Raw genomic sequence first — 71,334 nt, 5'->3', positions numbered from 1 at the left:
TGAAGCCAAATAGAACACGCAGTCACTCAGTGAAGACAAAAGATAGTGCAATCATACAATGACTTCACAAGGACCAACAGTAAGTAAAGGGAAGGGAAGGATGAAACCAGTGACTCGTTGAAGACAATGATTTGTTGGACCAGTTCCAGTTGCTGTGACAACTGTACGTCTGGTTAGGGCGGCTAGGTATTTAAACCTGAGGACACACAGTCCCGGACACCCAGTCCTGAACACGCAGCTCAGGACACCCAGTCCTCACCGTATTCCCCTTGAGCTAAGGTCACACAGACCTCGCCCAATCACTCTGGTAAGTCTTCAATGTAGACTCCCAAACCTTCACAGACTTCGTTCACCGGCGATCCACAATGTCTCTTGGATGCTCAGAACGCGGCGCCTAACCGGCTGGAGGATTCACAGTCCTCAAGTGTAATAAGTCTTCAGATCACACAAACAAGAAGACTTAAGTGATGCCTAACACTCTTTGGCTCTGGGTGGTTAGGGCTTTATCCTCGCAAGAAATTCTCTCTCAAAGGCTTCGAGGTGGGTTGCTCTCAAACGATAAAAGCCGTACTCTAACTCTGAGTAGCCAACCGTTTATGGTTGTAGGGGGTGGGCTATTTATAGCCACTAGGCAACCTGAACTGATTTGTCCGAAATGACCCTGGGTCACTAAGGAACTGACACGTGTTCCAACGGTCAGATTTCAAACACACACGGCAACTTTACTTGGGCTACAAGCAAAGCTGACTTATCCGACTCTGGACAAGATTCGCTCTCATAGTCTTCACTCGAAGACATAGGTTTTGGTTAAGCATCACTTCAGTCATTCTGACTGGTTCTCTTGGACCCCACTTAACAGTACGGTGGTTCCTATGACTCAACAGAGAAGAAGAACTACGAAAGATCTAAGTCTTCGAGCTCCATAGGCTTCATGCGATGTCTTCTCTTGTCATAGTCTTCAATGAGAATATCTTCATAAACCACCTTTGACATCAATGTCTTCATATATTTTTAGGGGTCATCTCTGGTAGGAAAACCGAATCAATGAGGGACTTCTACCTGTGTTATCCTGCAATTCTCACAAACACATTAGCCCTCAACTAGGTTTGTCGTCAATACTCCAAAACCAACTAGGGGTGGCACTAGATGCACTTACAATCTCCCCCTTTTTGGTGATTGATGACAAACTAGTTGAAGTTTTCAACGGGGAATATAATATGTGGAATTGTAAAGGAATTGTCTTCATTAGTTGCAAGGGCTTCCCCTGAAGAAGTGCTTATAAGTAATTTGCTTTTGGAATGCAAATGCACATGGCAGGTTGTACTTGTGGAGATCCTCTTCAACTTATGAAGACAATTCATTATGCATGCGGAATTTCCCGTATGTGAAGATAATGACATGCATAATGGAAAATGGACGTCTGCAAAATGATCTAAGTGCGGAATTTATCGTTGCACATGTGGAATTTATCACCGCATCACAAAGTAGCAAATAAGTAGCAGACGACCATCGAGTTTAAGTGTTACAACTCAAAGAACCAAATGTATCAAAACGAGAGTTGTAAACACGAAGCAAAATATAAAGCAATCGCCCATATGGACCCGCTTGAAGACTATCAAACTCATATGCTTCTCCCCCTTTTGTCAGTAAGGACCAAAAAGGTTTGAAGACATAGAGCATCTACTCGTTCCCATGAAAGAGTAGGTGAAGCAGCAGGGTCGTCGGTGGTGTTCGGCGGTGCAGAAGAACTTGGAGCAGTGTCGAAGCATGCTGAAGGAGGTGGCGGCGAAGTAGCATCGTCTTCATCCTCGATCACTCTAGCATTCACAGTTGCAGCAGAGGAAGAGAACTCAGAGTCTTCAAGAGATGGAGTTCGTCGCAGCACTGCCCTTCAAGGAGGTGTGGAGTCAAACTTGAAGCATTCAGAGAAGCCATCCTCTTGAAGATCATCTTCAGAGCACATGAGCGTCAGCCCTTTCCATGTGCGTCGAGAGGTTTCATGTGCAACAAAGGCATTCTTGGTGGCAAGATTGCGAATACGGTTGACATCCACCAAGAGAATTTGCATTTGGCGCTTCAGCCAGTCATGATGCCTATCCTGTTTCTGATGAAGAGCCACCAGAAGCTCTCGGTCATTGAGGACACGAGTGCGCTTCTTGGGTCGTTGGGCAATTGTGCTATCGGTGGCTTCAGTAAGGGCAGGATGTGGTGCACGTGTAGTTCCAGCCAAAGGATAATACACACGAGTGACTGCTTCAACTCCTTCAATGTTCTAAGAAAAACTTTGATGCTCCGCATTCTGAAGACTAAGAGGTTCTTTGGCAGGCTCAGGATAAATGGCTTCAATAGACATATCCACATCAGGCAGAAAGATCCGATGATTGCGAGCAGATGGCTGATATGAGATAGCGAAGTGGAGTTTGATCAGCCGCATTATCCATGGAGCGTAGAACTTCAAGCCAAAAAGATCAGAGCCTGATGCAGCAAGTTGGCGGATGAAGAAGTCCTGTGCATTGAAGCATTTGCCATGAAGAACATAGAAGACCAAAGTCTTCATTGCACCTTCTAGCTTGGCATGTGGAGAATGTCCTTTGATGGGCCAGAGAGTTCGTCTTATGATGTGATAAATAGTCCTTGGCAGATACTCAAGGTCTTCAACAAGGAACTCCTTAGGATATGCAGCATCGTGTGGCATTGGCTTCATCATACTGAGCATCTGACTCATGTTTGGTTCAGGCTTCTGAAAGACGCTCTCCATAGCTTCACTGTGAAGCTGACAGCCAGGTTCGTAGAGATCGCCAGGAGTGGGCAGACCAGTGAGCTCAATGATATCAAAGGCTTTGGCTTCGTGATGAACATTTCCTGTCATCCACTCCAGGACCCAAGTCTTCGGATCTCTGTTGTACCCACGGATGTGAAGTGTGGCATAGAATTGGAGCAGCAACTCTTCATTCCAGTGCTCTTGGTCGGTGACAAACGGTAGCAATCCAACCTCTTTGAAGCAATTCAGAGCTTCTTCCAGACAGGGCAGACCAGCTATTGCTTCGATGTCAAGACACTTGTGTGGGAAGATGCGACCTTGATTGTATAGAATGCAGGAGTAATAGCTTCGCTGTGGATAGCTCCAGAACTGATCAGATGATATTCTTTCCCTTGAGTAGGGGTTCCTGGAGCTATTGAAGAAAGTGTTGTCTGCTTTGAAGCCATTGACATTGAAGGATCCAGGTGCGGATGCAGGACCTGGAAACCTGGGCAATCTGGGGATTGGCTTCTGTACCTGAGGCCTGTGCTCAACATGATAGTCAAACTGAGGACCATCAGCAGGCGCGGGAACAGAAGCAGTTGCATCAGTGGCTTCGCTGACTTTTGGTGCTTGGGTTGGTGAAGGCTCCACATTGGCTTCAGCCATGACAGCGTTAGTGGCGTCGGTGGCAGCCTCAAGATTCTCAACCTCCACTTGACGAGCTGGAGGGTCGGTCACAGTCACGTTCTCCTCGAGAATAGCTTCTTGGTGAGATGGGGGTGTAGCAGAGCTTGGGGTTTATTCTTCATCGGCTGATGCAGCCGGAATGTCTTCAGCAGCTTTAGCTTCAGACTCAGAGACTGGAGGCCTTGGTCCTTTGCGAAGCCTGCGTAACGCTGGCGACGCCTGTGGAGTTGGAGTTGGCTGGGCCTCAAAGTCTTCTTCCTCTTGTGCGTGTGGGTGATCAGCCCATGATGCATCCTGAGCAATTGGCGTCAGAGGACGACCAATGCTGATGAGCTCGCTGTGCGTTAGCACAGGCGATGACACCTGTTGGTGCTCGAGCTGAGGAAGAACTGCATCATCTTCAACATGGTCATGGTGACCAATGTCTTCAGCAGCGATGGGATCAGCTGCTGGAAAGTCTTCAGCTTCATGAGCCTCTGTGAAAGCAGGCTCATGGACAGTCAGTTGGCGCTCTTGAGGTTCAGCGTCAGGGCGAACCATGGAGATGGGTTCAACAATCAAGGGCTCTGTGGGAGCAGCTCATTCTCTCTTCATCTTTCGCTTCTTCTTGGAGGGAGCAGTAGCAGAGGCTTCAGGATGTTTCCTCTTTCTGGCTTCAGCCTCAGCAGTCCTCGTCTTCTTCAGCTCTGAAGCGGTTGACCGGGCCTTTGGCTTCGAGCCAGTCATGCTAGTTGGGAAGATAATGGGATCTGCTTCCTGCCTTGGTGCGTCAGGTTCGGCCATAGCAGGCTTCTTCTTCTTCTTTGCAGCCACCCTAGGGTTGATGCCAGGACGCCCAAGGGCCTTGCGCTTCTCAGCCTCATTGTAGGCTTGCACACACTTGTCAGCCAGGCTCTTCATGCGCTCACGAGAACCTTGAGCTTCTTCACGCTTCTTGAGAAAAGCTTCTTTAAGCTCGTGCAGCATGAGCTTGAAGTTCTTGACGTCTTGCACGCTGAGCTTGGCCATATGCTTCTTGAACTGAGCTTTCTCATAGTCAATCTTTTGCTTCAGTTCAACAATGTGTTGGGCAATAGCTAATTCTGAAGCAATGGCGCCATGGAAGGCGACACTGAGGCCAATTGGAAGTTGCAGATCTTCAAAGCTGAGGTTGGGCGTGTCAAACCACTCATCAATGAAGTTGTGGATGATTGCCACATCAAGGAGAGGCTGATCATTGAAGATTTCTGCTTCTTCTTTGCTCTTGATCAGTTGCTCAAGAGCGTCATCTGCAAGATCTTCATCACTGGACAGATCAATGGCATCGTTGCGCAGAATAGCAGCAGCTGTCAGTTCTTGGCCAGTGTGTGGCAAAGGCATCTTGACCTTCTGGGGCTTGGAGATGCGTGACAAATCTTCAGAATGCACACTGTCTTCAGGAGGTGCAGTAGCCAGTGGCTTCGCCCGTGAGATTTTTGGTGCAGAGGCAGGCTTTGAAGCTTTTGGCTGCTTCAGTTTCTTTGGCTTCGGCGCTGCAGGCGCTTCATCTGATTCAACGTCATCTACAGGCTCATTCACGGCAGTCCCTTGAACCACGATATGGGTGATGAGACCTTCAAGGTTGTAGAAAGGACCGATGACATTGGGTTCTGCATCGCGTGTGCCGTCAGCCCGGGGAGCAGAAGGAACAGGGTTGAAGTCTAGTCCCAATGACTTCTTATTTTCCTTGGCCGATGCCTTTGCATGCTGGAAGTTGCGCTTGAAGAGATTATCGTCACGACACCATAGCAATGATGATGGGTCGGCATCTTTAGGCTGAGGTCCACGGACCATACACGGATAGAAACCCTGAGCAATAGCTTCAGCTTTGTTCTTGGGTGAAAGGCCTCGGAAGAGGCTGTATATTCAACATAGTGAAGATAATCATGAAGACATGTTGAGATTGAAGCCAAACCAAATGTGAAGACATAGCAAATGTAACGCCATGAGTGAAACACTTCAAACAGAACCTTTGGTGGTGGCGTTACCCACCGTATAGGAAGTATTAGACCCAGACACGGCGCACAATTATCGTGGCGCTCCGAAGTCAAATTCCACATTAATGTATTCACACTTAGAATGTATGTCTTCATTGATTGAAGATATACTTTACTTCATGTGTTGCACATCTAAGTCATCAATATGCATAAGAGTTAGGATGTGTGCCTGATCACAGGACATTTGAGGATTCCAAGATATTTAGCTCACACCGTAACTTGCAAAATCTCTTCTCATCCAAGGGCTTGGTGAAGATATCTGCCAATTGCTCTTCAGTGTTGACGTGTATGATATCAATATCTTCCTTCACAACATGATCTCTGAGAAAGTGATGACGAATTTCAATGTGCTTTGTCTTCGAGTGCTGAACTGGGTTGTTGGCAATCTTGATGGCGCTTTCGTTGTCGTAGTAGAGTGGCACTTGCTTCAGATGAATGCCATAGTCCTTGGGTGTTTGCTTCATCCACAGAAGCTGAGCGCAGCAAGATCCAGCAGCAATGTATTCAGATTCAGCAGTGGAGAGAGATACACAGTTCTGCTTCTTTGAAGACCAACATACAAGTGATCGTCCCAGAAAATGACATGTGCCTGATGTAGACTTGCGATCCACCTTGTCACTAGCGTAATCAGCATCCAAGAATCCAACCAGATCAAACTCTGAGCCCTTTGGATACCATAATCCTAGAGTTGGGGTGTGAGCCAAATATCGAAGAATTCGCTTCACAGCTAAGTGATGCGACTCCTTTCGTGCCGCTTGGAATCGAGCACACATGCAAACACTAAGCATAATATCTGGCCTAGATGCACATAGATAAAGCAAAGAACCAATCATGGAGCGGTATACCTTTTGATCAAACTCTTTACCATTGTCGTCGGGACCCAGATGATGTTTGGCTAGCATTGGCGTCGTGAAGCCTTTGCAGTCTTGCATACCGAACTTCTTCAGGCAATCTTTGAGATACTTCTCTTGAGATATGAAGATGCCGTTGTGTTGCTGTCGTATTTGAAGACCGAGGAAGAACTTCAGCTCTCCCATCATGGACATCTGATATTGCTCTTGCATCATATATCCAAACTCTTCACTGTACTTCTGATTGGTGTAGCCGAAGATAATGTCATCCACATATATTTGGCATACAAACAGTTCACCATCATATATCTTCGTGAAGAGACTGGAGTCGAGGGAACCAGGTATGAAGCCTTTGCTCTTCAGGAAGTATTTGAGTGTGTCATAACAGGCCCGAGGGGCTTGTTTGAGGCCATACAGTGCCTTGTTGAGCTTGTATACCATGTCAGGATGTTTCGGATCTTCAAAGCCAGGTGGTTGTGCAACATACACTTCTTCTTCAATCTTGCCATTGAGAAAAGCGCTCTTCACATCCATTTGATATAGAAGTATGTTATGATGATTTGCATAGGCCAGCAGTATGCGTATGGCTTCAAGTCGAGCCGCAGGAGCAAATGTTTCATCGAAGTCAATGCCTTCCACTTGAGTATATCCTTGAGCAACGAGACGAGCTTTGTTTCTGAAAACTTGACCATGCTCATCTTGCTTGTTGCGGTATATCCATTTGGTGCCTATTATATTGTGCTTCCGAGGATCAGGACGCTTAACCAGTTCCCATACATTATTCAGCTCAAACTGTTGAAGCTCTTCTTGCATAGCTTGAATCCATTCAGGTTCCATGAAGGCTTCTTCAACTTTCTTGGGTTCTGTTATTGAAACGAATGTGAAGTTCCCACAGAAATTTGCTAGCTGAGTTGCCCTTGAACGAGTGAGCGGACTGGGTGCATTGATGCTATCAATTATTCTCTCAATCTGCACTTCATTGGCAACATGAGGATGTACAGGACGAAGATTTTGCTCTTGCTGATCATTGTCATTGTTAGAAGGATTGTCTTCAGGCTGAGCATTGTCTTCAGGTTGATCAGGTGCGGATATGATAAGTTCCTCTTCAGGTTGAACTTCAGAGGGTATGATTTCTTCAGTTCCCATTAGTTTGATTGATTCACTGGATGGAACTTCATCTAGCACATTTGGCAGGTGCTCTCTTTGTGAACCGTTAGTCTCATCGAACCGCACATCCATTGTTTCAACCACTTTATAATGAAAGAGATTGAAGACTCTGTAGGAGTGCGAATCCTTTCCATATCCAAGCATAAAACCCTCATGTGCTTTCGGTGCAAATTTTGAAGTGTGATGTGGATCCTTGATCCAGCACCTGGCGCCAAATACTCTGAAGTAACTGACATTTGGCTTCTTGCCAGTAAGGAGCTCATAAGATGTCTTGTTCAGAAGCTTGTGAAGATAAACACGATTGATTGTATGGCATGCAGTATCAATGGCTTCAGGCCAAAATTTTCTTGGAGTCTTGTATTCATCTAGCATCGTTCGGGCCATCTCAATGAGTGTTCTGTTCTTGCGTTCGACGACGCCATTCTGCTGTGGCATGTACGGAGCTGAGAATTCATGTGTGATGCCCAAAGTATCAAGATATGTATCAAGGCCAGTGGTCTTGAATTCAGTGCCATTGTCACTTCTGATGTGCTTTATCTTGGCGACATAGTTGTTCATTGCTCGATTGGCGAAGCGTCTGAAGACATCCTGCACTTCAGTCTTGTAGAGGATTATGTGCACCCAAGTATATCTAGAATAATCATCAACAATGACAAAGCCATAGAGACAAGCAGTAGTAGTGAGAGTTGAGTAATGAGTGGGACCGAAAAGATCCATGTGGAGCAGTTCGAAGGGTCGAGTTGTTGTCATGATTGTCTTCGAGGGATGTTTGGCCCTCGTCATCTTTCCTGCTTCACAAGCACCGCATAAGTGATCTTTCTTGAACTTGACGCCCTCGATGCCTATGACATGCTTCTTCTTTGCAAGGGTGTGGAGGTTCCTCATGCCGGCATGCCCTAGCCTCCGATGCCAGAGCCAGCATTCTGAAGCTTTTGCTAGAAGACATACGGCAAGCTGTGGTCCTGCTGAGAAATCTACCACGTACAAATCATCTTTCTGATACCCTTCAAACACTAGAGACTTGTCAGATTCCATTAGAACAAGGCAGCGATATTTTTCAAACATTACGATCATGTTCAAATCGCAAAGCATTGAGACATACATTAAGTTGAAGCCAAGGGATTCAACAAGCATGACTTTATCCATGTGTTGATCCTTTGAGATTGCAACTCTACCTAGACCCAATACCTTACTTTTACCAGTGTCAGCAAATGTGATGTGACTCTTGTCGGATGGACGTAAGGTTGAGTCCATAAGAAGGCTTCTTTTGCCAGTCATGTGATTGGTACACCCACTATCAATAATCCATTCTGAAGACGCTGGTGTCGTACCCTACAGTGCAGTTAGGGGGATAGGCTTCACGAAGAGAATTGTGAAGCAAAAACATTTGACGAACCATTGGGTTATGAAAGCTTAGATCCAGATTAGGACTGATAGGGAGAGTAGCAAGCGATTCAGGAACGAAGTACATAATAATACCATTCGGGCATTTGATCTTGCGCCCTACAAGATGTTTAAGGTCCCCAGCAATAGCGTCAGACGATTTTGGTTTTCTGCTGGAGACCCTTCCCTGCAAAAGAGAGTTAAGCTTTCTTAGCCACCCACATCTTCAAGGGTGGCTTAGAAGCAATAAGTCTAAGTGCAGCATCTGAGAACTTTGGCTTTGGAGCCCTAGCAAACAGTCTTGTAGGCGGACAATAGTACTCATAAGAATAAGCAGAATAGTTCTTGGTCTTATGAACATGGCGGTTTGATGAACCGTGCTCATATTCATAGGCCTAAGTATGGTTTCCCTGCAAAACATTTGCGTTAGTGCGACTCAGGTGAGTCCTTTGTCTGTATGAAGCCTTTGGACCATATGAAGCCTGTGGTCTGGGGTTTGTCTTCTTCACTTGTGGTGTCATGATGACATTCACAGGAAGATTCTCCAGACACTTTTTCGGCACCCAGATCTTCTTCATAGGCAGTCCATTCTTGCAGTTAGTACCAATGTACCTGGCAAACACTTCACCATTCTGATTCTTAAACAGTTTATAGTTTGCATCAAAGGATTCATCAATGACAATGGGGTTAGCACAAGTGAAGCCAGATAGAGTGGATGGATCTGCTGAAGATTCCTTTGCAGCAACCCATGTGGTTTTGGGGTACTGCTCAGGTTTCTAGTAAGAGCCATCAGCATTCATTTTCCTTACGAACCCAACACCCTCTTTCCTCGGGTTTCGGTTCAGGATCTGCCTTTTGAGGACATCACATAGTGTCTGATGCCCTTTAAGACTTTTGTACATCCCTGTTTCAAGCAATGTCTTCAACCTAGCATTCTCATCAGCAATAGCAGTGGTATCCTCAGCAGAGGGGTTAGTTCCCACATCAACAGTTGAAGATATTGCAACAGTAGCAGCAGTAGAACATTCAGCAATAGAAGTGGCAGTATCACGCTCAATGCATTTAAGACATGGTGGTTCAAATCCTTCCTGAGCGGAACTGATCTGTTCGGCGCGAAGTGACTCATTCTCCTTTTGAAGATCTTCATGAGCTGCTCTCAATTTCTCAAGATCTTGCTTCCTTTGAAGATAATCATAGGAAAGCTTTTCATGAGTTGTTGAGAGTGTTTCATGACGACTTTAAAGTTCCTCATACTTAACGTGAAGATTTTTTATGTCTTCAATTAAGGACTCAGATCGAGTCATTTCAGCGCCTAACAGATCATCGCTTTTGTCTATCAGTTTTTGAATATGTTCCATAGCTTTCTGTTGTTCAATTGCAATTTTAGCACGTGTTTTGTAGCTGGGTCTTGAACCACAATCAGAGTCATCTTCACTAGATGTTTGATAGTGAGTAGTGCGTGTGTTTACCTTGGCACCGCGTGCCATGAAGCAGTAGGTAGGAGCAGAGTAGTCCTTGTCATTTGCATCGGTATCGGTTATGAAGTCATTGTCTTCAGTGTTGAAGATGGACTTGGCAACGTATGCTGTAGCCAGACTTGCAACGCCAGAATCGGACTCCTCCTCAGACTCCACCTCTGCCTCCTCAGAAGCGGACTCCTCCTCTGAATCCATTTCCTTGCCAACAAACGCATGTGTCTTGCCAGATGAGCTCTTCTTGTGTGATGAAGACTTTGAGGAAGACTTGGAAAAAGACTTTGAGTATTTCTTCTTCTTCTTGTCGTCAGAGTCATATTCCTTGCTCTTCTTCTTCTTTTTGTTCTCATTGTCCCACTGCGGACACTCAGAGATGAAGTGGCCAGGTTTCTTGCACTTGTGGCATGTTTTCTTCTTGTAGTCATGAGCAGAAACTTCATCATTCCTTGAGCTTGATCGTGAAGACTTTCTGAAGCCTTTCTTCTTGGTGAATTTTTGGAACTTCTTCACAAGCATAGCAAGTTCCTTTCCAATGTCTTCAGGATCATCAGAACTGCTGTCAGATTCTTCTTCAGATGAGGAGACAGCTTTTGCCTTCAAGGCACGAGTTTGCCCATAGTTGGGACCGTAGATATCTCTTTTCTCAGAAAGCTGAAACTCATGTGTGTTGAGCCTCTCAAGTATGTCAGATGGATCGAGTGTCTTGAAATCAGGACGTTCTTGAATCATCAGGGCTAGGGTGTCAAACGAACTGTCAAGTGATCTCAGTAGTGTCTTGACGACTTCATGCTTGGTGATCTCAGTAGCGCCGAGGGCTTGAAGCTCATTTGTGATGTCAGTGAGTCGATCAAACATGAGCTGGACATTCTCATTGTCATTTCGCTTGAAGCGGTTGAAGAGGTTGTGAAGGACACTGATTCTCTGATCTCTCTGGGTTGAGACGCCTTCGTTGACCTTGGAGAGCCAGTCCCAGACTAGTTTAGATGTTTCCAAAGCACTCACGCGGCCATACTGTCCTTTGGTCAGATGACCATAGATGATATTCTTGGCAGTAGAGTCCAGTTGAATGAAATTCTTGACATCAGCAGCAGTGACACCTTCTCCAGCCTTGGGAACGCCATTCTTGACGACATACCATAGGTCGACGTCAATGGCTTCAAGATGCATGCGCATCTTATTCTTCCAGTAGGGATATTCAGTTCCATCGAAGACGGGGCACGCAATGGAGACTTTAATTATCCCTGCAGTTGACATAGCTAAAACTCCAGGTGGTTAAACCGAATCACACAGAACAAGGGAGTACCTTGCTCTGATACCAATTGAAAGTGCGTTATATCGACTAGAGGGGGGGTGAATAGGCGATTTTTATGGAAGTCTTCAAAACATGGAAGTTTCAAAGACAAACGATAGAAATAAACCTATTACCATGCAGCAGAAGGTAGACTACACTAGGCAAACCATAGTCAAGTATTCAATGAAGTGAAAGCACAATGACTAATAGCAGCAATGTAGTGAGGATCAGGTAGGAAGATATTATGAAGCCAAACAGAACACGCAGTCACTCAGTGAAGACAAAAGATAGTGCAATCATACAATGAATTCACAAGGACCAACAGTAAGTAAAGGGAAGGGAAGGATGAAACCAGTGACTCGTTGAAGACAATGATTTGTTGGACCAGTTCCAGTTGCTGTGACAACTGTACATCTAGTTAGGGCGGCTAGGTATTTAAACCTGAGGACACACAGTCCCGAACACCCAGTCCTGAACACACAGCTCAGGACACCCAGTCCTCACCATATTCCCCTTGAGCTAAGGTCACACAGACCTCGCCCAATCACTCTGGTAAGTCTTCAAGGTAGACTCCCAAACCTTCACAGACTTCATTCACCGGTGATCCACAATGTCTCTTGGATGCTCAGAACGCGACGCCTAACGGGCTAGAGGATTCACAGTCCTCAAGTGTAATAAGTCTTCAGATCACACAGACAAGAAGACTTAAGTGATGTCTAACACTTTTTGGCTCTGGGTGGTTAGGGCTTTATCCTCGCAAGGAATTCTCTCTCAAAGGCTTCGAGGTGGGTTGCTCTCAAACGACAAAAGCCATACTCTAACTCTGAGCAACCAACCGTTTATGGTTGTAGGGGGTGGGCTATTTATAGCCACTAGGCAACCCGACCTGATTTGTCCGAAATGACCCTGGGTCACTAAGGAACTGACACGTGTTCCAACGGTCAGATTTCAAACATACACGGCAACTTTACTTGGGCTACAAGCAAAGCTGACTTGTCCGACTCTGGACAAGATTCGCTCTCATAGTCTTCACTCAAAGACATAGGTTTTGGTTAAGCATCACTTCATGTTGGGTAACGTAGCATAAATTCAAAATTTTCCTACGTTTCACCAAGATCTATCTATGGAGTCATCTAGCAACGAGGGAGGAGTGGATCTACGTACCCTTGTAGATCGCGCGCGGAAGCGTTCAAGAGAACGGGGTTGATGGAGTCGTACTCGTCGTGATCCAAATCACCGATGATCCTAGCGCCGAACGGACGGCACCTCCGCGTTCAACACATGTACGGAGCAGCGACGTCTCCTCCTTCTTGATCCAGCAAGGGGGGAGGAGAGGTTGATGGAGATCCAGCAGCACGACGGCGTGGTGGTGGAAGTAGCGGGATTCCAACAGGGCTTCGCCAAGCGCTGCGGGAGGAGGGAGATGTGTCATGGGAGGGAGAGGGAGGCGCCAGGGCTTATGTTGGATTGCCCTCCCTTTCCCCCACTATATATAGGGCCAAGGGAGAGGGGGAGGGCGCAGCCTTGCCCCTTCCTCCAAGGAAGGGTGCGGCCAAGGGGGGGAGGAGTCCATCCTCCCCAAGGCACCTCGGAGGTGCCTTCCCCCTTTAGGACTCTACCCTCCTCTTGTCCCTTTGGCGCATGGGCCTCTAGGGGCTGGTGCCCTTGGCCCATATAGGCCAAGGTGCACCCCCTACAGCCCATGTGCCCCCCCGGGGCAGGTGGCCCCACCCGGTGGACCCCCGGGACCCTTCCGGTGGTCCCGGTACAATACCGGTGACCCCGAAACTTGTCCCGATGGCCGAAATAGCACTTCCTATATATAATTCTTTACCTCCGGACCATTCCGGAACTCCTAGTGACGTTCGGGATCTCATCCGGGACTCCGAACAACTTTCGGGTTACCGCATACTAATATCTCTATAACCCTAGCGTCACCGAACCTTAAGTGTGTAGACCCTAGGGTTCGGGAGGCATGCAGACATGACCGAGATGACTCTCCGGTCAATAACCAACAGCGGGATCTGGATACCCATGTTGGCTCCCACATGCTCCACGATGATCTCATCGGATGAACCACAATGTCAAGGACTTAATCAATCCCGTATACAATTCCCTTTGTCTAGCGGTACGATACTTGCCCGAGATTCGATCGTCGGTATCCCGATACCTTGTTCAATCTTGTTACCGGCAAGTCTCTTTTACTCGTTTCGTAACACATCATCCCGTGATCAACTCCTTGATCACATTGTGCACATTATGATGATGTCCTACCGAGTGGGCCCAGAGATACCTCTCCATTTACACGGAGTGACAAATCCCAGTCTCAATTCGTGCCAACCCAACAGACACTTTTGGAGATACCCGTAGTGTACCTTTATAGCCACCCAGTTACGTTGTGACGTTTGGCACACCCAAAGCACTCCTACGGTATCCGGGAGTTGCACAATCTCATGGTCTAAGGAAATGATACTTGACATTAGAAAAGCTTTAGCATACGAACTACATGATCTTGTGCTAGGCTTAGGATTGGGTCTTGTCCATCACATCATTCTCCTAATGATGTGATCCCGTTATCAACGACATCCAATGTCCATGGTCAGGAAACCGTAACCATCTATTGATCAACGAGCTAGTCAACTAGAGGCTTACTAGGGACATGGTGTTGTCTATGTATCCACACATGTATCTGAGTTTCCTATCAATACAATTCTAGCATGGATAATAAACGATTATCATGAACAAGGAAATATAATAATAACTAATTTATTATTGCCTCTAGGGCATATTTCCAACAGTCTCCCACTTGCCACTAGAGTCAATAATCCAGTTCACATCGCCATGTGATTAACACTCAAGGTCACATCCATGTGACTAACACCCAAAGAGTTTACTAGAGTCACTATAATCTAGTTCACATTCATGTGATTAACACTCGATGAGTTCTGGGTTTGATCATGTTTTGCTTGTGAGAGAGGTTTTAGTCAACGGGTCTGCAACATTCAGATCCGTATGTACTTCGCAAATCTCTATGTCATCTTGTAGATGCAGCTACTACGCTATATTGGAGCCATTTCAAATAACTGTTCTACTTGGAGCTATTCTAAATTGTTGCTCCATTATACGTATCCGGTATCTCTACTCAGAGCTATCCGGATAGGTGTTAAGCTTGCATCGACGTAACCCTTTACGACGAACTCTTTTACCACCTCCATAATCGAGAAAATTCCTTAGTCCACTAGTTACTAAGGATAACTTTGACCGCTGTCCTGTGATCCATACTTAGATCACTCTTGTACCCCTTGACTGACTCATGGCAAGGCACATTTCAGGTGCGGTACACAGCATAGCATACTGTAGAGCCTATGTCTTAAGCATAGGGGACGACCTTCGTCCTTTCTCTCTATTCTGCCGTGGTCGAGCTTTAAGTCTTAACTTCATACCTTACAACTCAGGCAAGAACTCCTTCTTTGACTGATCCATCTTGAACACCTTCAAGATCATGTCAAGGTATGTGCTCATTTGAAAGTACTATTAAGTGTTTTGATCTATCCTTATAGATCTTGATGCTCAATGTTCAAGTAGCTTAATCCAGGCTTTCCATTGAAAAACACTTTCCAAATAACCCTATATGCTTTCCAGAAATTCTACGTCATTTCTGATCAACAATATGTCAACAACATATACTCATCAGAAATTCTATAGTGCTCCCACTCACTTCTTTGGAAATACAAGTTTCTCATAAACTTTGTATACACCCAAAACTTTGATCATCTTATCAAAGCATACATTCCAACTCCGAGATGCTTACTCCAGTCCTTAGAAGGATTGCTGGAGCTTTGCATACTTATTAGCATCTTTCAGGATTGACAAAACCTTCCGGTTGTATCACATACAACCTTTCCTCAAAAATCGTCGAGGAAACAATGTTTTGATATCCTATCTGCAAGATTTCATAAATGATGCAGTAATTGCTAATATAATTCCAACAGACTCTTAGCATCGCTACGAGTGAGAAAGTCTCATCGTAGTCAACTCCTTGAACTTGTCGGAAAACATCTTAACGACAAGTCGAGCTTTCTTAATGGTGACATTTACCATCATTGTCCGTCTTCCTTTTAAAATCCATCTGCACTCAACAGCCTTACGACCATCGAGCTGTTCTGCCAAAGTCTACACTTTGTTTTCATACATGGATCCTCTCTTGGATTTTATGTCCTCGAGCCATTTATTGGAATCCGGGCCCACCATCGCTTCTCCATAGCTCGTAGGTTCATTGTTGTCTAGAAACATGACTTCCAAGACAGGATTACGTACCACTCTGAAGGAGTACGCATCCTTGTCATCCCACGAGGTTTGGTAGTGACTTGATCTGAAGTTTCATGATCACTATCATAAGCTTCCACTTCAATTGGTGTAGGTGCCACAGGAACAACTCCCTGTGCCCTGCCACACACTGGTTGAAGAGACGGTTCAATAACCTCATCAAGTCTCCACCATCCTCCCACTCAATTCTTTCGAGAGAAACTTTTCCTCGAGAAAGGACCCGATTCTAGAAACAATCCCTTATTGCTTTCGGATCTGAGACAGGAGGTATACCCAACTGTTTTGGGTGTCCTATGAAGATGCATTTATCCGCTTTGGGTTCGAGCTTATCAGCCTGAAACTTTTTCACATAAGCGTCGCAGCCCCAAACTTTTAAGAAATGACAGCTTAGGTTTCTCTAAACCATAGTTCATACGGTGTCATCTCATCGGAATTACGTGGTGCCCTATTTAAAGTGAATGTGGTTGTCTCTAATTCCTAACCCATAAACTATTGTGGTAATTCGATAAGAGACATCATGGTATGCATCATATCCAATAGGGTGCAGTTATGATGTTCGGACACACCATCACACTATGGTGTTCCAGGCTGTATCAGTTGTGAAACAATTTCCACAATGTCTTACGTTTGTGCCAAACTCGTAATTCAGATATTCATCTCTATGATCATATCATAGATCTTCTATCCTATTGTCACGGCGATCTTTCAACTTCACCCTGAAATTACTTGAACCTTTCAATAATTCAGACTCGTGATTCATCAAGTAAATATACTCAACATCTACTCAAATCATCTGTGAAGTAAGAACATAACGATATCCACTACACGCCTCAGCACTCATTGGACTGCACACATCAAAATGTATTACTTCCAACAAGTTGCTTTCTTGTTCCATTTTACTGAAAACGAGGCTTTCAGTCATCTTGCCCATGTGATATGATTTGCATGTCTCAAGTGATTCAAAATCAAGTGAGTCCAAACGGTCCATTTGCATGGAGTTTCTTCATGCATATACACCAATAGACATGGTTCGCATGTCTCAAACTTTTCAAGAATGAGTGAGCCCAAAGATCCATCAACATGGAGCTTCTTCATGCGTTTTATACCGATATGACTTACGTGGCAATGCCACAAGTAGGTGGTACTATCATTACTATCTTATGAACATGTGTATCACTACGATCGAGATTCAATAAACCATTCATTTTAGGTGCAAGACCATTGAAGGTATTATTCAAATAAACAGAGTAACCATTATTTTCCTTAAATGAATAACCGTATCGTGATAGACATAATCCAATCATGTCTATGCTCAACGCAAACACCAAATAACAATTATTTAGGTTTAACACCAATCTCGATGGTAGAGGGAGCGTGCGATGCTTGATCATATCAACATTGGAAACACTTCCAACACATATCGTCATCTCACCTTTTAGCTAGTCTCCGTTTATTCCGTAGCTTTTATTTCGAGTTACTAACACTTAGCAACCGAACCGGTATCTAATACCCTGGTGCTACTAGGAGTACTAGTAAAGTACACATCTACACAATGTATATCCAATATACTTCTATCGACCTTGCCAGCCTTCTAATCTACCAAGTATCTAGGGTAATTCTGCTCCAGTGGCTGTTCCCCTTATTACAGAAGCACTTAGTCTTGGTTTTGGGTTCAACCTTGGGTTTCTTCACTAGAGCAGCAGCCGATTTGCCGTTTCATGAAGCATCCCTTTTGCCCTTGCCCTCCTTGAAACTAGTGGTTTCACAAACCATCAACAATTGATGCTCCTTCTTGATTTCTACTTTTGTGGTGTCAAACATCACAAATATCTCAAGGATCATCATATATGTCCCCGATACATTATAGTTCATCACGAAGCTCTAGCAGCTTGGTGGTAATGACTTCGGAGAACCATCACTATTTCATCTGGAAGATCAACTCCCACTCGATTCAAGCGATTGTTGTACTCAGACAATCTGAGCACAAGTTCAACAATTGAGCTTTTCTCCCTTAGTTTGTAGGCTAAGAAAATCATCGGAGGTCTTATACCTCTTGACGTGGGCACGAGCCTGAAATCCCAATTTCAGCCCTCGAAACATCTCATATGTTTCGCGACGTTTCAAAACGTCTTCGGTGCCTCAACTCTAAGCCGTTTAACTGAACTATCACGTAGTTATCAAAATGTGTATGTCAGATGTTCGCAACATCCACAGACAACGTTCGAGGTTCAGCACACTGAGCGGTGCATTAAGGACATAAGCCTTCTATGAAGCAATGAGGACAATCCTCGGTTTACGGACCTAGTCCGCATAATTGCTACTATCAACTTTCAACTAAATTTTCTCTAGGAACATATCTAAACAGTAGAACTAAAGCGCGAGCTATGACATAATTTGCAAAGATCTTTTGACTATGTTCAGGATAATTAAGTTCATCTTATGAACTCCCACTCAGATAGACATCCCTCTAGTCATCTAAGTGATTACATGATCCGAGTCAACTAGGCCGTGTCCGATCATCACGTGAGACGGACTAGTCAACATCGGTGAACGTCTTCATGTTGATCGTATCTTCTATACGACTCATGCTCGACCTTTCGGTCTCTTGTGTTCCGAGGCCATGTCTGTACATGCTAGGCTCGTCAAGTCAACCTAAGTGTTTTGCGTGTGTAAATCTGGCTTACACCCGTTGTATGTGAACGTAAGAATCTATCACACCCGATCATCACGTGGTGCTTCGAAACGACGAACTTTCGCAACGGTGCACAGTTAGGGGGAACACCTTCTTGAAATTTTAATGAGGGATCATCTTATTTACTACCGTCGTTGTAAGCAAATAAGATGTATAAACATGATAAACATCACATGCAATCAAATAGTGACATGATATGGCCAATATCATATAGCTCCTTTGATCTCCATCTTGGGGGCTCCATGATCATCATCGTCACCGGCATGACACCATGATCTCCATCATCATGATCTCCATCATTGTGTCTTCATGAAGTTGTCTCGCCAACTATTACTTCTACTTCTACAGCTAACGGTTAGCAATAAAGTAAAGTAATTACATGACGTTTATGTTGACACGCAGGTCATAAATAAATAAAGACAACTCCTATGGCTCCTGTCGGTTGTCATACTCATCGACATGCAAGTCGTGATTCCTATTACAAGAACATGATCAATCTCATACATCACATATATCATTCATCACATCCTTTTGGCCATATCACATCACATAGCATACCCTGCAAAAACAAGTTAGACGTCCTCTAATTGTTGTTTGCATGTTTTACGTGGCTGCTATGGGTTTCTAGCAAGAACGTTTCTTACCTACGCAAAGACCACAACGTGATATGCCAATTGCTATTTACCCTTCATAAGGACCCTTTTCATCGAATCCGGTCCGACTAAAGTGGGAGAGACAGACACCCGCTAGCCACCTTATGCAACTAGTGCATGTATGTTGGTGGAACCAGTCTCACGTAAGAGTACGTGTAAGGTCGGTCCGGGCCGCTTCATCCCACAATACCGTCGAAACAAGATTGGACTAGTAACGGTAAGCATATTGAACAAAAATCAACGCCCACAACTACTTTGTATTCTACTCGTGCATAGAAACTACGCATAAACCTGGCTCTAATACCACTGTTGGGTAACGTAGCATAAATTCAAAATTTTCCTACGTGTCACCAAGATCTATCTATGGAGTCATCTAGCAACGAGGGAGGAGTGGATCTACATACCCTTGTAGATCGCGCGCAGAAGCGCTCAAGAGAACGGGGTTGATGGAGTCGTACTCGTCGTGATCCAAATCACCGATGATCCTAGCGCCGAACGGACGGCACCTCCGCGTTCAACACACGTACGGAGCAGCGACGTCACCTCCTTCTTGATCCAGCAAGGGGGGGGAGAGGTTGATGGAGATCCAGCAGCACGACGGCGTGGTGGTGGAAGTAGCGGGATTCCAACAGAGCTTCGCCAAGCGCTGCGGGAGGAGGAAGATGTGTCATGGGAGGGAGAGGGAGGCGCCAGGGCTTATGTTGGATTGCCCTCCCTTTCCCCCACTATATATAGGGCCAAGGGGGAGGGGGAGGGCGCAGCCTTGCCCCTTCCTCCAAGGAAGGGTGCGGCCAAGGGGGGGAGGAGTCCATCCTCCCCAAGGCACCTCGGAGGTGCCTTCCCCCTTTAGGACTCTACCCTCCTCTTGTCCCTTTGGCGCATGGGCCTCTAGGGGCTGGTGCCCTTGGCCCATATAGGCCAAGGCGCACCCCCTACAGCCCATGTGGCCCCCCAGGGCAGGTGGCCCCACCCGGTGGACCCCCGGGACCCTTCCGGTGGTCCCGGTACAATACCGGTGACCCCGAAACTTGTCCCGATGGCCGAAATAGCACTTCCTATATATAATTCTTTACCTCCGGACCATTCTGGAACTCCTCGTGACGTCCGGGATCTCATACGGGACTCCGAACAACTTTTGGGTTACCGCATACTAATATCTCTATAACCCTAGCGTCACCGAACCTTAAGTGTGTAGACCCTACGGGTTCGGGAGGCATGCAGACATGACCGAGATGACTCTCCGGTCAATAACCAACAGCGGGATCTGGATACCCATGTTGGCTCCCACATGCTCCACGATGATCTCATCGGATGAACCACGATGTCAAGGACTTAATCAATCCCGTATACAATTCCCTTTGTCTAGCGGTACGATACTTGCCCGAGATTCGATCGTCGGTATCCCGATACCTTGTTCAATCTCGTTACCGGCAAGTCTCTTTTACTCGTTTCGTAACAGATCATCCCATGATCAACTCCTTGATCACATTGTGCACATTATGATGATGTCCTACCGAGTGGGCCCAGAGATACCTCTCCGTTTACACGGAGTGACAAATCCCAGTCTCGATTCGTGCCAACCCAACAGACACTTTCGGAGATACCCGTAGTGTACCTTTATAGCCACCCAGTTACGTTGTGACGTTTGGCACACCCAAAGCACTCCTACGGTATCCGGGAGTTGCACAATCTCATGGTCTAAGGAAATGATACTTGACATTAGAAAAGCTTTAGCATACGAACTACATGATCTTGTGCTAGGCTTAGGATTGGGTCTTGTCCATCACATCATTCTTCTAATGATGTGATCCCGTTATCAACGACATCCAATGTCCATGGTCAGGAAACCGTAACCATCTATTGATCAACGAGCTAGTCAACTAGAGGCTTACTAGGGACATGGTGTTGTCTATGTATCCACACATGTATCTGAGTTTCCTATCAATACATTTCTAGCATGGATAATAAACGATTATCATGAACAAGGAAATATAATAATAACTAATTTATTATTGCCTCTAGGGCATATTTCCAACACTTCAGTCATTCTGACTGGTTCTCTTGGACCCCACTTAACAGTACGGTGGTTCCTATGACTCAACGGAGAAGAAAAAGAACTACGAAAGATCTAAGTCTTCGAGCTCCATAGGCTTCATGCGATGTCTTCTCTTGTCATAGTCTTCAATGAGAATATCTTCATAAACCACCTTTGACATCAATGTCTTCATACATTTTTAGGGGTCATCTCTGGTAGGAAAACCGAATCAATGAGGGACTTCTACCTGTGTTATCCTGCAATTCTCACAAACACATTAGTCCCTCAACTAGGTTTGTCGTCAATACTCCAAAACCAACTAGGGGTGGCACTAGATGCACTTACACAGCCTCCAGCTCAGATTCGGCACCGATTCCGGCCACGCCGCCACCATCTCGCCAAAAAGGGGCCGCCTTCATCAAGCCATGCCGGCGAGAGCCGCCGCTCACCGCGCGCCCCGGCCACCACAGCAGATCCCGGCCGCCGCTCCCGGCCACCTCTGGCCGAGATCCACAGCCGCCAAGGTCCGCGTCGCGACCACCGGCTTCCACCACAGAGCTCGACGGAGACCACCACCCCACACCACCTCGCGACCGTGCTCCACCACTCCCCACGCCCTCTGTCGTGCGCCGCCGCACCGAGAACCACCAGCCACCGCGCCGCCCTAGAGACGGCTCTCCCCCGCGCGAAGGAGCCCCGTCAGAGCAAGCAGCCTTCGCCCTGCCACCTTTGACGGCCGGGTGCCGCCACCACCGCCGGGGCCGCCGGCGGCAGCGGCCAGGGATTATCCAGGAAGGGGCGCTCGGGGCTAGGGTTTGGCCTCCAGAGCCGCCCGCGCGAGCGGCCCGGGAGGTTCATGAGGCCTTCCCCTCTACCCCTAAAAAAACGAAATTGCTTCACAGACGATTGTTCCCGCACGACCTCCGAACGATACTGCCTCCCCAAGTGCGCTCCTGCATGCACTCTTGCTGCTCGCGCTGCCACGTACGAATCGTGCGGGCATCGGCCGCAGATTTGTCATGTGTATAGCAGCGCTTCTAAAAAAAACTACTCATTTCCCCTCCACGGTGGTCTCCATTTAAGTACACGCTGGTCCCCGACGACCTTGCTACACACGGGCATCATTCACACCCGTGTCCTCCACCATCTGGAGTCCGTCTCTGAGACAGCCTGTTCTGCTATGATGGTTGACATGAGGTACAATTTGGTGTCCATACAAATTCAATCTATCTAACTAGGGATAGTCATCTCAAATTGCTTCCCGTCTACGTGTCTGAACTTTGTGTAGTGAACTTTCAGAAAAGAAACTCGGGTACTTGCTTCAACGTTCATCATATTTACGTAAAAATCTGCCATATGTGTGTTCAAAATGTTTTTTAGCTGGGAGGTCTGTAGGAGAGGGGTGTTATGGTACACTTTACAACATGTACAAAAGAAAAAGGACAATGCCACCACAAAAATCCTTCATTTCTAGACGTGGCAGCTTACATGCCCTGGAACATGGATTTTAATCCAGCCAAATAGATCGTCGTTCCTTGATGCGCCGCTTGTTTTCAGGTAAATGACCCCTGCTCAACTTAAAAGGAGAAGGTAAAAATGAAGATAGAGCGATGCCCGCCCCTTCCTTCCCAACGCAATTCAAAGCAAAAATAGGAAGAACAGAGTAATAAACAAGCGAACAGGAAACTCATCTCAAGAACCGACGAGGTTCACACACCAGCAAGAACGAAGCCCACACGGGGTGTTAAACAACAAAGGGAGAAGCATGAAGAGAAGCTCCAGCGAAGCGAAGCGATGAACAAGCAGTGACACTAGAGTTTGAACAGAACCTCCAACGAAGCAAGAAGTGAGACGCGCGGCATCAGCGAAGCACGAAAAGAACCTCCAGCAGAGCGAGGCAACGGACAAATAGTGTCAAGCCGCGAAGCAAAAGCCAAACAATGAGAAGAAAATCTAATGAAGAAAGGGGTGGGTGGGTAGGGGATAAGTAAGCAAACAAACGGGTCGGGCAGAAGGACACGCCTGGCTGGCATCCCCTATTTACGCAAGGTCACACTCGGCACAAACACACCACACCATGTTCGCTTCACATCCTCCTTCGTGGACCACCTCCGTCATGATGGGGAGCTTTGGTGCATTGTGGAAGAGCCCCTCGATAGAGCATAAGCACGAGCTGGCCACCCTTCCGGCCGGCTGGCAAGGTCGCCGTGCGAGGCAGATGAATGTCGACCTATCAGCCAGCTCCTCGGAGTTCTCCGGCGACGACCCGACGATGGAGATGACCTCCGACGACTAGTCGGCGCCCCTGTCCGCGTCATTCCATGCCAGCTTTTGACCATGGATCATGTACATGCACACTTCAAGGACACCATAGCAGAGCAACAGCCAGCGCCGCAGTCGATGTCGGTGTTCTGGCAGGCGCATGAGGAATAGGTACAACTTTTCCCTCCTCAAGCAGCACCAACTGCCAAAAGGGCAAATCTAAGGCGAGCTCGCGAGCGAGTAGGCTGAGACGGCAAAGGGCGCGGAGAACCCCAACTTTATCACCGAGCAATGGGTGTTGTACGAGGCCGCACACGCTCGCACTGCCTGCAACGTGATCACGACGCTGTCAGACACGGAGGCGGCATAGCCGGTCGTGGACGAGGATGCTGGCAACTGCACATCTTTCGTGCTGCCAATGATGCTTTGAGGGCGTTGATTCCACGACGAGGCCGGTCTGTCCACGTTCATCATTGACCTCACGTGTGCATCGGTGACGGGCAGGCTACAAACTCTGACAAGGAGGAGTGGGGCGTGGGAGGCGGCAAGGCCTCGAATCCCGTGAGGCGATCCATGTCCCATGTCCTACTCTTACTTGCTAGTGACCACACCTTCACTCCGCATGGTTCAATTGGTTGCCAGACAGTCCGGACACAGCCGCTCGACATGGGCACGGATGAGAAGAATAAGGACTCGGAGGGCGTGCGCCACTTTAGATTTATACTAGGTTTAAGTCCAGTAGCTTTTATTTAACGAAATATGTCAGAAATGTAAAGATTTTCATGCGATTAACATTAAAATCGTCCAATTTGCACGCATTTAGTCCGGTTCGCTTAAATACGGTTTGAAATGCACACATGCCTGGTTGGCTAATAGCTGACTCCCATATAAATGTTGGTGTCCAAGGACGAGTACCATGTCCGTTTTATGGATCATCATTTGAGACGCCCTAACATGGTAAGTATAAGTACTCCTATGCCAATATATAGCATACTAAAATAAATTTCTAAGACACGGCAGGGACTCTTCTAAAAAAATACGGCACGGCACGATCGCTACTATAGAAATCCCCATGTCCACCCTAGAAAAAGGAAATTCCTCTGTCCTCCCCCAAATCCCCAACGGGAAGCACCGCCGCCACCTTCGGCTGCCCACCCGATCCGGATCCGGCCTGAACCCACGCCCTCCACGCTCCACTTTCCTTCTTTACTTCCGCCACCACGCCACGCCTGCTCGCCGAAGCCGTGTCCGGCACCGCCTCTGCCCCGGCTGGCGCCACCGCCTCTGCCCCGGCTATAAAGCCGCGCCCTTTGGCCAGCCCGCTCCTCCTCCTCCCCTCTTCGTCCGGGCCGCGCCTCTCGCGTCCTCGCCGCGCTCTGCCCGGTCCGCTCCTCCTCATCTCTTCTCCCGGGCCGCGCCTCTCGCCTCCTCGCCGCGCTCTGGCCGGTCCGCGCCTCCTCCACTCTTCGTCCGGGCCGAGCCTTTCTCCTCCTCGCCGCGCTCTGGCAGGTCTGTTGCTCCTCCACTCTTCGTCCGCGCCGTGTCGTTCCCCTCCTCGCCGCGCTCTGCCCGGTTTGCTCCTCATCCTCCTCCTCCTCCTCTCTTCATTCGGGTCGTGCCTCTGTCCTCCTCAAGTCGCATTTCATCTTGCCCGTCCTCGCTCGGTCGATTCGTCCGTTTAGAACCGCGTCTGGATTTGGTTTTGCTCGTCCTCGTCGTCGCCGGTTTAGATAGAGAGTCCCGCCTGATTTGATTTTGCTCGTTCTCTCCGCCGTTCGTTCGTGTAGAGTCGCGTCTGATTTGGTTCTGCTCGTGCTCGATTCGTCGGTTTAGAATCGCTTCCGAGTTGATTTTGCTCGTCGCCGCCGTTCATCAGTTCAGAGTCGCTTCTTCTGATTTGGTTCTGCTCGTCCTCGCCATCGTCCGTTTTTCCTCCCTCTCGCCGTCGCCCCGATGCGCTCGCGTGTTCTTGGTTCGTCTCGTCGAGGGTCTACGTCTGGTTTGCGATTGAGAAATTTCTGCGTGCGCTTGCGTTTCGTGTTCGGTGTCAGCGCGAGTGTTACAGGAACGGTCGGGTCTTGGTTTTGAAATTGGGTTACGGCCGGAAATGGGGAGACAGAGAGGTTTGTCGTGCTAGTTCAACTGGGTTCCTAGGCTCCGTCACCTCGTCGGTTGTTTTCAGATCTCAACGACTAGCTTGTACGTGTTCGTGTTCGTCCGTCAGAGACATGCCCTTTGATACTCTGGTTCCTTTGTCGATTCTGATTGTACTAGCTTGGTTCGCCCACCGTCGTGCTAGCTTGTTTCACTTTCTGCAGGCGTGTGTGCTCTCATCCTTGATGCAGGGGTGATTAGTTACGGTTGTTCTGATGGGTGTTACTGCTTGTTTCTGTTCTTTTCAACTGGTTATTACTGTACTTTCTATCATGCTTTGCTTGTGTTCCCATAGATGATGATGTGTGTTCAGGGGTGCAAATCATGTAGGCCGTGGGTGCCATTTCTTGCAGGCAGGTAGAGCAGAGTGCCTGACTAATTGAACACCTGCTGCTGCTACTGTTGGACAAGGTTTCCTCCCATTGTTATTTCCATTTTCATACGAGTACTAGATGAGGTGCTGCTAGTTAGTCCCCCCTACACTTCGTTCTAGATTGCATAGCATAACTCCAGAATTATTTCATTGACACCTGGGCATATAATTCTATTGTGAGCGGAATTTATTTATTTGTGAAAGCACGTTCATCACATATTTTTTATCAATGCTGCTCACTTTTGCCACGCCCCTTTTGCTTGTCCTGTTAAATTTTATGGCATCAACTTGGAGCAAATTTTGTACTCACTGGTTAAAATATCGAGAATGCTGACTTCTGTATTAGTCGCTATGTATGCCATGCCATGCACTTCGGAAGCCTGTGCGTGATTAGGATTTGGATTGCATATAGATTTTATGCTATGTTTGTTTATAACCTGGTTGTGACCTAATATAGTGTAAATCTGCTAATTTTTTTATTTAATCTATGTTCAATGCAAGTAGGTTTTGTTCGTAAGTGGTATTTATTTTGTGTGTGTATGAACATTGATGCCGTCAATTTTTCTTATCATAATCATTTACCATGGTGTTCGACAATACATTTCTACGGTTCTTTATTCCCTTTTGAGGTTATGATCACTTATGTGTTAGTATATACTAGCTATGATGTGTTTTATTCAAGTTATTAACCACATCTCTTATAGATTTGCCTTGAGTTTATATGACACTGTCCGTTTCTTTGTGTGTTTCTTGTGTGCAAGCGCTCCATTGTGTGTGTCTGACTGTGTGTGTGATGTGCCCCTATCTATGTATGTTTCTTTGTCCATTTCATATGTGCAAGGCGCTCCATTGTTTGTGTGTGACTGTGTGTTTGACTGCTTAGATGGGTGATTATGATTGTGTTACTGCTTATATGGTCTGTCCAATTGGTTTCTTCTTCATGCTTTGCTTGTGTTCCAATGATGTCTCCTCATATATGGGGATGTGTTCAGGGATGCAAACCATGTAGGCCGTTTCGAGCAGGCAGGGATCGAGAGACGTGCACTGGTCAGGCTTCTCTCCTGCTGATAGATGATGATAGGCTGAGCAGAAATGTTTGACTCTTGTAACACTCACTTGCTTGGCTTCCACTCCTTTGCGTGGCCGATTTGGCATCCAATGCATTCCATGCCTATCTTATTTATCTCACTCACTCATCATAGCACCATTTTCCCTTTTTGTTCCTTATTTTTTGTATCATAATAATCATGTTTACCGTGGTGTTTGGCAATACATTTTTTTTGTGATATGTTTCGTTATGTCTTATGTGGATATCATATTCTTTTTTTTGTATTACTGATGTCCAGTCACTGGAATAAGCTTTTCTAAGTATTTCAGGTAGGACATAGACATGTCACATTTGCTCTTCCTTGTGTTGCTACGGACACTGGTGGGTTGGGTTTGCTTGCAGCGAGGTATATTTATGTTTTTTACATTTTGTGATGCTGATGTCCATAGTCCCAAAACATTTATTTAGTCATGTTTTCCTTGTTCACTTCACAAGATTATGTATTCATGCTGATAGTATGGTACTCTTTCCAGGACTGAGAATTCTACAAAGAATCATTGGAATATGTTTTTTACATTTTGCGATGTTGATGTCTGTAGTCTCAAAATGCTTATTTAGCCATGTTTTCCTTGTTCACTTCACAAGTATTCATGTTGATAGTATGTCTTTCCAGGACAGATAATTCTATTGGAATATTTCTTTGAGAAAGAAGTTAGATGTCTATGGCACCAGAAATATTTTGGCAATTCCAAGACTAATTGGTCATGATGACTTCAAGCATAAATAGAAGACAGCTGATTCTGAGGGCCATCTTGATCTGAACAGCTCATTATTCTAATTTTAGCTCACCTCTACAGTCATAAAACTGGTATGCCAAGGACTGCTCAGGGTTCTTTTCGCTTTCTATTTTACCAACCAAGGTAATCAAATTTGATCTTCAGCTAGCAAATTTATAACCTTATGGGAGGGAAAGGTTTGCATGTACATGAGCTCTGATTATCTACATATATACTTGAATTTCTTTGGATTTGTCGGACTACTACTATTCTACATGATGTTCTCCATGATTCATTTGATTTGTTGATTTTATTATTTTCCTAGTGGGCTCTTTAGGTTCATCTTGTGACACAAAATACAATAGTGGTACATGCAGAATTTGAAATTTGGTGATAAAGAAAAGGTACCTCCTAATTTGCTCTGTCTCTCTTACACTCGTCTTTGTTTATATAACAGTAGTGACCTCCTGGCTTGTAGTTGGGTAATGCAGAGAGAGATTTGGAATTGAAGCTATATAAACTAAAATAATGCAGAGTTGAAGCTTTTGAACGGGAAGCTTGAACAAACAGTTTACTTTTTCTCATGTCTTCGATTAGTTTCATCGTATCTTTGTCTGATTCTTGTGTGCAAGCACTCCATTATGTCTGACTGTGTGTGTGACCATGACTCTGTTTGTGTGACTGACTGTTTGTGTGTGTGACTGACTGTATGTGTATGTGTTTCTTTGTCTGTTTCTTGTGTGCAAGCGCTCCATTGTGTCTGTGTGTGTGTCTGCGTGTTGACTGTGACTGTGTGTCATTTTATGACTGACTGTATGTGTGTGTTTGTGTGTTGACTGTGACTGTGTGTCATTTTATGACTGATTGTGTGTGTTTGTGTGTTGACTATGACTGTGTGTCATTTTATGACTGATTGTGTGTGTGTTTGTGTGTTGATTGTGACTGTGTCATTGTGCAAGCGCTCCATAATTACCTATTGGCACATCATAATGCATGGATATTTCTGTATAATAAGGTCATGGGCATGTCATTTTTTGACCTACATACCTTGTAGTTGGTAGTACCATTGCCCTTTGGACATTCTTCAATGCATTGCTCTATATTTTCCTGCATCAAGTATGATGATTGTGCTTAGAATGTGTAGAATCCAAGGGTGGATGGAGGTTTTCATGATGGCTAATTTGTTTTGTTATATGGTTGTTCTGATGGTGTGCTTCTGGTGTTTGAACTGAAGCCGTAGATTTCCTATCAACTTGGTCTGTGTTTGTATGGTAATCCCTCTCGAATTTAACCCCTTCCAGTTTTGTACACAATATTTATCTCACGGTTGGTAATACATTATGCATTTTAGCTAGTTATATAGTAACGCCATACTTCTTTGGACGTTGTTCTGTATATGCAAGTGTGGTGAGCTCACATATTGTGTCAGTATCTACCTTCGCAGCTGAATTATTTCCGGGCAGGACAGAGATGCAGTGTTTACATCCATGGCAGAAGGTTTTTTAACAGTGCATCAAAGGTCCTTGGACTCAAGAGGTTTTTAATTGCACTCTGACTTTGCTCAAGAAAAAAAAAGCTTTTGCACATTTTATAGTTATATTGATGATATTTTTCTACAGGAAGATGACAAAATTATTGACCTTGTAAACAACTATGGACCACCAGAATGATCTCATTGCAAGGTAGGCAAGCAATGTCGGGAGAGGTATTCTTTTGATTGTTTTATTTTTATATGGTTTGCTGAAATGCATTTTGCCCCTCTGTTGATGCATTGTAGGTCAGCTACCAGAACTTCTTGCTGCTGATCCTGGGATGTTTCCGAACATGCTCCCAAACATGTTCAATTTATCCGCCCTAGGACAGGTGACTAGTGTGCTCCTTTTATGATTCAGTGTAGCTAGTAGTCAAATCGTGTATAGTCCATTCTGTCATCACAAAGCAACCAGGTTCACTCTGATTTGCAGTTTATTTGGTGATGACAGCATGAACCCACCTGATCCACTTGCTATGCAGCATAAATAATGATGTTATCGATCGGTCGTACTAACTTTAACACTTCTTTATTATTCAAAATGTTTTGTTATTACTTCCTAATTCTTTCTTCTCTTTGCATCGATCCACTTGCTATGCAGCCACTGCCATGACACAGTAGGTATGCTTGATCTTTTTCTTTGTGCTTGAGATTTTTCTTGTTCTGTAATGCATATGTCTGACCACTCTTTTCTTAGGCTACTCGGCATGCTCGGCGTGTTTACCTCGGTGGACTTCCTCCAATCGCTAATGAACATGTAATTGCCTTGAGTAACTTGTTATTTCTTGGAGTCTCTTTCTCTATTCGCAGCCCATGCTAACTATTTTGTTCTTCTTTCTGCAGACGGTTGCTCTATTCTTCAATCAAGTTATGGCCGCTATTGGGGAAGACACATTTGATCCAGGTGATGCAGTTCTTAATATGAAGCTGATTTTTGAATTCATACAAAACATCTTAGGTGGCATAATCATCTAACTCTGTGTGTGTGACTGACTGACTGTGTGTGTCTGTGGCTGTGTATGTTTTGTGTGTGTGACTAACTGTGTGTGTTCTATGTCTTGTGTGTGTGACTGACTGTTACTGTGTCTTGTGTGTGTGTGACTGACTGGCTGTGTATGTTTTGTGTGTGTGACTGACTGTGTGTGTTCTGTCTTGTGTGTGTGACTGGTTGTTACTGTGTCGTGTGTGTGTGACTGACTGACTGTGCGTGTGTGACTGTGACTGTGTGTGTTGGCTGGCTCTGTGTGTGACTGTCACTCTATGTGTTGGCTGACTCTGTGTGTGACTATGACTCTGTTTTGGCTGACTCTTTGTGTGACTGTGACTGTGTGTGTGAATATTGCATTTGCTTGATGGTGTGTCTTGTATGCTTTGCGTGTGTTGTGTGCTTTGCGTGTCTTGTATGCTTTGCTGAATGATTGGTGTGTGTATTGTTGTGGTGTAACACTGCCTTTGCCGGTCCCAAGCCCGGATGTGAAAATGTGGAGGGAGCTGCAATTACCTTCTTTGTATTGTTTGCATTGCACGCAGTTTACATTACCTTCTTTGTGGTTACATAATGTGATAGCATGTGATTCAAGCTTTGAAATGCATCCATCCTTGCTATGAAAATTCTAGGCATGCCAGGAACTTCCTGATTCCTTTCTCAAGCTGTATGAGATCAGTAGTGTTTACTTACGATAATACCAAAGGGAAGCGAATGTTCGATTGTTCTGGGTGGTGTATGGCTTCACTAGAAAATAAAATGCAGTCTGCCCTTGTTCATTTTGCTTAGGGACACCGACAGTCGTGCTTTGCGCACTAGATGTTGCTGCGGTGCTATCTGTTCGGATTTGTTTCGTCTCCTAAATTAATCCTACTGGTTTTAAATCTTGTCGGTGTGGATGTATATTGTCAAGTAAAAACGTCCCAGGTTGTTTGTCCCAAGTAACTGGGCGCTGCTAGCTAGGCAAAACGTGCTCAACTTGCGTCGGTTCTATACCGATGTTGTGTGAACGCGCTCTGTGCCCTCGGATGCATCGCATGGATCTTGGCGTCACGATCGTCATGTGAGGCGTAGAAATTGTTCGTGCTAACTATTGGTGGAGTGAACGTTCCCTATATCCCCCCTTCCTCGCTCCACTAATGCCACTCCCCCACCTTTTCCTACCCCGTCTCGCGCTTCGCTCCGCATGTGGTTCATGGTTTCTTTGTTTTCGTTGGTGATTCGAGCGTCTTCGACCGCTGGGAGTCTAAGTTCTTCATCGGCTCTAGCATTGGGTAAGGCGTACACTGCTCCACCACTCCCTCTTTTTTGTTTTCTATAGGGTACATTCCGCCGTGGGGTTCGATGGATGTTGAGCGGTTGACATGGCGGCGACAGCAGTTTTTGATTCACCCGATTGCTGTGGTTTGTGGCGTGTTAGGGGGATTACAGTCGGAGGTTTGTCAACATGGCGTCGCAATTGCAGTCGTCGCGGTGGTGATTTGCGGTGTCAAGGAGGGGTTCCCAAGATGTTGGGGTTGCGGCGATGGGGAGGGATTAAGTGCAGTGAGCGTCGTGGCCACAGCCGCAATAGGGCCATGGTCATTGACGCGTTCAATTTTTGCAATTTTGTTGGGGTTGTGAAGAGTTCGGTTTTTGCAATTCCTTCTCTTTCCCAGGCCGCAGCCCAACCACTTTCTATTTTTATTTTTTACTGCTTCCCTTCCATCCTCATGGGCTTGCAGCCCAACCACCCAGTCGACCGAGCGCTTGTTTTCCTTCTCTTGTAGGAAGCACCCGTCATGGGATTTTCTATGTATAGTGCCCATGACGGCAACAGATTCCTCGCTCTCTTCGTGTTTTTCAGGGATTTTCTATGTTGGAAGCACCGTCATGGGCCGGCCCATGAACGATCGATGGGTGTGCAAGAGGTTGACACTTTGCCGCAGAATGCGACGAATAGGGTTTTTCCCTGGTTGTAGCGTTGCACTGTTAGCCACTTGTCCACCATCGGGTTCGTGTTTAATTAAAGGTCATGACATTGTTAAAGAAAAGGCGTTGGGTTTTCACTGGTTTTTTGGCTTTTTTCTTTTTCTTTTTTCACCGTTTTTCTACGTTTATTTTCTCTATTTTACTGGTTTTTTATTTTCTATGGTTTTCTTTGTTTCTTTTTTTGTTTTTCACTAGCTTCTTTCTCTTCTTCATTTTCTCCGCTTTTTTTCTTTTTCTCATTTTTCATTGGTTTTCTTTTGTTTTTCTATACACATTTTTGGTATATATCTTATGCATTTTTGTAATATACATGTTTAATATTTTTTCAAGTATAAGATTAAGATTATTTATTAATATTTACTGAATACATGGTCAACATTTTTTCAATACATAGTTAATATTTTTTAAATACCTGATTAATATTTTTACTAGAGGGTCAACATTTTTTCTGTACACATTTTACATTTTTTTAAATCCTTGATTTGAAATATAAGTTTAACATTTTTTTCAATACATGGTCAACATAGTTTCTATAAACTTTTATCATTTTTTCAAATGCTTCATTCATATTTTTGAATATATGGTCAACATTTTTCAAATGCTTGATTAACATTGCAAATACAAATGCTTGAATTAACATTTTATTTAAATACATTGTCAACATTGTTTTAATACATGATTACATTTTTCTAGTGTTAAAAAACATTTTACTATACACATTTAACAATTTCTAAATGCTTGAGTAACATTTTTTAAATACTTGTTTTAAAAAATTCAAATGCTTGGATTATCATTTTTTAAATACATGATCAACTTTTTCACACATGTTATATTTTTTATACATTTTTAGTATACATGAGGAACATTTTCTCTATGTAAATTTAACATTTTTTAAATGCTTGCTTAGCATTTTTTAATGTTTTATGTAAAATGTTTCATAATATATTTATTTAGAATACTTGTAAGTATAAACGAAAGTAAAAAAATGAAAAATGAAAAACATGAAAACATGAAAAAAGAAACAAAAGAGGCAGTGGCCTCCCGCGCACTGGGCCGGCCCATACGCTCGTGTGACTTCAGCGAGTCGGAAGGTTGCCTCGCTATAAGTGAGGTATAAGAGAAACGTACATCCATATGATGGAAACCCCTCGTGTTTCTCCCTTTAATTTGAGTACTAAATAGTATAAAACTACTATAATTCGGCCTATGGTTCCAAAATACTATCAGATTTTATTTTTCATTGATAACTATCAACTTTGGGGTCGGCTATTTCAAAAAACCCAAATGACCGAGTGCATTAAAATTGATCACGATTATGACAATGATGGCCCACTCGTTGGAGCTGACGTGGCATAAAATGTTAACGTTGTTGTCTCTCTTATTACTCACTCCGTGTTCTTCCTCATGTTGCTCGCTCCCTGATGCAGCCATGGAGGATCTCGTGGTCGACGCACACGCTCACCACCATGGCCAGCCAACGGGAGGAAGCCCCCCCCCCCCCCCCCCCCCCCCCCCCCCCCCCCCCCCCCCCCCCCCCCCCGGCGCAGACTGACCCTATCTAGGGAAGCAATCCTGTCTGAGTTAGGTGACCTCCGTTGGCTGCTATAGATGGGCAGGGTGTGCACACAGAGCTGCGCATGTCGGTGCTCGTGAGCCGCCACGTGTTGATGTCCCCGGTTCCTTGCCACCCCTGGTATGGCCGCTCGCCGCTGCCACCTATTGCGCCCACCGGCCGCTCACCGCTCCTGCTGTGCAAGTATGAGGCTTTGCGGGGAGCCCTATGTGCTCCTTGCTGCGAGCCGCCTGAGGTCGCGTGCTGGTGGCCGCACCAATGGGGAGCCGCCACGTGCTGCTGGACACGAGTCACCATAGGCCCTGCTGCTCGCCGCGCCATGGGGAGACGCTGACCACGCACCCCTAGTCAATGTGCTAGAGCTCAGCCTCCTCAAGTCACCGGCAGGGGAGGGGATGGAGGGAAGTGGGCGGCGATTCTAGGGAGAGGTCGAGCGGGATCGGCCTAGGGACCCGATTGCTTTTTTCTTTTCTTTACAAGGACCCAATCCCTTTTTTTTAGAAAATTACAGGACCTGATTGCTCTCTTTTTTGAAAATTATAGGGACTCAGTTGCTTTTTGTAAATATTTGGGCCCCATTTGTCATAACCTATGAATCCAGATCAAGCTGTCCAGTAACGACTATCGCCGGCCAAGACACATGAATGACCTCGTCCGACAACGGTTGTCCTTAGTTGGCACGCACTCAGCCAGCCTTCGGCAACAAGCTATCGCCTCACCTACGCGTGGCGCAACCGTTCTGCGCTCGCAGAACCCTTCTGGCACGCGGCCGGTGGGCAGGCGCGCCAGACGATGGACAAGACACAAGGGGTGAATTACTCACCTACGCTGCTGCATGGTGCACACTTGTGCTAAGACATGTCGCGCCTCGCGCAGGTGTCACCATGGTTTGGTGCTAACAAGACTAAGGTTCATTCCCGGAAGATAGAAGAATATGACACATCACTACCCATTTAATGCGCTCACCTACCTAGTCGGACCCAGACCATTTTCTTTGCATTGAAGCCATTGTGGTACCCCCTTGAAATATAAAAGGAGGTCCAGGCTACAAAAGAGGAGGGGGGAGCAGGAGAAAGACAACTCCAGTAGAGAGATTAGACACTAAGTAGAACATCAGAAGGGATACGCAATGCTTCATGCTCCCGAGAAGGACTTGTAGCTCTTAATCTACCAACTTAAACGCACAAAAAGCAGGAGTAGTGCGGCCCGAACCCGGGTAAATCATCGTGTCCATTTCGTGCATTAGTAGTGTAGGTCCACACCTTCGTGCCCCATCTACAAACCATCGAGAGGACGTCACCGGTCCAAGGTGTCACAAGCGTGTTCTGCACACGCCCGCCGACATTATTAAAAAACTCACTAAATTATGGGCTTCTTTTAAAAATTTAACTCTCTTGAAAATCCTATAACTATGATTATTTTGGAATGGAGGAGGTAAATTTGAATCTATGTTGTGCACGAGTATATATTATTATGTTCAAAAGCAAAGCAAAGACTGATGCCCCCTTTAGGTATGATTTACAAGTGTCATGATCTCGAATGCAAATAATTGAATGCACTTCATGTTGTTTCGAATATTTGAAACCACTTTAAATTGAATTCAAATGTATGTTAGTTCCTAGCTAGTTATTTAGAATGTTTACTACGTATTTTTTGTATGTATAACTAGCAAACAATGTTGCTACGGGAGAAAAAAATATCACAAGATAACTCTATTTGAACAGAGAGACAACTATTCTCTTTGTCTCCCAAATATGTGCCACAACTGTTCTACGAAAATATGTAGCTGCTCAATTATGATGCGGCTATAGAAAAAATATTTTTTTTAGCAATGTAAATGTCTATGCTCCAGTGGCATGCCTAGATTATTTAAAATTTTGAAAACAGCAAAGTGAAATCTAGAATTTTAAATTGTAATTTGTAATTTGTGCGCAGAGAGACAACTATTCTCTTTGTCTCCCAAATATGTGCCATCTATTTTTGTAACCTCCCTAAATCTGAAGACTCTGCCAACTATATAATATTTTTTTTGCGAGAAACTATATAGTACTCCCCCTGTCCCATAATATAAGAGCGGAGGGAGTATAATTAATCTACTCTATGTATGTACGAAAAGACCAAATGGTAAAAATTATTTCTTTCATGGAAAGTAACCTCATGTGTCATGAAAAAAATACAAACAAATGTTGCCTGCGCGTATATTGGCCACTATTTGTATTTTCATGATTTTAGCCATCAACAAATCTTGTAACTTGTGTGATCATGTAATCAACCAGAGTGAGGTTTCCTCCCTTTTGGCGGTTTATTGAGATATGGTGTCATACAAGTAATCCATACAGGAACTGTGCTAGAGTTGCTCTCACAAGTTACATCACCTTATACCACTCAAATCTCGACACCAACAGCTACCAGTTAGTACCACCAGTCTACCAGTTAGTATCCTTCTATACATCATACCAAACACATCAGCAGAAAGGAGAGCGATGTCATCTTTCGCCGATCTGAACTTCCAGTCCCTCGTGTGGGTAGAATGGTGAAACACGCCAGGGCAGAGCAACAGCTCACTTGGTTCGGGTTGACCATGTTGCAAGAAAGACTGAATGGTGACAGGGCAATCACAGGTTAGCCGGTGCAGCTGCGACGGCATATACCGATGGCACAGCCTGAGTGGTCACTGGGGCACCAGCCTGGGAGTAGATTGCTGATGCAGCTCCTTCAGCACTGGACTGCGTAGTTTCTCCGGTTGCACCCTCGCTGCCTGGGGCGTACCCATAGTGCATGACAAGTTGCAGGTTCGTCCCGGCCACTTCATGTGGTGCAGCTGCGACGGCGTACACCAATGGCGCAGCCTGAGTGGTTGCTGGGGCACCCGCATGGGAGTAGATCGCCGATGCAGCTCCTTCAGCACTGGACTGTGTAGTTTCTCTGGTTGCACCCTCACTGCCTGGGGCGTACCCATAGTGCATGACAAGTTGGAGGTTTGTCGCGGCCACTTCATGTGGTGCAGCAGCTCTGAAACACAAAAATGTACGACGAAAAAAGCACGATCAATTACTTGTGCATGTAGCAAAGGAAAAAAAAAAGGCACGGGAATAGATGGTGGCTTCTGATCTACATTGTCCCTGCGACTAGTTCATTTTCAGAAGTATCTAGACTAGCTGAACAGTACGGTTTTGAGACATCAACAAGCCGGCATTGACCTATATATACAAATCGGATTGCAAAAAATAGCTTTGCATGTAGCAGATATTAAGAAACAGAGAAGTACTAGGCCCAATTGGTGGCTACCATACATACCTCCCAGAAGTAGTTTCCTGGTAATGAGACTTCACAGCGTCATATCGATACGGATCATTCCCATTAGCATCATAGTTGGGATCAGAGGAACATGCAGGGTCTGTAACATGTTTTCGCACAGGGTGTTGGGCTTGCAAATAGACAAGTTGCAAAGGAGGCGCTTGGGCGTAGTGGTAGGTGGCAGGCGATGGGCCATATGCTTGATAACTTGCCTGGTACAGATGCCCAGTTGTGGTCACACAGTAAGCAGGTGCAGCGAATTGAGCGGTCCGAGCAGGAGGTTGAGAATCTGGGCATGCATAAGGTTCATTTGGGGCCAGATGAGCAGCTGGGGTGAGAACATAGGCGCTTGGGTGATGCACATAAGCAGCTGACTGTGTTGGGTATGAAGATGAAGCCGAAGGAGGCAGAAAAGCAGCAGATGGAGCGGGATGGCTGTTGTCAACATAATGCAGGGGTGGTGCCTCTGGCACTGGCAGTGAAATAATTGGACGGAACAATGCTCTCAATTTCTCAACCTACAACAGAATACCAAAAACAATGGAAATTTAATGCAGGTAAATGTATGATATAGTTTCACAGCTAAGCACTGATAAAATTTAAGACAGAACAGAAAGATGGAAGATAAATGTGCTATTCCTGTCTATTCCAACTAGCCGATACACTGATATGACTATACCAGTAATTCCACCTAAAAGCTCGAGAGAAGAAGTGATAGAAAGAAGAACGTGTTCCCATTACACCCACTTTTTTCATCTCTATACCATGTTGCTATTTTTCCAGGAAAAAGAAACTGTTTGATTACAAAACAGCTTAATACAATCAGAAACACTATGGGTGCTGTCATGCTAAAGAATATCTGGGTTCTACAAAATAAATGGCTGAGATGCAAAATAAAGGCATTATTACAAAGATAAACTTCAGTTCTCAAAGTTAAATCATAGTCAATAAAGAATTAAATATTAGTACATTCTAGTCCCTCTCAATCTCGACTTGCTTCTACATATGCTTACGCCACAGCAGCAAGTTCTGAAGCACATGGCTCTCCTAATTACTGGTTTTCATAAAATAGCCTTCCATTCGTAGTTCAAACTAGGCACAACAAGATGTGAATTGACTAGTTTGATACTTTAATGTATACAGAGGCAGGGGCGGATCCACTATGGGTCATGGGTGTACAGATGTACACCCAAAATTTCCTACAAACTATTTCCTATATATAGTACTACGTATATGACAAAAATACGAAAAGTAGAGATTATGCAGCAGCTTGCCACAGATCAATACTAACCCATCGGGCATTGGCTAGAGCGGCACAGCCCACTAACCAACAGGCCGAAGCACCAACAAGTCACATCTGCCCTCACGCACTGCCTAAAAAAAATAATTCTGCCCTCACGCACGAGAGATACTCAGCAGATCAGCTCAGTCCAAATACTCCCAAAAAAAAAACTTTGTCCAAATCCACAAGGACCAGAGTCCAAAGTTCCAATCTGAAATTCCATTCGTTGACCTTTACATGTGTAGTTAATATTTGGATTTAGAGATATATATAGCTCTGTACATGACCACATTAATAAAGAGGAAGATTGTTGATTTAAAAACAACAAATGAATTATCTTTGGATTGATTTCCTTAGTAAAAAAGTAAACAAATGAATTATCTTTTGATTTAAAGATATAGATCTCTTTGTAAATAAAAATCGTCTTTTGAGATTTGTTGTTATTACGAAAATTTTGTATTCGCGTGGACCAATGGACTTCCTTGTTAGGGTGAAAAAAAATTTTGAACACCCAAAGTTGAATTCCTGGATCCGCCACTGTACAGAGGACCATAAATAAGCGAGAATGAGTGTTCATCTGGCAGACTGCCTTAAGTTCGAACCATTTTGTACAGGAGTTGTCTACAGGGAAGATTCAGCACAATTCGTTTCACCTCTACTCAAGTACAAAACATCAATAAACACTGATTCCACTTACTTGTGTAAAGGTAAGTTCTGGCACGAATTTGCCGGGATAATTCTCTTTTATGGTGTATCTTACGGTTTTCCCTCGGACAGGCATGAAATCACCATCAATCATGAATTTGACCTGCGTATACAAGAACACTGAACATTCAAATTATGAGAAATAATAATGTACGGCTAATCTATCAAGTTGATTGCTGGATGCCACTGGAAACTGAAGATCATAAGACGAGCCAAGATGAACTGAAATTTCAGAAAAATTAAAATTGACAGGACTCTTTTAGGAGATAACCATACAGATTTGAAATGTGGCACCAGGACCCACATTTCAGTCACGCATCGAGTGGCAAAATCATCACTGCATCCTTCCTTGATGGTGGAAGGATTCATACACGCACAATCACCCATGACTCCAGGCATGGAACGCGAGGGGGGCCGGGACGGTACCTGGGCAGGTAGGCGGCCCTGGAAGGCGGCGGGCTCGAGGTCGCGCCCGCCGTCCGAGTCGGCGCGGTAGGGCCCGTACAGGTACTTGGCGTCGTAGTCGAAGAGGAAGAGCGCCGCGCCGCGCCTGATCCGGGAGACGGCGCCCAGCCTCCCCCGCGGCAGGCCCAGCACCCTGTACCTGAAGCACTCGGGCTTGGTCGCGCCGTCGCACCTGAAGATGAACCCTGCCGGTAACGGGGCGTCGGCGTCGCCCGCAGCGCCCTCCGGCGGCTGAGGTCCCGGGCTCTGGCGCGCCGGCGAGGAGGGGTCCTCCTCCGCCATGGGAGCCGCGGAGCGGGGGAGAGCGGGCTAGGGCTTTTTGCTTCCGCTGTTTCTTTTTGCTTCGGGCCGGGAGTTTGGGCCCGGTGGAGTTGGAGGCGATGTTTTCTTTTTTCAAACTTCAAAATGTGGATTTCCAAAAATTCAAGCCGGGGAGCCAAACTTCCACATTTGGTACTCAGACACTATAATAGCATCACATACTCACTACTTGCCAAATTATAGTGAATATAATATATTTTAAAGACAACTTATTTGTAAACTTTGACCAAATTTATAGGTAAAATCCGAAGATTTACGTACGAAAATATATTTTACGATGGATCTAATGGTATTGATTTAGTAATGTAAGTTGATAAATGTTTCTATAAACTTGGTATATTTTATAAAGTTTTTACTTTGAAAATATTACTCCCTCCGATTCATATTACTTGTTGCTTACTTAGTATACAATTTTAGTACTATATTCCCCAACCATATTTCCCGCCTCGTTCGGCGTCGCTGCCGGTCCGCCTCATCTCCTATGGTCCTTGGACCATGGAGATTTGGTGGATCTCAGCCCTTGCCAGCGGGAGGGATCCATTTTTAACTGTTTTTTAGTTTTGTTAGGATTTGTGCCATGCTCAAAAAGAAGAGGCGGTCTCAAAGGAGGAGTTAAGCTTCAACAATACAACATTCTGATTCGAAATTACAAAAAAGTTACAACATCAGCGATCACCGCCATGGCACTTAGATCGGATGTGCGGCGAGTCGGTGCTCGAAGCTGATGATGAATGTGCGGATCTCCATGGGCGCCAGCTCGACGACGAGCTTGGAGGGGTCCACGGGTCCTCCACGGACCACATTTTCTTTTTGGGGAGGCCCTGCCACCTTCCATTTCAGCCTCTTCTTCTCCATGGCGGCGCGCTCTTGGTTCGCTGATAGGCTTGTTTCGATTATCTTGCCGATCTGGAGCATCAGGATTGGGGAGGTAGTGAAAATATTCATCAAGATCCAATCGAATAAATAAAAAGGTGTAGATTTTAATGGAGGTTACCTTGTTATCTGGGAATACCCTCTTGAGGTCGACACTCGCCGGGGCCGAGAGATCCTTATGCTCTCCAGCCTACATGCACAGCACAATGTTTTACAAAAGATATAAAACTGGATCTGATTGGAGCGAGAGAAAGTAAATGAGAATGACCAAAGTATGAGACCTCGTATAGGTGAGCCAACCGAAGGAGAACACTTCCATCTTCAAGTTCCTGTACAACGCATAGGTACTTTTAACACGCGCAGCAAACGGATCCAGATACCATTTTCATCACTATTCTGTGGTGTCGATTACATTTGTTGCAGCTAACTGGCTGGTATTACTTGTAACCTCTCAAACCAGCAGGATTAAAAACTAGCTTGCAACATTTCAAAATAAATGGTACGGTACTCGGACCTATCAGATCAGCACTCTCTTGCCCAGTACTCCCTCTGTAAACTAATATAAGAGCGTTTAGATCACTACTTTAGTAATCTAAACACTCTTATATTAGTTTACGGAGGAAGTACATACTAATTTTTCCCTTTTTAAGGAGATATGATAAAAATGGTCCATTCTCCATAGGCATACACATACCTCAAGAGTAAGCAACGCGACATTTTCAGGAAGGCTGTAAGTTGGATCCATTGCAGAGAATGATGAAACATGTGAATTCGCCCAGTTGCCTCCATCCTGGAAAAACAAGTAGGGGTATGTTCAATACAGCGAGAATAACTGTTTGATCGATCACAACTGCAACAAAATTTATGCTGTACCTGCTCTGTGAATGCAAGAAGAAGAGGTGAGTACAGTTCCTGACCAAATGTACGACGCCACCTAGCTCCATCACCTTGTGGGTCAATTTTGAGATAGTATTTTCCTTCAATCTGTCGATAATGTAATAAGTTGCTTTAGATAATGTTTCTGCACAACATATTGTGTGCTTGCAAATAATAGAACAAATTGATCTGCGCAACAGGATTTGTGGTATATGCAAACATCTGGTTTTCAATTCCATCCAAAGCACATGGTCAGAAAGATATTCATTACTTACAACTAGTCCTTCACATTGATCATCCAAACAGACTTTTTCCTCTAGTGCTTCCGCAACACCACGACCATCATCATTGAGTAGCCTCCTACACAAGGAGTAAGAAATATTTAACCAAGCAGAGGTAGAAAAAGAAAATTGCTACAGTATGAAAGAAGCAAGAAAATACTGTGCAAAACTGATTGTGACATGTACCTGTGTAGCATTAGCTCTATTTGTCCATCCTTTATGCTCGAACCTCCAACAGACCTGTCTACAAGTATAGATAACTCTTTGCTGCCATCTTCCACATAAATGCCAAGATTAATCTGAAAATAAATACAGATCTATCAATCTGGTGTATAAATCAGCCCCATCACAATCTACAAGCAAAACTACAGAATAATTTGCAACTTTGGATCCTCCACAATTCAACTTCATACAATTGCCAATTTCTTCAAATATTGACAAAAGTATGAATAACCTGGCTCAGAACATTTTAAATTACCGGCCCTCCATAATCACCACCAATAACCTCTTGCCTACCAAAGTTATCCTATGCCACCACTTGTTTTTAAAAGATCAACTTCCTACGTTACCATTTTGTATGTCACCAAATGCAGAGGCTTTGGTTATCTGTCACTAAATGTCAAAAATTCTGTCCTTTTGGGCTGCAAAATCACATCATCTCATCTAATAAGCTACACAATTACATCATTACGTGTAGAGATCATTTCTTATTCTTATGGTGCTAAATAAGTAAAGAAGCGAGCTGATTTAGCTGTAATTAAATGTCTTGCCATCTACAGGTAGAGTCAATGACCTAAAACATATCAATTACAAAGTAAACCAAAATCCTCCAAAAACATAATATGTATAAACTGAGGGGAAGTGCAAAGTGAATTCCAAACTACTTTCGGATGTTGACTCAATGACGGAAAAGGATGAAAGAAGACATTTCTTAAAGGATACTACTAAGCTTCCTTGTTTAAAATATAATAGAGCAAACAAGAGCTCACAGGATAATAGTTTCCAGCAACAGGTTGGTTTACTTCAATCTTCCACTCCGAGCGATAATCCCGTACCTGAAAGGAAAAAGGGATTAAGTAATGACATAATTGTGCACCATTACAACACATATTTTATGTTGCAGTTATCCTCTATAACATCGCTAGTTCCCCCCCCCCCCCCCCCCCCTCTTTCAAAACTAGCACAGGAATCATTAATGCAACTGTCTGTGAACTATTTTTTTGCTTTCACTACATTTATTAGAAAGACAATAGACATTTCTTGTCTGGGGAAAGTGTCAAGTGCTAGTGGTAGTGCATCATACCCTTTTGATGAAATCACGCCCACTGGAATCAGTGTAAAATGTTTTGTTTGTTGCCATGCTAGTAATGATTTCAGTTGAAAGTTCTTTTCCATTTTCATCGTCGACTGGTATTGGTCCAACCTACGAATAAAAACAATTATTCATAAGATGTTAGAAATATGTAATGGCAGAAAAGAGAAAAGGCGAATGTATTGTCATGCAAAATGTGAAGGCCTTCAAGAAGAAATTAATGCAAGATGCAATGACACCGCACTCACTATGAACTCAGTTTCCACATAGTCCTTTCCCTTGTAAACTCTAGTGATCTGCACGAAGATAAGAAAAGCTATATCAATTATCAAGAATACAAAAAAATACTTTTAGTCGATTAACAAGGAATGAAAAAACAGAATAAAGTCCATATTTTGATACTATCAACCTCACATTTCTTTTACATATACATTTCACCAAGTATTTGCCTGATCTTTGATATACAGAAGATGTTGAATGGACAATATTAAGTCTACCAGATCTAAGGTATATGATAATTCAGAACGAATAGCGCTACTATCAAATTTCCAAACGAATAGCGTCATGTTGCTGTAGCAACAAAGATGTGTGCTAGAAATTCATTGAGAACATGAAGATCAGGAACAAAAAAGAAGCAAGTAAATCCTTATGAATGGTGGTTCAGACAAGCAGTATTCATATGATTAACCTGATATATCCATGGATTAATCTGCTGATGCACTTCATCCAATATGGGCCCACGCAGAATCGTGGGAGGAACCTTGAAGTGGGAAACATATATTCATCAGATCAATAATGCACCTTTTTTTAAGATCCCTTTGATCCATTCAGTATTTTAGAGATACTTTGATCCCTTCTTCATACCTGACCATCAGTTTTGATAGGAACAACGTCCTTAGGGCGAAATATGTACGCTCCAGAAGCCTACAGTCCAGGAAAAAGCAAACAAATGCCAGTGTGAGTAATTGCTAATTTTAAGGTGAAATAGACTATTTGTAGAATCCCTAGTGCACCTGAGGATCATCTCCGCTTCCATCTTGTCCTATGTAATACTTGTACTTCTGCTCGAAATTTGCTTCAACCTTGAAATATGGCAATGATTCTTGAGTACAGGTGATTCTAGATAACAAGCAAAACTAAAAGCGAAATTCAATATCCAATACCAGAATGGACATATGAGCTGCTAGGGAAGATAAGCCTGGATAATCTTAGTGCACAACTTTTGTATTTAAGATGAAAGCAATGCAAGAGGTAAAACCGTTTCAGATTGAAAATAATGCTGGGCGATTAGCAAATCACCTGAGTCTTACTATCGGAGTACTTCGATAATGATCCAGCTGCATCATAGTGAAGTTTCAAACGCCCTTGCCCAACTTGCAGATTCCTACTTTCATTTCCCTGAGAGTTTAGAGTGGATGTCGAAGAGATAGATGCTGAAAAGTATATAATGCAACAGAGAAATGGTCAAACTTTCGAGCAATCCTTTATATTTTGTTGTATATCAAGACGAAAGATATGGAATTCACCTGATCTCTTTCCACTCGAGATAAAGTAAGTGCTAAAACCAAGTGGTGGTACCGAAGCAGGAAAAGCAACCCAAAACTTAGGACTTGCGGCAGGCGATGTGCCCAAGTAAACCTTGACATGTCTGTCCCGTAGGTTCAATGAGACATTAGCTATAGGCAGAAGTTGCGATTCAATTTCTTTTCCCTCAGAATCATGGACAACAATTGAGTCACTCATGACCTATTAATTTTACAAAGAGGCACATTTAGTTTTCATTCTACAGTATGGGAGTTTCATGGTAGTGGCACTATTTATAAGCACATAGTGTTCATAAACAGAATGGATGGATGGATGAATCAGCAATAAAAGACCAACAAAATATCTTGTTTTTCAGGGAACAAAAATTGCATACTGGTATGCGGAGGACATCCTCTCGTTTCCATCCAAGAGAGTTGTACACAAGAACAACCTGTAACAAAAAGTTGAAAACAACATATTAGATGTTACACGGGTTTACTTTCCAAGAAAGTGTCATGGATTAATTAAAACCTATACAAATTTCATCTTGAAAAGAGCCATGCATGAGTTAAGAACACAACTCACCAAGCTTTTTCCTTGAGATAAGTTCATCTCGGAAGGGGGGCAATAAGTAATGTTCAGGAGAGGACACTGAAAAAAGATCAGTAAACAGTAAATACTAAGTCATTTTTTAACTAAAATGGCAAATTAGTTAGAGAACCTGCAAACCCGACCTGCCCAAACTTTGTCGTTGGGGACGAACAACGAGAATTTGAGCCTGACTCACTCAAGCAACCGAGAGAAGTGGAAACCAGTTCCTCCGCCTGGAAAAGAATCGAACCAAATCAATCCATCAAATCTCAAAAGAAATCATCAAATATGAAATACAGCAATTTTCTCGAGAAGATACTTTCTTATAGCCAATCGATAATCTCTTCGCATAATCATTTGCAACATGTTGCTTCTCTGTTCCTGTAACAGCATCATGATGCTGAGCAAGAGCTAGGGCATCTCCTAAGCTATCTGTTGTGGAACCTGACTTGCTTTTCCCAATGAAGAACTCCAGCTGCCTAGCTGCCTGAAAGTGAAAGCATATTAACCTTTAAGCATGAACGGCACCAAGTGACCAAGACAGTATATCATATGGTGTTGGACATCTAGAGGGAAACATTAAAAGACTAGGTAAAACTACCAAGTAATATCCACTCATCATGCGGACATATCGTTTTAAGGCAGGTCTGCTTGTGAAGTAACCTGTCCAGTATGCATTGGGGTTATCTGCATATCTGATCAAAGAAACACAGCCATATGAATGAGAAGGAACAGAAGTACAAAAGTGAAGTTAATTGTACCAATTATGAATATAAGATAGAACATACGGAAAGAAATCATTTGTCTTTAGAGGCCATGGCTCATTTGTAGAAAATTTTGCATCAGTGTAAATGGAAGGAGTGGAGTACAGAGCATTCACACGGCCATCCTGTGGTATGATCAAACAGAACAAGCATGGTGAGTTATAATGTGTTAATAGCTATCTTAGATAAAATTTCAGCACTATTTACTTATTTACCAAGTTAAAATGCTCAAATAAAATCAACTTGTATCAATAACAAGAAAATGAAGGCATGGACCATTTTCTTAAGCATTTATGTCCTTATCTAATTATATGACACAAGAAAAAAACCAAATGCATCCCATGAAATGTTCCCATATATTACTGTGAGAAGACTGGAACATTTCAAATGTATTGCATGATCCATAACTGAAACAATCATGATGGTGATAGCTCACGAGGTATGATTAAGTAGTGCTGTGATTATAAGTTTGTGATATAGCTTCGAAGTTACTAAAGAAATACACCCACCGATTCACAATACAAGTAGTTTAGGACATTTACGGCCTTCAAAGTACCATTTTGACCATACTCTTAAATATTTTGTTTCAAACAAGCATAATTATATCTTTAAAAAATATGTCATGAAGATCTAGTATTGTTCGTCTTATTCTAGGCTCATCCTTTACCTTGTTCACATAATGAATTAATTTGTCCATCTGTCTGAACCAACTTTCTGCGTATTGATATTTGAAGTCTGTTCCCATTGTAAACATGATATGGTTTGTCCTTGTAACATTTGCCTACAAAAAGAAAAGATATAAAGAGTATAGATTACAATGAACACCTGTACTACCAAATAGAACAACACTTTAAGTATGAAATGATGCGGTTTAGATAACGGAAATCTATTTGTAGAACGGTATGTATTTGGCTTATTGGTAGAACCACGTGCGCGCTGTCCGATCGGCCTCACTATCATACTCTCCACAAGCCATGCGACTCAGCGGTATGGCGGACACGGGTTTAGGACAGACAGTGTTACCTGTTGGGACGTTTCTGTTGCATCCTTTAAATTTTCAGCATGAAATGCTAAGGTCGAAGTAACATAGAAATCTGAAGCCGCATTTTTCAGTGTTAGGTATGAACTTGTGAATGCAACCCAGATGGCCGTTCTAATTAAATAAGAAATTTGTAGTAGACCAATGGATTTTCATCCAATGCATATAACTGGGCAAATTATGCACCAGCGTAAAAGTATGGACATATATGAGACCCTACTGTACCTGTGCCAGCGCTGCAGCAACAAAATCATTCACCCGTTGTTCAACATTGTAATCAAAAAGAAGGGGATCATCCTACATAGACAAAAGTAATGAAGAATAGGTTTATTCCTGGTGTTGATTAAATTAACATATCTGAAGTTCTCATCAATTTACCTGGACAACAGGGGAAGTATCATCGACTTCAAAATAGAACTCACCAGGTGGTGGTTCATAATTTTTTGGGAAGATGCCAGCAAAAATCTGAAAAGAAAATGAGCAGATTTCCCGCCATTACATATGAAACATGTTTACCAAACTTTACGAACTTGAAAGTGATTGTTCTGTGAGAAAACTGGCAGGAGTGATGCATACTCATTGACAATAAAGAAACTGTTACAAAATATATATGGTCATGGTTTTTATTTGGAGCATGCCACCTCAGTGCGGTGCAGACCACTCGCAGCGAGAAATACTGCTAAGACCCCATGGGTGCGTCGCACTGCAGGTCTACGCTAGATCATCAGAATGATTCACTGTATGTTACATTATGGAAAAGGAAAATACTACTTACATCAGCTGATGAGCCAAAGGTCTTGGAGCCCCTCCATACAACCTCGAGTTCTTTTGTCCCATTCCTCGTGTCACGATCTTGGTAATCAATCCGGAAAAAATATAAAGCATCAAATCCTACCTGAAAGACGGTAAAATGTGTTACACTAGTATACTTCTTATGCACAGTAGCCATATATCCAATCTAAGGCTGTGAGGTTGGGAACAAGGTTGTATTGTGTCAAGAGCAACAGATGGATCTTGTAGAGAGAACAAGAATAGCAGAGACAAAACAATCACGGCAAGAGAGAAAAGATTTGGGGAAATGGCCACACATTATTTAAGTATAACCTTGAACAAGTACAGGGGATTATCACTCCCTCACAACCTTTCAAATAATTTGCCTTGGGTCCATGCCCTATACAAGAATCTAGTGCTAACGAATAACCTAGTCTTTAATCCATTCTTGCACTCTTAACCGTACTTTGGATGAGATCTTGACCCCTCAGATTGCTAACTATGGCCATACCTAATGGTTATATATTGTCCCCACACATATTCTCCAACTTCTCCTCTAACGAAACTAAAAGTCTCTAAGAGATTAAATTATAGGAATCCCTAGTCATACATCTCCAAGTCCTAATAGGACATGAGTCACCTTTCTCAACTAAATGTTTATGCAGCCATCTCTACGCTGACAAGTCTGACATGTTTGTCAAAACACTGTAGGCGTAGCTGAAAATTCAATGAAGTAACCGAGTTGTGTAAATTATTTAGTTATGTTAGGTGGTCAAGAAGTGCAGTCAATCACTTCACTCTTGAGAGCATAGCCCTTGGCATTCCTATTATACATGCTCTATGAACCAACAGTACCACATCTCAACGTTCAGGTATTACTGTAACCAGTGATGACAGGTAGCCTATCATAATGGTACAGAAGTAAGCATCCTGAGTGTGAAACTCATCTAATCATGCAAATGAGATGTACACGGAAGTAACAGTGTACCATAAGAAAAAAAAAGTCACACAAAATCTGAAAGCATGACATAATAAAATGGATACAGTGAATTACTTCTGCACCAAGCAGGTAAGCCTGAACTGCAGAGTGCCCAAACGGATCGATCTGCCAACCAATCCTCGGAATCTGACCAAACTCCTCCTTGATGAACCTGTGCCCCAGCGTAGTCTGATCGATCATGTCAATGTAGTGCACAGTCGCCTCGTCATGCATGCACATACCCCCATTTCTGAAACATCACAAGGAGTAATATGCCATCAGTCAGTTATAGAACATAGACATGATTGCTAGTGCAGCCTAAAAAGGAAGGTTGTTCAAAGAGCCAGCATACATGAACTCCAACCGTCCGGAACTGACAAGCCCCTTGACCGTATCCTTGATCATGTCGCTCTGCTGCCTCCACCATCTCTGGAAAAACGCCTGCAACCAACCATACATAAATGGTTACTGAAGATAAATCACAGCATAGAACCCAAAACTGAACCCACATTGTAACACCATCAGTTCTATTTGGATGTACAACTGCTGGTCCAGCTCCAATTCTGGAAACAGGCAGCAGGGGACAGAGTTTCCTGTAATACTGACAACTGACAAAAACGAAACTGTTGTGCAGCCACAGAGCAGTTACAGGTAACTGCTGTACATTGCTCTGCAACCTCCCAATTCCACAGCTCCAAGCTCCTCAGATTGCTGGCGGACATGAAAATCTCCTTACCTGCTCGACGTAGATGAACTTGCGGTTCTCGTCCTTGAGCAGCGCCGGCACGAGCGAATCCAGCACGTTCTGAACGCACGCGCCCTGCGACCAAACAGACCAAAATTCTGCTTCAGCGACATCCGAAACCGACGGAGACCGAAAACTTAAATCTACACCAAACCAAGGGCGACAAATCTAGGGGATGGAAAATCCCGGCGAAACTCGGGGGGCGTTTTTTCGAGCGGCGGAATTGGAACCTGGATGGAGTTGTTGGATCCGACGTAGTACTGGTCGACGGTCTTGAGCCAGCCGACGTCGTCGTGGGTGTGGGGGACGACGTGCACGTTCAGCTTCCCGTTGACTACCCCCGCCGACGTGTTGTAGGGGATGTACACCGCCTCGCCGCCGCCGAGCAGGACGGCGGCGGCGGCGGCGAGGAGGAGGAGGGCGAGCCGTACGGGGCCCATGGGCGGCGACGGCACGGTCGCCGGCGGGCGGGAAGCCTCCCGGGGAGCGAGCGCGATGGGGAGGGCGAGGGGGCGGTGGCGGTCGTCGGGTTGCGAGAGTGACGGCTCCACTGAGTGGCCCGGCCGGCGCGGCGAAGTCGACTATAGCTAAGAGCAGCGGGGGTCGGGCCCACTTGGCGGTGGGAGGGGTCGAGGATGTGCAGGTGGTTGCCCCCTCGCTATGCCACGTCGGCTATCCGAGGTTCTATCCGGTAGGGCGAATTTCAGTGAGGCCCCCCGTCCTCTCGACAATGACAGTCTTCTCCTTTGAACATTTGCCCTCTGCTTCCCGTGTTTTCTTTGCACTCCGACGAGGACATCCCTACCACCGTTGCACCCATGGTCCTGCAATTACAGTGGCAGATGTAGATGATCGTCGGAATAGCTTGTGATTACGGGGAATGTAATAAATCATGTAATGTTCAAATCATTGACTTGTCGCTCACATCATTATCCCTTCTGAGTACATGACTGGGTGCGGGTCCCTAGACACTTGTCCACGAATCCAATATGTACACGCACGTAAGATAGACGGGGACGAATTCAAGGGGGGACGAGGGGGGGTTCTCGTGATAGCGATTAGGCGGATCGTAATTAGCCACCGTTTTTCACTCGATCTGCCCCCCCTGTGTGACACAGCGTGAAGCTCTACAGGACCCATCCCCAGCCCATGTACAACAATTATAGACTCCTGGCAAAAAGGCCCATCATCAAACACGAAGCCCAGCAGAAGCACGGCCGCAGCCCCTTTGTTTCCTGGCAGCTCGATCGACAGGATTTGGCGGCAGCATCACGCAGATCGTGGTTTCATGCGATGTTTCTACCCATCATCCGCTCGAGTCTCCGGCAACCGCCGCCGGCAGAAATTTTCTCCTGCCTCCAAGCAAAGATCAGAAGGGGACTGATCGAGATTTAGCAGGACTGCATAGATTCAGGTTAACCATTACTCCTTTGCTTCATCTCTTGATTTTTATTTTGTTAAGATCTGCGCGACTCTATATATACCATTAAAAAAGCGACAAGCACTACAAGTTAATTAGGAATTTCTTGATTGTCTAGTTATGTTTGTGTAGATGTGAAGATGAAGAGAACAACAGAAAACGGCGCATTTGCGTCCAACCCTTCAAGCCTTCAATCCCCAATCTATCATATCACCGTCATCCAGCATAAAGAGGATTAGGGAAAGCACCACCAAATGCGACCTGTGATCTGATGACATACCACATCCCATATGCCTATATGGTAAGTCCACTCTCACAATTAACTTAGTTTCAAATCTCGGATTTGTTGTCGTCTTGTAGTTCTAGTAAAATTAGATTTGGAATCAAGTAGTTCTCGTACCACACACTAAAATTTTCTACATAGCTAATTTTAAAACTATTCTGTCTTGTAAAAATTTAACAATTCAGTAAAAAAATTGTAGTGTTTACACTAGTGAAAGCATGAGTTTGGCTTATGCCTTTCGCACACTTTATACTGTTTTTCTGCTCGGCCTTCTCATTATTCTGTAAGAGCTTAAGGGTGGAACTTGCCCCCCCCTATGCCAAATTCCTGGCTCCGTCCCTGGATAGACCCCTCCGACTATGTACCTATACTAACCCAAAGGCCCCCCCCCCCCCCGAATGACGCTATTCTTTTACACGGAGGAGAAGGAGATGAGTCGGGAGAGTGTCATCCCACATTGTCTTCCTTGAAGACCTTTGTTGACTGTTTTCGGAAAAAATTGGAACATAAACATATTTGGGATCATGCCCTAAAGATGCATGTGATGCATTAGGAGTCTCGTTACAAACTTACCCGAATTGGGATTATGAACCATACAGTGTATTTGGTTAGGGGTAATTGGAATTGGGGACGAGACATGGGTACATGACTTTAAATCCATCGTATGATTAGAGGACATGGGGGTTAACAAGAGATTAGGCACACCACTCTATTAATATATTAATAGTGGAGGGTAGGGATCATGAGGGAACTTTTTAGTGATTACATCTTAACCCTTCATCATAACTGGTCATGATCACTGGCTAAGCCCTGGTCAATTATCACTAACCAAACAAATGGAATAAATCTCAATCAAATTCACATAAGTGTCGGACAAAAGAGTGAGAATAAAATGACACATCCAATGTATAATCTCAGTACAATTCTCACCTACCAATAGTTGCAAAACATGCCGAGAGGAGATATCCCAAGATGGGAATTTCTGAAGAACGTCCTCACCCCTTGATGAGGGCCTAGGTAGTCGTTATTTTGAGGGCATATCGCTGCAAAAAAAATACAGGTGGATGTTGCGAGGATTCTCCAAAAAATATTTATTGTGAAATGGGTGTATCATGCTGCGTGTAGGTTGAAATATAGAATTCGAGCTCAATTGAATGAAGGAGAAGGGAGAATGGCAACACACCCGGCTTGGAATAAACTATGAGCGGGATGTGTTCATTCCAAAATGCATTTTTGTAATTGAGGGTTTTACATGGAATAGTCCCTTGCTAGTGCACTCTCATGGATAGTCATATAAAGATTTCAATTTTATGCCCATTTATGCATAACTGGTCTTGAACCTAGAGGACTTTATGTCACATGTTGTTCCTCTGTGATCGGAGCAAGAGAGATTTGGGAATTTCTCATCTGAGGGAATATGTGGATTCCGCGGTACCTTGGGAGAGATTAGGTACAACGATTATTGAGGAGCTCCTTTGCTACAATCTTCTAGGAGGAATGGTTCTACCTAGAGGGAACGATATAGAACTAGTCATGCTGACCTACTAGTTCACTTGGGTGGGAGTTGTGGAAGGTTCCCCACGATGAGTAAAATGCCCCCTCCCCCGCGTGCGCGCGTAGAAGACTTGTCACTAATACCATGGTGCGGAAGGTGAAGGCTCCAACGAGGCAATAGAGGTGGGTTAGACCGGTGTTAGCTTTGTATAAAGTTTAACATGGACGCAATCTTCCATGAGGACTTAGGTTTGGATTGATGAGAGCGACACTCTGCGGTTCAACACATGGCTTTCATAACAGTTTGGTGCCTATTCAAGAAGTTCACCCTGGAAGCTTGTGTACTGCTCATGGGCTACAACTTGAGGAAGATTTAGGGGGTCTTGTCTATTGTGACCGAGTGAGACTTCATGTGCAACCCATTTTGAATTCATCAGAGCACCATGTCTCTTGGACGATGGTAACGGATGATTGCCAATAATGATGAGTATGCTCGGTAAATGATGATACTTCATCGTGTCCGAGAAACTAATGTAGTTGCGCACGAGGTTTCTCGATTTAGTTATGTAGAGAGTATTGCGGAGGCATGCCATGACCATCCTCCTTACTTCTTAGTCCCCACTTTTATCATAGACATGGTTTGAGTAAATTCGTTGACGGAGGGTTCCTTATTATTTTTAGAATTAATGTCCTTTATTACATAGTCCAGCTGGCGACTGAAATGTCGACAGTCGTGGGCGGCGAAAGAAGCACAGGCGACGGGTAGTTACATCATGAAGGTCATAATTTGCAGGCGCTTGCTATGTGAATGTTGAAGAGGTTCAGGTTTCCAACTAAAGATATATAGGGCTACATGATAGCCTATCGATTCCAAAACTTACGGGTCAGACATATAGGGTACACTATTACTAATGAGCCAATGCATGTCCCTCTTTCATCCCTCATCACCTCTACAACAACACCATAGTCACCATTCTTCTTACATCAGCGTCAACGCAAATCTTTATATGGCTCGATAACAAGTAGACCATCGTAAACCACCAGTTCCTTGTTGATGGTTCACTAGTCCTTACATGTGTTCCGTAATAGCAGGATCGACGAGTGCCCACACACATTGAGATGTTGTGCAGTCAGTGTGTGTATGCAGTTGGAGCGGGTGGCCATAGAGGTTTTTACGCAACATGGGTGGTTGCATAATCTCCGAATCGGTCCACCTTCTCCGTCGACATAGGCATAGTTTCGGTCTCATAGGTCTTTACTGTTGCCACTTTGTCGTTTTTATATTCTTTGTCAGACTGTTCGTTTGATGGTTGTGTGCATCTTAACTATGCGGATGTTTCTCTTTATGCTTTGTATCCGCTCGATGCTACTTTTCGAGTAAATACAAGCGCCCTTTATCGAGGAATCACTGATAGTGAGGGCTGAACCCGAACGGGCGTCGTGAAGTCAAGGTAGAGCTCAAGAGCTCGATGTAGCCTTTGGTGAGTGAGTGCATGCCTCTGTGAGTTAGTAGAGCCACATATGGAGAAGGTATTGTGCATGCTCCTATCTTGTATGCCACCATAAGTTGGAAGGGAGTGTCGGGCCAGCCTCCAAAGAAACACTTGAATTTTTGCAGGGACAAAATTCTTCCATTTAGGTGCTTTGTTGCGCCTCTTTCTTTAGTTCTGAGCATGATACATTGCTATATAGTCACACGTCACGATCTTGCTTGGTGGCCAAAATCATCTGACATTCAAATCGAAAAAACACCTTTGACGGTGTAGAAAACCATCAGATCCCTCAGTAGGGGTCCTGGCGTAGCCAAAAGTTTCAGAGCGGAGGTCGCACTGGGAATTTACCCAAGTTCAGGCCTTCGAAGAGTAATACCCCACATCCTGCTCATGTTTGTTATCATGGTGGAGGTATACCTTGTGTGAGGGGTTATAATGATTATAATAACGAGATTGCTACCAAGAGTTGTTTCTACGGGAGTAGATGGAAATGAGAGCTCCCTAGGTTGTGGAGAGATGCGGTATAGGGTTTTACAGAGGGATAAATGCAATCTAGGGTTGCCGCCGCCACCGGCTTGGGGGTTAAGTTGGTCGCATGGTGCTTATCCTCTTCGTCGGGCCTCCCTTCATCGTTGGGCCTTGCGGGCCCTCTGGCAGGCCTTCTGTCGGGCTCCCCTCGGTCAGCCACCCCCATTAATTGTATGATACCGTCAACCTTTTTTCATGACTCCATGCCAAGAAATCCTCCCCTTCCAAGGAATTCATTTATGATTTCATGCTTTCGTCGGTTCCAAGGTTCATATTCCCTTTATCAAACCTTGTTTTAGTATATCAACTTCATCCATCATGACCCTCCAGGACTTCTTTTAAGTAAACCACATGTCATTCATTCATAAAAGAAGAGTACAGGACCCACCCGAAGCCATCATGTAGAGGCAACCAAACACAATAGGCTCAATAACTATGCCTCTCGCGGAAGTAAATTCGCGACTCTCATGAAAAAAAGAGAAAACATGTTTTTTTTTGTTTCCGAGGAGGCACGGCCATGCTTCTCACGAAAGCACAATCATACCTCTCACGGAAACAAAATGTGACCCTCGTGAAAGAAAAAAAAACAAAAAACACGTTTTTTCTTTTCGTTTTCGAGAGACAAGGCCGTGACTCTCCCGAAAGCACAACCGTGCCTCTCACAGAAGCAAAATGGTGATTCTCGTGAAAGGAAAAAAAATAGAAAACACGTTTTTTCTTTCCGTTTCTGAGAGGCACGGCCGTGGCTCTCGCGAAAGCACAACCGTGCTCCCCGCGGAAGCAAAACCATGACTCTCATGAAAGAAAAAAACGCATTTTTTTCGTTTCTGAGAGGCACAGCTGTGCCTCTCGCGGAAGCACAATGGTGCCTCTCGCGGAAGCAAAACCGTGACTCTCGCCAAAGGAAAAAACAGAAAACACGTTTTTTCCGTTTCTGAGAGGCACGGCCGTGACTCTCGCGAAAACAAAACCATGCCTTTCGTGAAAGCAAAACCGTGACTCTCGCAAAAAGAAAAAAAGAAAACATGTTTTTTCGTGATTTTTTTTATTCAAAAGCTAAGGAAGACCGATGAAAAATCGAAACGTCAAAAAAACTGGGAAAAAAATTCGTTTAAAAAGCCGAAAACGCATGCGAAAAAGTAAAAAAATCCGGAGAAAGCGTCTGAAGCGCGACACGTGGCAAACGGCTGAGAATGCGTAAGTGGCGCTGATCGTTGTGAAGCTCTGAAGGAGCACACGTTAACTAGAGATTTCGGTTATGCTGTCAAAAAAAAAAAGAGTAGAGATTTCGGTTCGCTGGTCATCACATGTAAAAAGGGAAAACAGTTCCCATAGGCGCCCGCCGCCGGCTCGGGCCCGGTGGTCTGGTCTTGGGCCGACACGCACGGGAGAGGAAGCCACGCTCCCCAAACCCTTCGCCCAGCCAGTTCCCATTAAAAAAAAGACCCAAACCCCACAAATCCATCCCGGCCGACCGCCGCCGCCGCCGTTGCCACCCCCACCGCCATGAATCCGGCATGCGCGGAGGCAGCAGCCGCCAAGAAGTCCCGGCACAAGGACAAGAAGGAGAAGAAAAACAAGCGCAAAGACACCGCGGAGCACCTCGGCGGCGAGCCCGCGACGGCCGACGAGGAAGCCGTCCACAAGAAGAAGAAGAAGAAGAAGCACGCGAAGGAGGAGGAGGAGGCGGATCCGAAGGGGAAGCCGACGGTGAGCATCGCCGTCGCCGGTTCCGTCATCGACAACGCCCAGTCCCTCGAGCTTGCCACCCTCGTCAGTAACCCCGTCCCCTATCACCTTCATTGTACCTTGCATTTCTTACACTAGGGATGCTTATAGGAGCGCGCCTCTCCTGTTTCAGCTGGCCGGTCAGATAGCCCGCGCGGCGGCCGTATTCCGCATCGACGAGATCGTTGTCTTCGACAGCAGCCCACCTGCGGAGAACGGCGGCGGCGGTGCCGAAGACGAAGAGGAGAGCGGTGCGCGGTTCCTCGTTCGCATACTGGAGTATCTGGAGACGCCGCAGTACCTGCGCCGCCGTCTCTTCCCAATGCACAAGAACTTTAAATATGTGGTGAGAATTTCTTACGGTGGTGGTGGTTACCTGATAAGTGGGGATTTCTAGAGGTTGCTCATTTCGCTGTGCCGCTTCTGGTATGCAGGGGTTGCTTCCGCCGCTGGACGCGCCGCACCATGTGCGCAAGCATGAGTGGTCTGAATTTCGTGAAGGTGACATCTCTCTCTCTCTCTCTCTCTCTCTTGTGCTGCCATTGGTCTCAATTTCGGTTGCTGTGGTGTGTGGTCACAACATGAAATGGAGTTTCAGTTTATTCAGAGAGCATTTTGGTAGTAAAACATGAATTTGGCAATTTGTCGTGGCTCCTGTGATATATATGGCCAATTGACCACAACTAAGCATTTCATAAATTAGGGTGCAGCCATGTAAGTCTTGCACTTATCCTTTTTTTCATAACTTGGATAGCTTCATTCCAGTGTTCGATTGTTACTTATTGTATTTTGAACTCTATCAGTCATGTCATTGAGGGAATACTTTGTTTGGCTTTTGTTCTGGTATTTCTTAAGGGCTGCTTGAGCTGTCGATGGTACTCGGTAACATGGTTATGTATGTAGAATTATTTGCTTCAGCAAATGCTGCTTCTGTTATATATCTCTAACTTTTGTTAAGGATCAGCTATATCATATCGAATGATGTTCTATCACACCTTATGTTCCACATGTATGATTTGACATGATGCTTACAGTATACTGAACTTCGACAGGTGTAACATTGGGCGGGGATCGTTCAAAGGGTACACTTGTTGATGTTGGGTTAAGTCAGGTGTGTATGGTACTCTTATATGCTCATTTTGTTCTCCTGCACATGTTTGAGAAAACGCTTTTGTTGAAATTTAAATTATGATTTATGCTTGATGTATTCATGTAGAGAGTTAACCGATTTGTACCATTGTGGCAAACTATTAAATACCCCACTCTGTACAAGTTATTTGACGGAAACAATATATCTAACATTCATAAAGTTATGCCCATCCCTGAGTAATGCTTCATGCCAACAAGCAACCGGTCTGCGAGTGTGGCAAGCCTATTTCATTACAAGCAAGCACATTTAGTTTTTTTTTTCTCAGGAGTCATTATTCTTTGTGTAATTATTAATGTTTCTGAATTAAGTTGCATTTACAAACGGCCAAACATGTAACAATAATTGATAGAAGCAGTGACGAATCCAATATTACGTATTGTGTCTGTTGAAACTAATATAAAATGGATCTATTGCGCTTACCTACAATGTGGTATTATGTATTTGGTTTGATTTATTATTTTAGGGGTTGAGATTATAAGAACACTTGTTCAATTCTAAACCATCATCTCTAGGAACTGTGTTATGTTTAAGACAAATTATACGTTTATAACAGCCGTCAACTTGTCCTCAAGCTATAGAAGAAGCTACTGCACCACCACTATGGGCAATGTTGTTTTACTTTGATTAATTATTGTTTTTAGATAACCTGCAAACAAGCGTTTCCAACTCTTTCATTAAAAGTAGAAGTAATTAGATACTCAAGACTTGGGCTGGGATCAAATATTATACAATGCACAACACATGCAACACGCGCGCAGTTACACAGTAGCTACTTCTCATGGCAGTTTGTGCAACCTGTAATTGAAAACCTGCTGCCGTCGCTCCACCTCCGTCTTAATATCATTTGCCACAGACCAGAAGTCCTTGCTCACCCCCTGGAACACCCTGCTGCTATGCTCCTGCCGTGGACCAAACAGTGAGGGCAACCATGGAGCCAATATCCTCCTTTTGCGCTCAAGTCTGCTCTCCTTAGCCACCAATTCTATTGGGAGTCTATCGCGGTAGGGATTCCAGAGTCGTAACCAACCCAACTTTAGAGTGAGAACCCAAAATTGTTCTCTGATAATTTACTGTGTTCTGACTGTTTACACACAATTTATTGTGTTTGACTGTTTTTAAATTAGAGTGTTCCTATAAAATTGTTTTTTCTATGAAATGTTGGAAAATGAAGATGTCATGGGTGGGTCAATGGACAATGCCCAATGACACAGGGCAGCACCAAGCTAGGAGTAGTCCCATGATCAAGGAGATAAGTATAACAGGTTATTTAGTTAGTAAGGATATCAATTTGGTTAGGCCAGTTATAAGCTTAAATACAAAGATAATGATATGGGTCATTAGAAAAGTTTGGATTATGTTGTTTGGTGTCAAATCAAGTCTTCCTTGTAAAAGGGACACCATGTACGGATTTACCCCATATGGATTATCCCCCTCTCTTCGTGGCCCATGGCAGACCCATGATAGAACATGTGATTCTGTTGCTTCATGTACTAAACAAAATGTCTGCATGTCTTCCTTTGGACGACCCTTGATTGATTATTAACATATTAGACAAAATGCCAGAATGCATACCGTCCCATCCACAGTTCTACACCTAAATTGCCTCTAGACAAATATCTGACCATCTTGATCTAATGGATTTGAAATTAATTCTAGTTATCACAATTCTGCAGAACGTTCTGGTTGAGCAAATCCTAGAACAAGGAAAAAGGGTAACTGTAGCCATGGGAACCAACAGAGACCTTACACCAGGTAAATGGCCGTTTCATTACTCCAGGCAATACACATGGTTATGTTGATGTTCTGTGTAAAATTTTGGTAATACTTGTAGAATTGAGGAATCTTTTATGTAATATAGATATCGTGTTTAAGTACCATTAGTATTGGTTCACACTTTGTACGAATTTTCCATACATTAATTTTCAGCTCACCACATGTTCTTATTGCACCCACTTGGGCCAGTCACATTCCAATTTACATATATATTGGAGAGCCACAGCCATTTCAGTTTTCAGTGGCCAAATATATTTAATCTAGACTCCATTTTATTATAACTGTGGTCTACCTGTGGTGTACATCTCTTTGTTCTCATCTAGTTCTGTTTTGAGTAAATTGAACTGTACTTGTGTCGTTTTTTCCATTTGATTGTAACTTTTGTATGTACGTCTAGCTTGTATAAGGAAAGTCGTTCCTCCGTCCTCACCCAGCGAAGAAATGGGATCATATTGGGGCTATAAAGTCCGCTATGCTTCAAATTTAAGTGGTGTTATCAATGATTCACCATACAAGGTACTGCCTGTAAGGCTGTTATAATGCAAATGCAGAATTTATTTTGCCAGCACTTACTATTTTCACCACTTCTAGGAAGGATATGATCATATCATTGGCACTTCTGAGCATGGTGAAACCATTATTTCATCTGAGCTAATCTTACCTTCATTCAGGTATGTGGACCACCTTCTTGAGAATTAAAAAAAAACAGATTTGGTTACCTGAATGTGTAAATTTCTTCTTCCTAGATGATATGGTGTTAGGATTTATGAACTTATTATTTGCCAATTCATTAGAATTTTGAGGTATAACTGGAGCAGACATAAACTATAACAGTTCAACAAATAAAATGGTGCACAATTTCATTTTTTGTTTTGTTTTAATTGGATAATCTGGAAGAAGTTGCTCAAAAACGCCAGTTTGCTGAACATGTTGCACCTCTTTTGTACCTGAAGTCATAACTCCCATTTGTAATCACCTCACAATGGCTGGATTCTTTTTAGCACAGCAACAACAAACATTATTATTTTTTGGCTTGATCAGTTCATAAGCAGACAAAACATTTTGTCCAAGGCAATGATGATTGATGAACATTCACTTGGAATAATGAACTAATACGTGTTAGTAAAACCCTTTTATATTGATTCCTGGTTTGTATCCAGGCTTTGTTAAACTGGCGGTTACTGGCCTGTAAACCAAACCACGTCATCCTCTTCGATTTTTTAGAGAGGGTCTTGTTCACTATCTAAGCACTCCTAAACTGCACAGGTATATAAATAATTGTTTCTGTGATGGATGAGGATTTGGAGCACTCGGGTGCTCCACCCCCTATATGAATATTAAATTAAAAAAAAACCAGGAAAATATAAAGAATCTGGAATTTTGGGATATCAAACCTGGGTGCCCAATCTACTCCCTTGTGAAGTTTCGTGAAGAAATGACATCCGTGGTAGTCTCAGTAAAAAAGTCAAAAAATTCCTATGTATAGATAAAACTGTTTGGATGAATCGTAGGTCGGACTGTATTTTCTTCGCCATGGATACCATGTATGCCATATCTTAATGAAACCACGGAAGTAGAATGGGCACCCAGGTTTTATATGCACCCGAGAGCTCCTATGTATTTACCTTTCTGTGATATGTTAATTCTGAAACAATCAAAACTCAGAAGCTTCAAACCCCGAACTGGTTGTAGCCTAGTTAGCATGAACTTACTAGGTTCCGATTTTTTCTCTTCTGGTTCCCATGATCTGAAACCCTGGTTGTACTCACGTGGTTTCCACTTTACATCTATGAAGTCTCTATTGCGGGAGTATGTGCTGTTAGTAATGTGCTCTTCACTGCACAGGCACCTTTTAATTGCGTTTGGTGGACTGGCTGGGCTGGAAGAAAGCATCGAAGAGGACCCAAATCTGAATGTATGGTTGCATTGTACTATTTAATCTGATATTTACTTTTGTCCAGTCTAGAACCTTGACAATAAGATGCTTATGTCCAAACATTGGTCTATGTCCAGGAAGGGACATTCTCTGTGTGTCTAGCGTGCCTCCATTCACGCTACTTTCTGTAAAATGTGTTTAATAGTAATAAAATCTTTATGTTAAAAAAAACTGATATTTACTTTTGTCGTCACGAATGTCTCACTATATAGTCCAATCATATTGCGCAACCTGATCACTTGTATGATAGCGAGGAAGTATGACAGATGTATATTTTTTGATGATTGAATAAAAATACGAAAAAGTTATCTCTGTTGGATGATAATGTGATCTGATTCGTCATCAATTAGTCTGTTGGATGATAATGTGATCTGATTCGTCATCAATTAGTGTCTTTACTACAGTTGTTCTTAGTATTAAAGTGAGATATTCCTCCGAACAGGGCAAAGGTGCAAATGATGTATTCGCATCTTATTTTAATACATGCCCCAACCAAGGTAGCAGAACAATAAGGACAGAGGTATGTGTCACTTGAGAGCTTGTAAGGTTATTCTTTATGCAGGATATTTGTTGTGCTGAGAGTAAACAAGCATTTTTCAGGAGGCACTTCTCATATCCCTTCAGTACTTCCAAGACCCCATCAGGCGAGCAGGGATGTCGAATTAGAAGGTTTTATGCAGACACATGCAAATACAACATTGCGCTTACCAAAGGATTGGCTTTAATGCTTGGAATAGACATGGAAGATGCACCTTGGGTTTGTTTTTGATGGTCAATCGCTGGATTGTACTCCCTCTGTAAACTAATATAAGAGCATTTAGATCACTATTTTAGTATTCTAAACGCTCTTATATTAGTTTACGGAGGGAGTAGCACCTACGGGTTTTCTGCTCGGGTCAAGCACTGTAAAGCAAAGAGGAGGTGCAAGAATAGGTGATAGCTTTAACTTCTATTTTGAAACAGGCAAGGCACACATTTTCATTATTAAGAAGAGAATTTGCCTGGTTAATTAGAGGAAAACTGGGCAAAAGCCAAGATAGCTTGAACATTGATGCTAGCATTGGTAGAGTTTTCTTAAGGGGGCATTGATAGAGTTGAGAAGATCAGTGCCACACAAAAGAGTTTAGAGAGGGAGCATAATTATCGTCGGTGATTTGTTTTCTTTGCTCCAAATTGGCTGAATTGAGTGTTCTGTTTTATTTGCTCCAAGTTGTCTTATCTGTGGTGTATCGCCTATTTATTCACACCTGGCAACTTCGTACCACTGTATCAAGCTTCAGTTTACTGTATTTGGCTGACTTAATTAATGATTTAGAAGGTTGCTATCAAAACATTGGTTGCAAGAATGGCAAGCAACATTGCTCTGACTTGCGGTGTTCATTTCTAACCATGGTCCTCTAGAGCCGAACTTGAATTTGAATTTCGTTACATTTTTATGCCAAATCGGGGTTTTGTGAGGCAAAATTGAAAGATTGTACTTTATTTCTATAATCTATGCCGGTATTGAATTTAACTGTTTTTTTAAGGCGAGATTCAAGTTATCCAAAGCAAAAAATAAGATAAATTTTATTTCTTTGCATTCAGTTACATGATCAATCCGACCTGGCCACCTGATTTTTCTTAAAAAATACTCCTTCCGTTCCAAATTACTTGTCGTAAAAATGGATGTATTTAGAATTAAAATACATCTAGATACATCCATACCCACGACAAGTAATTCGGAACGGAGGGAGTATGAGATTCTGAGCCAACTTTTGGGATTGGTCGGTAAAAGAAACAGAAATACATAAGAATGGGAATTCACCAGATTAGGGTTACTAGAGCTGACAGTTCCATAGAATATGTATGACACACATACGTGTACACAGTTCCAGATTAGGGTCTTTGAGCCTGCACTTTGTATGGTTGCTATACCAAATTGTCAGTTTAACCACCTTTGTTTACTCCCAAGAGAAATGGAACCAAGACCACCTTTCTCTACTCCACATAAAATTGGAATAAGACCACCTTTGGCGATATAACAAGTGACTCGTAATATAAGACCCTTTCTTTAACACAGTATACACGCAGACACTCATACATGAGCACAGACCTCATCCCTATGAACACACGCACACACATTCTACCCATATGAGCACCTCCGAGAGACTGAGCCGACACATCATCTTAACATTAACGAAGTCGTCACAAACGCCTTATTAGTCGACGGTAACATCTCCTCTCACTGAACGCACATCGCCAGAAAGTCTGAAATAAATCTAGTAAAATGCAAGCACCAATGTCAAGTTTAGGGCTTAAACCCCGGTGAGCTGAGGTACCACTGTCCTTCTAACCATCGAATCACAAGTTGGTTCACTAAGACCATTCTTCTTGCACAGCGGGCTTTCAATGCATAAAAACCGCCCTGCAATGCACCACCATCACGCGTGTCACAGCAACACCGGCTAAAATTACACATGAAACCAGCGTGACATAAACTGAAATGTGGTTGGTTTATCATGCTTGATCTAGAGTATATTTGCCCGCAGCACTCCGTCGTTGAAGAACCTTGTCAACCGATGTTTAGAGAAAACACCGCAACCAATCTTGCGCACCGTGATCAATGTACTCGCCACACCATAGAGCACCCCATCAAACTCAACCCTGGAAGGAGGCAGTTTTTACATTACCCTGGTACTCCCTCGGGTAGAGATGGAGTACCACTCAAATCTGACCGTCCACCTACAGAGGTAGCTTAGTCTTTTTTCTCGTGGACTTATCTGATCCTGATCAAATTACTAAACAGTAAAACTGAGCTACCCACGCCCTCCCACAGCGATTTGACATCCTCCACCATCTGATCAGCCTAATAGACGCTTCAGATCTGGCGTTCGTTTCATCCCTCGCACCTGCCCATTTTTCGTTCGATCACCCAGCGTGACATGGCCACCGTAAACGGGCTGCTGCTCCGCTGGCTGACCTAGGCTTTCTGTCATTAATTGGGCTAAGAGGTTGAGAGAAATAGATTAGGCCCAGGAAAATGAGGGTAAACAACAGGCCCGTTCCGTGCATACCTAGGCATCCTCTCAAGAGTTACTCAAAAGATTTTAACAGGCACGAAAGGCCCTTTGCTGCCAACAAGAACAAATATGGAGAGATCGGGTCCCCTTGTCTAATATCTCTTGATGGAATAAATTGTTGTAGCTTCTTCCCATTAAACAAGACAGAGAACTTGACTGTGGTGCCTGTTAAAATCTAAAAGTGAGTCATCCAATTTGGGTGGACTACAGGTAGCTCCTACGCGCGGCGCTACCGGTAAGCCATCTTCTATTCGCTGATGACAACCTGCTGTTCTTCAAAGCTAACAATGTGGGAGAAACTGAGGTGCACCATGTACTGGACACTTATCGTCAAGCGACTGGGCAGCGTATCAACTACTCCAAATCATCAATCTATTTCAGTAAGAGGGTGCCTGAGTCGGTCAGACAGGAGATCAAAGATACACTTCACGTTCCCAACGAAACACTAAATGAGAAGTACTTGGGGATGCCGTCAGACATAGGAAGCTCAAAGAACGGGGCCTTCAGATATCTCAAGGACTAAGGATGGTAATTTTTGAAGGAAATATACCCTAGAGGCAATAATAAAGTTATTATTTATTTCCTTATATCATGATAAATGTTTATTATTCATGCTAGAATTGTATTAACCGGAAACATAATACTTGTGTGAATACATAGACAAACATAGTGTCACTAGTATGCCTCTACTTGACTAGCTCGGTGATCAAAGATGGTTAAGTTTCCTAACCATAGACATGAGTTGTCATTTGATTAACGGGATCACATCATTAGGAGAATGATGTGATTGACTTGACCCATTCTGTTAGCTTAGCACTTGATCGTTTAGTTTGTTGCTATTGCTTTCTTCATGACTTATACATGTTCCTATGACTATGAGATTATGCAACTCCCGTTTATCGGAGGAACACTTTGTGTGCCACCAAACGTCACAACGTAACCGGGTGATTATAAAGGTGCTCTACAGGTGTCTCCGAAGGTACTTGTTGGGTTGGCGTATTTCGAGATTAGGATTTGTCACTCCGATTGTTGGAGAGGTATCTCTGAGCCCACTCGGTAATGCACATCACTATAAGCCTTGCAAGCATTGCAACTAATGAGTTAGTTGCGGGATGATGTATTACAGAACAAGTAAAGAGACTTGCCGGTAACGAGATTGAACTAGGTATTGAGATACCGAGGATCGAATCTCGAGCAAGTAACATACCGATGACAAAGGGAACAACGTATGTTGTTATGCGGTCTGACCGATAAAGATCTTCGTAGAATATGTAGGAGCCAATATGGGCATCCAGGTCCCGCTATTGGTTATTGACCAGAGAGGTGTCTCGGTCATGTCTACATAGTTCTCGAACCCGTAGGGTCCGCACGCTTAACGTTTGTTGACGATATAGTACTATGAGTTATGTATGTTGGTGACCGAATGTTGTTCGGGGTTCCGGATAAGATCACGGACATGACGAGGAACTCTCGAATGGTCCGGAGATAAAGATTGATATATGGGATAATAGTGTTTGGACTCCGGAAGGGTTCCAGAATTCACTGGAAGGGGTTCCGGATGTTTCCCGAAATGTTTGGGTACGAGAACACTTTATTTGGGCCAAAGGGGAAAGCCCACAAGGTTTTTGGAAAGCGCAAAAGGAAGTTTTGCGGAGTCCAGAGGCCAGACGCCAGGGTCCCTGGCGTCTGGGTCCAGACATTGGGAACCCTGGCGTCTGGCCGTGGAGTCCGAAAAGGACTCTTGCCTTTCGTGTGAAACCGACTTTGTGGAGGATTTTACTCCAAGTTTTGACCCCAAGGCTCAACATATAAATAGAGGGGTAGGGCTAGCACCCAAGACACATCAAGAAACACCAAGCCGTGTGCCGGCAACCCCGTCCCCTCTAGTTTATCCTCTGTCATAGTTCTCGTAGTGCTTAGACGAAGCCCTGCGGAGATTGTTCTTCACCAACACCGTCACCACGTCGTCGTGCTGCTGGAACTCATCTACTACTTCGCCCCTCTTGCTGGATCAAGAAGGCGAGGACGTCACCGAGCCGAACGTGTGCAGAACTCGGAGGTGCCGTGCTTTCGGTACTTGGATCGGTCGGATCATGAAGATGTACGACTACATCAACCGCGTTGATATAACGCTTCCGCGAACGGTCTACGAGGGTATGTAGACAACACTCTCCCCTCTCGTTGCTATGCATCACCATGATCCTGCGTGTGCGTAGGAATTTTTTTGAAATTACTACGTTCCCCAACAGTGGTATCAGAGCCAGGTTTTATGCGTAGATGTCATATGCACGAGTAGAACACAAGTGAGTTGTGGGCGATATAAGTCATACTGCTTACTAGCATGTCATACTTTGGTTTGGCGGTATTGTTGGATGAAGCGGCCCGGATCGACATTACGCGTACACTTACGCGATACTGGTTCTACCGACGTGCTTTGCACACAGGTGGCTGGCGGGTGTCAGTTTCTCCAACTTTAGTTGAACCGAGTGTGGCTGCCCGGTCCTTGCGAAGGTTAAAACAACACCAACTTGACGAACTATCGTTGTGGTTTTGATGCGTAGGTAAGAACGGTTCTTGCTAAGCCCAGCAGCAGCCATGTAAAACTTGCAACAACAAAGTAGAGGACGTCTAACTTGTTTTTGCAGGGCATGTTGTGATGTGATATGGTCAGGACATGATGCTAAATTTTATTGTATGAGATGATCATGTTTTGTAACCGAGTTATCAGCAACTGGCAGGAGCCATATGGTTGTCGCTTTATTGTATGCAATACAATCGCCCTGTAATGCTTTACTTTATCACTAAGCGGTAGCGATAGTCGTAGAGGCATAAGATTGGCGAGACGACAACGATGCTACGATGGAGACCAAGGTGTCGCGCCGGTGATGATGGTGATCATGACAGTGCTTCGGAGATGGAGATCACAAGCACGAGATGATGATGACCATATCATATCACTTATATTGATTGCATGTGATGTTTATCTTTTATGCATCTTATCTTGCTTTGATTGACGGTAGCATTATAAGATGATCTCTCACTAAATTTCAAGATAAAAGTGTTCTCCCTGAGTATGCACCGTTGCCAAAGTTTGTTGTGCCCAGACACCACGTGATGATCGGGTGTGATAAGCTCTACGTCCATCTACAACGGGTGCAAGCCAGTTTTGCACACGCAGAATACTCAGGTTAAACTTGACGAGCCTAGCATATGCAGATATTGTTGGAAATATGCCCTAGAGGCAATAATAAAAGCATTATTATTATATTTCCTTGTTCATGATAATTGTCTTTATTCATGCTATAATTGTGTTATCCGGAAATCGTAATACATGTGTGAATAATAGACACCAACATGTCCCTAGTAAGCCTCTAGTTGACTAGCTCGTTGATCAACAGATAGTCATGGTTTCCTGACTATGGACATTGGATGTCATTGATAACGAGATCACATCATTAGGAGAATGATGTGATGGACAAGACCCAATCCTAAACATAGCACAAGATCGTATAGTTCGTTTGCTAGAGTTTTCCAATGTCAAGTATCCTTTCCTTAGACCATGAGATCGTGTAACTCCCGGATACAGTAGGAGTGCTTTGGGTATACCAAACGTCACAACGTAACTGGGTGACTATAAAGGTATACTACGAGTATCTCCGAAAGTGTCTGTTGGGTTGACACGGATCAAGACTGGGATTTGTCACTCCGTATGACGGAGAGGTATCACTGGGCCCACTCGGTAATGCATCATCATAATGAGCTCAAAGTGACCAAGTGTCTGGTCAAGGGATCATGCATTATGGTACGAGTAAAGTGACTTGCCGGTAACGAGATTGAACGAGGTATTGGGATACCAACGCTCGAATCTTGGGCAAGTAACATACCGATTGACGAAGGGAATTGTATACGGGGTTGCTTGAATCCTCGACATAGTGGTTCATCCGATGAGATCATCGAGGAGCATGTGGGAGCCAACATGGGTATCCAGATCCCGCTGTTGGTTATTGACCAGAGAGCGATCTCGGTCATGTCTACATGTCTCCCGAACCCGTAGGGTCTACACACTGTCTACATGTCTCCCGAACCCGTAGGGTCTACACACTTAAGGTTGCGGTGACGCTAGGGTTGTAGGATATGTAATGCAGTAACCCGAATGTTGTTCGAGTCCCGATGAGATCCCGGACGTCACGAGGAGTTCCGGAATGGTCCGGAGGTAAAGAATTATATATAGGAAGTGCTATTTCAGCCGTCGGGACAAGTTTCGGGGTCACCGGTATTGTACCGGGACCACCGGAAGGGTCCCGGGGGTCCACCGGGTGGGGCCACCTATCCCGGAGGGCCCCATGGGCTGAAGTGGGAAGGGATCCAGCCCAAAGTGGGCTGGGGCGCCACTTCCCCTAGGCCCATGCGCCTAGGGTGGGGAAACCCTAAAGGGGGGCGCCCTTGCCTTGGGGAGGAGCATTCCTCCCTTGGCCGCACCCCCTAGGAGATTAGATCTCCTAGGGCCGGCGCCCCCCTTGGCCCTCCTATATATAGTGGGGGAGATGGAGGACTCTTACCTGCCTTTGGTGCCTCCCTCTCCCTCTCCAACACATCTCCTCCTCCATAGTGCTTGGCGAAGCCCTGCCGGAGTACTGCAGCTCCATCACCACCACGCCGTCGTGCTGCTGCTGGAGCCATCTTCCTCAACCTCTCCTTCCCCTTGCTGGATCAAGAAGAAGGAGACGTTACGCTGACCGTACGTGTGTTGAACGCGGAGGTGCCGTCCGTTCGGCGCTAGGATCTCCGGTGATTTGGATCACGTCGAGTACGCCTTCCTCATCCCCGTTCTTTGAACGCTTCCGCGCGTGATCTACAAAGGTATGTAGATGCAATCGTATGTAGATGCAATCCGATCACTCGTTGCTAGATGAACTCCTAGATGGATCTTGGTGAAACCGTAGGAAAATTTTTGTTTACTGCAACGTTCCCCAACAGTGGCATCATGAGCTAGGTCTATGCGTAGTTCTCTTGCACGAGTAGAACACAATTTGTTGTGGGCGTAGATGTTGTCAACTTTCTTGCCGCTACTAGTATTATCTTGCTTTAACGGTATTGTGGGATGAAGAGGCCCAGACCAACCTTACACGTACGCTTACGTGAGACCGGTTCCACCGACTAACATGCACTAGTTGCATAAGGTGGCTGGCGGGTGTCTGTCTCTCCCACTTTAGTTGGAGCGGATTCGATGAAAAGGGTCCTTATGAAGGGTAAATAGAAGTTGACAAATCACGTTGTGGCTTTCACGTAGGTAAGAAAACGTTCTTGCTAGAACCCTACTTTAGCCACGTAAAACTTGCAACAACAATTAGAGGACGTCTAACTTGTTTTTGCAGCAAGTGCTTTGTGATATGATATGGCCAAAGTTGTGATGAATGATGAATGATATATATGTGATGTATGAGATGTTCATGCTATTGTAATAGGAATCACGACTTGCATGTCGATGAGTATGACAACCGGCAGGAGCCATAGGAGTTGTCTTTATTTTTTGTATGACATGTGTGTCATTGAGAAACGCCATGTAACTTACTTTACTTTATTGCTAAACGCGTTAGCCATAGTAGTAGAAGTAATAGTTGGCGAGCAACTTCATGGAGACACGATGATGGAGATCATGATGATGGAGATCATGGTGTCATGCCGGTGACAAGATGATCATGGAGCCCCAAGATGGAGATCAAAGGAGCTATGTGATATTGGCCATATCATGTCACTATTATTATTTGATTGCATGTGATGTTTATCATGTTTTTCATCTTGTTTGCTTAGAACGACGGTAGTAAATAAGATGATCCCTCATAATAATTTCAAGAAAGTGTTCCCCCTAACTGTGCACCGTTGCGACAGTTCGTTGTTTCGAAGCACCACGTGATGATCGGGTGTGATAGATTCTAACGTTCACATACAACGGGTGTAAGACAGATTTACACATGCAAAACACTTAGGTTGACTTGACGAGCCTAACATGTACAGACATGGCCTCGGAACACAGAAGACCGAAAGGTCGAGCATGAGTCGTATAGAAGATACGATCAACATGAAGATGTTCACCGATGTTGACTAGACCGTCTCACGTGATGATCGGACACGGCCTAGTTAACTCGGATCATGTTATACTTAGATTACAGGAGGGATGTTTATCTAAGTGGGAGTTCATTGAATAATTTGATTAGATGAACTTAATTATCATGAACTTAGTCTAAATTTTTTACAAATATGTCTTGTAGATCAAATGGCCAATGTAGTCCTCAACTTCAACGCGTTCCTAGAGAAAACCAAGCTGAAAGACGATGGCAGCAACTACACGGACTGGGTCCGGAACCTGAGGATCATCCTCATAGCTGCCAAGAAAGATTATGTCCTACAAGCACCGCTAGGTGATGCACCTGTTCTCCCTGCATAACAAGACGTTATGAACGCTTGGCAGGCACGTACAGATGACTACTCCCTCGTTCAGTGCGGCATGCTTTACAACTTAGAGCCGGGGCTCCAAAAGCGTTTTGAGAGACACGGAGCATATGAGATGTTCGAAGAGCTGAAAATGGTTTTCCAAGCTCATGCCCGGGTCGAGAGATATCAAGTCTCCGACAAGTTCTTCAGCTGTAAGATGGA

General features: G+C 44.3%; 3 protein-coding genes and 1 long non-coding RNA gene across 8 annotated transcripts; 2 read left to right on the top strand and 2 right to left on the bottom strand.

Moving 5' to 3' along the window:
- Window positions 1–24,738: 24,738 nt before the first annotated feature.
- On the top strand, window positions 24,739–30,544 carry LOC125511212. 5 transcript variants are annotated; one of them, XR_007284931.1, is made up of 9 exons: window positions 24,739–27,561; window positions 27,834–28,023; window positions 28,257–28,335; window positions 29,376–29,467; window positions 29,551–29,613; window positions 29,709–29,794; window positions 30,064–30,083; window positions 30,160–30,219; window positions 30,306–30,544. It is a non-coding gene; the product is annotated as an uncharacterized LOC125511212 (long non-coding RNA). The 5 variants fall into 5 exon arrangements; XR_007284929.1 differs by having other exon boundaries at window positions 27,829–28,023; window positions 30,306–30,543; XR_007284930.1 differs by lacking the exon at window positions 28,257–28,335 and having other exon boundaries at window positions 24,744–27,561; window positions 27,829–28,023; window positions 30,306–30,539.
- A 5,712-nt stretch (window positions 30,545–36,256) lies between these two features.
- Window positions 36,257–40,098, bottom strand: LOC125511210. The gene is made up of 4 exons (XM_048676531.1): window positions 39,702–40,098; window positions 39,268–39,378; window positions 37,289–37,806; window positions 36,257–37,003 (listed from the first exon to the last, which is right to left on the bottom strand). Exons 1-4 carry the CDS (start codon window positions 40,020–40,022, stop codon window positions 36,607–36,609), a joined length of 1,347 nt encoding a protein of 448 aa, XP_048532488.1. The 5' UTR covers window positions 40,023–40,098; the 3' UTR covers window positions 36,257–36,606.
- A 541-nt stretch (window positions 40,099–40,639) lies between these two features.
- On the bottom strand, window positions 40,640–50,401 carry LOC125511209 (alpha-mannosidase At3g26720-like). Its single transcript, XM_048676530.1, has 29 exons — window positions 50,047–50,401; window positions 49,808–49,891; window positions 49,424–49,512; window positions 49,147–49,321; window positions 48,097–48,216; window positions 47,700–47,786; window positions 47,547–47,618; window positions 46,950–47,063; window positions 46,307–46,407; window positions 46,120–46,213; window positions 45,838–46,005; window positions 45,662–45,751; window positions 45,513–45,578; window positions 45,322–45,378; window positions 44,930–45,149; window positions 44,703–44,836; window positions 44,417–44,485; window positions 44,268–44,327; window positions 44,092–44,163; window positions 43,652–43,699; window positions 43,395–43,514; window positions 43,081–43,146; window positions 42,278–42,390; window positions 42,086–42,170; window positions 41,808–41,918; window positions 41,629–41,724; window positions 41,216–41,263; window positions 41,056–41,124; window positions 40,640–40,967 (listed from the first exon to the last, which is right to left on the bottom strand). Exons 1-29 carry the CDS (start codon window positions 50,254–50,256, stop codon window positions 40,749–40,751), a joined length of 3,057 nt encoding a protein of 1,018 aa, XP_048532487.1. The 5' UTR covers window positions 50,257–50,401; the 3' UTR covers window positions 40,640–40,748.
- A 6,010-nt stretch (window positions 50,402–56,411) lies between these two features.
- On the top strand, window positions 56,412–62,910 carry LOC125511208 (putative methyltransferase C9orf114). The gene is made up of 10 exons (XM_048676529.1): window positions 56,412–56,807; window positions 56,896–57,108; window positions 57,197–57,263; window positions 57,815–57,873; window positions 59,586–59,664; window positions 60,083–60,201; window positions 60,277–60,356; window positions 61,531–61,600; window positions 62,064–62,141; window positions 62,222–62,910. The coding sequence occupies exons 1-10, from the start codon at window positions 56,541–56,543 to the stop codon at window positions 62,285–62,287; spliced, it is 1,098 nt and encodes a 365-aa protein (XP_048532486.1). The 5' UTR covers window positions 56,412–56,540; the 3' UTR covers window positions 62,288–62,910.
- The last annotated feature ends 8,424 nt before the right edge of the window (window positions 62,911–71,334 follow it).

The sequence above is a fragment of the Triticum urartu genome, chromosome 5 (assembly GCF_003073215.2).
Source record: "Triticum urartu cultivar G1812 chromosome 5, Tu2.1, whole genome shotgun sequence".
Lineage (NCBI taxonomy): Eukaryota > Viridiplantae > Streptophyta > Magnoliopsida > Poales > Poaceae > Triticum > Triticum urartu.
This window is presented reverse-complemented; position numbering and strand designations above follow the sequence as displayed.

Excerpts from the sequence above, each read along its gene's own strand:
- LOC125511210 (XM_048676531.1), bottom strand. The coding sequence starts at position 40,022 with ATGGCGGAGGAGGACCCCTCCTCGCCGGCGCGCCAGAGCCCGGGACCT. Across the intron at positions 39,379-39,701 it reads AGGGCCGCCTACCTGCCCAG|GTCAAATTCATGATTGATGG; the intron begins GTACCGTCCCGG and ends TTGTATACGCAG. Across the intron at positions 37,807-39,267 it reads CAGAACTTACCTTTACACAA|GTTGAGAAATTGAGAGCATT; the intron begins GTAAGTGGAATC and ends ATTCTGTTGTAG.
- LOC125511209 (XM_048676530.1), bottom strand. The coding sequence starts at position 50,256 with ATGGGCCCCGTACGGCTCGCCCTCCTCCTCCTCGCCGCCGCCGCCGCC. Across the intron at positions 45,579-45,661 it reads CAACGACAAAGTTTGGGCAG|TGTCCTCTCCTGAACATTAC; the intron begins GTCGGGTTTGCA and ends ATCTTTTTTCAG. Across the intron at positions 45,150-45,321 it reads AGGATGTCCTCCGCATACCA|GTCATGAGTGACTCAATTGT; the intron begins GTATGCAATTTT and ends TAAAATTAATAG.
- LOC125511208 (XM_048676529.1), top strand. The coding sequence starts at position 56,541 with ATGAATCCGGCATGCGCGGAGGCAGCAGCCGCCAAGAAGTCCCGGCAC. Across the intron at positions 57,264-57,814 it reads GTGGTCTGAATTTCGTGAAG|GTGTAACATTGGGCGGGGAT; the intron begins GTGACATCTCTC and ends GAACTTCGACAG. Across the intron at positions 62,142-62,221 it reads GCAGAACAATAAGGACAGAG|GAGGCACTTCTCATATCCCT; the intron begins GTATGTGTCACT and ends AGCATTTTTCAG.